The 72,089-nt window shown below is 36.6% G+C and overlaps 2 protein-coding genes and 1 pseudogene across 2 annotated transcripts; all 3 read left to right on the forward strand.

Annotated features, from left to right (window-relative positions):
• Window positions 1–12,365: 12,365 nt before the first annotated feature.
• On the forward strand, window positions 12,366–16,414 carry LOC113351536. The gene is made up of 2 exons (XM_026595501.1): window positions 12,366–13,277; window positions 16,379–16,414. Exons 1-2 carry the CDS (start codon window positions 12,366–12,368, stop codon window positions 16,412–16,414), a joined length of 948 nt encoding a protein of 315 aa, XP_026451286.1.
• An 8,959-nt stretch (window positions 16,415–25,373) lies between these two features.
• LOC113348270 (homeobox-leucine zipper protein GLABRA 2-like) lies at window positions 25,374–29,992 on the forward strand. Its single transcript, XM_026591981.1, has 10 exons — window positions 25,374–25,585; window positions 25,754–26,061; window positions 26,368–26,485; window positions 26,631–26,828; window positions 27,005–27,391; window positions 27,694–27,795; window positions 27,915–28,299; window positions 28,400–28,671; window positions 28,889–28,975; window positions 29,468–29,992. Exons 1-10 carry the CDS (start codon window positions 25,502–25,504, stop codon window positions 29,846–29,848), a joined length of 2,322 nt encoding a protein of 773 aa, XP_026447766.1. The 5' UTR covers window positions 25,374–25,501; the 3' UTR covers window positions 29,849–29,992.
• A 556-nt stretch (window positions 29,993–30,548) lies between these two features.
• On the forward strand, window positions 30,549–41,595 carry LOC113351537 (annotated as a pseudogene).
• The last annotated feature ends 30,494 nt before the right edge of the window (window positions 41,596–72,089 follow it).

Raw genomic sequence — 72,089 nt, forward strand, 5'->3', positions numbered from 1 at the left:
AGCAACTGGATCCACATGGAACACTTCTTCGTCAGAATCAGAATCAGTATCCGCAAGAATTTTTCCAGAAGATAATGCAACCTCGCCAGCCAACTCTTGGGGATTATAAAATTCAGGTCCATCATCAAGAGTAGGCAAATCTGCTGCATATGCCGATTATCTACGGCTCCAACTAGGACATACTGAAGACAAGTGCCCGAAACCACGTCAATTATAGCATTGTACATCATCCTTAGGAGATGCTACACTTTTAGAAAAACTCATATTCATGTCTCTCAAGAATTTTCTAAATTGTCGTGGAGTAACATCCTTAGTATCCGACGAACCAGATTTATCCTTTGAGGATTCAGAATTGTTTGCAGCTTTAAGAGAAATCACCTCTTTTCTTGCGTGTTCATTATCAAAGATCTTTAACTTTCCATCAAGAGTATTTCTGGAGAGTGTAGAAAGATCGTTTCCTTCTTCAATGGCATGTTTCTTAGACTCCTATCTTGATGGTAGAGACCTGAGAATTTTGCACACAATATATTTCTCCGGAACAGTTCTTCCTAACGCAAATGAGGAGTTAACTATTTTAGAAAGTCTTTGGTTAAACTCATCAAAGGTTTCATCATCATACATGCGAAGGTTTTCTCAATCAGAAGCTAGATTTTGAAGCCTTGCTTCTTTCTCTGTGGCATTCCCTTCGAATACGGTTTCTAAGATATCCCAAGCATCTTTAGACTTATTACACGTAGTAACGTGGTGCTGAAGATCTAGGGTAATGGCGTGGATGATCGCATTTAATCCTTCAGAATTTTTCTTTGCAACAAGAATCTCAAGATCATTATAATCATCAATATTCTTTTCAATAGTTACACTGTCTACTGTAACTGATGGAGGATCATAGCCATTAACAATACGAACCCATGATTGAAAATTTCGCGCTTAAATAAAAGAACGCATAGCAATTTTCCAACATAAATAGTTCGTGTCATCGAAGACTGGCAGTACGTTTATAGATATAGCACCTCTGTCCATAGAATCAGATTGCTAAAAACACAGACTTATGAGGTCTTAGCGTGTTTGCTTGCTCTGATACCAATTGAAAATGCGGGGGTCTAACAACCACACCCAATATTTCATTTGGCAATCTGAATAGAAAAACTCCAATATACTTTCAAGAGAATCAACTAGACAGTTAGACTCAATCTATAAAAAGTATATCAAAGAGTTTTATATCTCTATCTCTTGATTCAATCCGCAATCAGAAAATAGGAATTTGCGATCCCGATTGAATATAAGAGGATTAACTTGAATGGTACCAAAGACCAATGTTCAAGTGTCAATCAATTCACTCAATAACCCAAAGGACGGATACAAGAACTGATTGATCTTAACGTACAACCTTTGATATTTCTATTATATAAATAAAATATAATACGGAAAAGAAATAGCACAGACACCAGAATTTTGTTAACGAGGAAACCGCAAATGCAGAAAAACTCCGGGACCTAGTCCAGAATAAACACACACTAATTATAAGCTGTTAAACCAATTTCCTACTACTTATTCAGACTAGATATAATACCTGCTTCAGCACTTATAGAACTCCTAGCAGAATATCGATTCTCTTTAGGAACTCTTCACACAAATTTTCTAGCAGAACCGAGGTTCTCTTTAGAAAATACACCAACACGATTGATACGACTTGATATTTTGTTTGCACAAAACACTGATTTGATTTCCCTTTAGATATGAATCAAGGTTTTGGAAATCTTGTGTTTATTTTGATAAAAACAATTACTAGGTAAAAGTAATATCAAAACAAACTTGTAGATTAGGGATTATTATACTCTTCAAAAATAAGAAGAGAAACCTAATAACTCTACAACAAGAACAACTAGAATAAATCTAGATATATCTTGTTTAAAACTTCTCAAGGATTTTACGAGATGCCTCAATAGAAGCTTTTCTTTATAATATCCGATTTCGACTAACAAGTGTTGGTATACGATCGGATACTGAAATCTATCAAAACCTAGGGTTTATGATCCCTTGAATGGTTTTATATCAGAAGGGAAAACCTTAGAATAACTAAGAGGTGAAAAACCTAGATTACAAGTTGTATAATCAATCACGAAGATTTAATTCAACTTGTCTTTGTGATCCCCAATACAAACGAATAACGGAAGACATCGAAACAACCTGCAAAGTTTACGCCTATTTTCCAAAAGGGATGAAAAACGTGTAAACTCATGAACCCTTTATTTATAATGAACAATAGTTTGGAAGCTAAGCAAAGCTATTTTCCTTTTTTCAAGACTCTCCTAAATATGAGAGTGTTTCCTAAGTTACAAATATTATGCATAAATAATTAATTAGCAAATATTTATTTATGTGAACAAATCACATTCTAACTTAGGAAGGAATTAAAACTTATCACAAACACTTTAATATGGTAATATGTTTGGATTAATAGACATCTTGCTTAGACATGGAAACACCACCAACTTGACAAAAAATAGCTTTTAGTCAGTAATTGGGCCCAAGCCCATGAACTGTTACAAACAACCCATGGATTGTTTCCTACTAACGAACTTTAATAAATCACTCATAACTTCATCTTTATAACTCGGAATTGAGTGATTCTTGGCTCGTTGGATTCGTAAGATCATACACGATAACATGAGATTCTTTATAAGAATAAGGTTATTGTCTCCAAGGTCATGAATCAAATAACCTCAAGTATATATACATAATTGTACATTTACCGTCATTGGAATTGTTCCATAGAGTGAGCATTTATCTTGATAGATTAGAAAGGTAGAATTGAAAGAGAATCCAACTGAAATCAATCACATACCTTTGTTTATGAAGTACTTGTTGATGTCTTCTTATAGTCTTCAATCTTCAATCTTCATCCTTTATGAATAGCTTCGATTCAACTTCTTAGATCTAATCTAGTCCGAAACTATCTTTAGTATCCTAAATCAAGAATGCATTTTGGAAACTAAAATTGACAACTAACTTGACATACCAACGCTAGTGGGTCCAACCGAGCAGTGCTCTAACACTAGTTGGTGGTGATACTTCATTGGTGAGCCCAATTAGTGCTCAAGATGCAACTCCTACTTCGTTGCCAAAGGTACCCTCGTTTTCTTCTCTTGGTGATTTGTAACTTGTTATCTAGGCTACTACCAATGTTGTAGTGATATATTCCAAGAGTCTTCCATCATCTCCTGCTACTTTTCTTCACTCGAGTGGTTCGTTTGCGAAGGGTGTGGCTCCTGTGGTGAGGGATGGTAGCTCAGACTCTCAGCCGAGGAAGAAGGTGGTGATTTCTCTTGGTAGCTTCTGTTTCAATGTTACGCCTGCTTCTTTCGGAAGCACTAAGTATGTTTCTACTGCCCTTGCTAGTAAAGTTGTTGGACCTCCACCTTCGTCACCATATTGGATCGTGCTCGGTAATCTTCCCTCTGCTGGTGATATGGACTTAGGTGGTACTTCTGGCCAAGCATTCTCTTCCGTTCTCAGCTCATCCACCATGCCGTCTCTTCGTCGTTGTGAGGATTCAGTACTTGTGCCCCATGCTCCCTCTCAGGAGATTGGTGGGGTTCTTACGGATCTTGGGAAAGGTAAGTTACCTGAGAGCTTGAGCCTTGGAAGTTCTGACGATGCCATCCTTGAAGACATACTGCAGGATTCAAAGGGTCCATGTTCTGCTGAGGTTGATCGTCATCAACTGGTTGGTTCTTTGGAGGTTGCTTCACGGTTAGATGTTTGTATGGTCAGTATCGTGTGGCCAAGGATCTATTCTTTGACCCGTACTTCCTTCGCTCTATCCAGAGCTTTGGTGAAATACGCATGGGTAGCATCCAAGAGATGGAGGCCATTATGGAAACCTACACTGATTTCCTTCCTCGTCTTTCGATGTTCTCAGTAAGTGATTCTTACCTTATTGATTTATGCCTTGTTTTGAACCTCCGCCGGTTCTTATGCTCCGCTGTTTGCAGCTTTGCAAACAAATCGACGTTGGTTGTGCTTTGTACAAGTTTTATAGGGCAAAGTGTACTCACTTGAGTTCTCTGCTGGAGCGTACCCGTCAAGATCATGCACTTGCAAGTGCACAACAACCTTCTTCCAGTGATGCTGATTTTGCTGCCAATATATATTTGTTAGAGAGCGATCTGAGGAAGACTCAGATCCCTAGAGGCCTGCTTGTTAGCCCTTTAGAGAGAAAATAACGCTGCAAATGATGTTGAGTATGGTCGTAGGCCGCTGATTCCGCTCTGGCTGCTGAATCCTCCAAAGCCATAGGTTCGTTTCTTCTTTTCCTTAGCTTTGTCTTCATTTTTGTTTGGTAGTCTAGTTTTGAGACAACCTACGCCTTCCAGCTGGTAGCTCTAGTGAGCTTAGACATCTCCGGGAGAAGGTAGCCAAGTTGACCTCTGATGTTTGGTATTATCATAAGAAGTCTGGCAGGTTGATGAACGTGACTGTTCATAACGAGGCCCAAATTTCTCTTGAATCTGCTCATAACGCAGATCTTGTGAAGCAGATAACTATGCTTCGTAAAGAATGTGACGGATCCCTTAAGTGGAAATAGGGTCTCATTTTAAAGCAAAAGAAGGATATTTCCTTAATTGAGAGACGCTTCTCAGCTCAAGAAATTATCCGTAAAAAATATCATGCGGATTTCGAAGATGCCTGCGCTTCCTTAGCTAAGGTTACTGCTGAACGCAATGCCTTGTCTTCTGAGGTATGTTCTCTTAAGAAAAAACTTATTGTGGCTGGTTCCATGCCTTCCTCCATGTCCCATGCATCTTTGGTTAAGAGATTGGAAGAGTTAGAGAATGTTTACCAGGTTTTATCCTCTGAGAATGCTTCGCTCCGGATTGATGTTAAGGATCTCCGGACCGAACGAGACACCCTTACGGAGGATCTTGATGCTGCTTAGGTGGATCTTGCTGAATCCCAGCCGTTGATGGTGGTTTTTAGTTCAGGGCTAAAATTGTAAAATCCTGTATTTAATGCGCCGTCATTCTGCAAAGAAGATTGAGCCATATAAAAGTGATGAGTGCCCAAGCCTATTTACTTACATATGTATTGAGCAATTCAATATATTTATATGAAATTTATCCAGAATGGTGCGTGTATCAACAAAACCAAATATTTTGTAAATTTTAGAGTATTTGTTTTATGCCAGTTCCCCAGTTGAACTCTGAATACTGACATGACATGACGACTAATGCTCGCTCCTAGCCGAGTAACATGAATCTCCCGAAGTGTCAGGATTAAGATGCATGTGGAAGTACTCAATCATAGGCACACAAAGTTATGATGTCATTTGATATTAAATTAGTGATTTTTTGTATCAGTATGCAAAACTCACCCAAAATTGATTGATTTTGCGGCAACCCGCAAAATTCAGTTATTTAACCTAATTTATTAGTTAGCAAAAAATTAGGTTTTTGCGCCCTGCGTAATATCTCGAACCCTATTGGTCGATACCAAACCTAGGTAATCTAGGAAATTAATCCGTCATGGACTAGTAGGAGCAAAGTCCTACCAAAAATTAGAAAGCAAGAAATAAAAGAGGAGCTGCGGCAAATAGGAGCAGCAACAAAAGAAGGCGTGGCCATGCCACATTGCTGGCCAGTTCGCCTTAGCAAGCACCACCTGTAGCCAGATGGCCACGCTTCATGTTTCCCTTGTCGGGCCCCCTTTCCCATCGACCAATCAGGTCGTTCTAAATACGCCACACGCATTTAGAATGAGGCAGGCCCCCTTTCCATCGTCCAATCAGGTCGCTCAAAATGCGCCACATATATTTAGAATGAGGCCGGCCCCCATGCTGCTTGCCATCCCCCTTTTCCGTCGACCAATCAAGTCGCTTTAAATGGGCCACATGCATTTAGAATGAGGCCGACCGCATGCTGCTTTCCGGCCCTCTTTCCATCGACCAATCAGGTCACTCTAAATGCGCCACACACACTTAGAATGAGGCAGGCCCCATGCTTCTTGCCGACCCCCTTTCCATCGACCAATCAGGTCGCTCTAAATGCACCACACGCACTTAGAATGAGTCCGGCCCCATGCCGCTTTCCGGCCCCCTTTCCATGACCAATCAGGTCGCTCTAAACAAGCCACACTCATTAAATAAAGCCAAACCGCGCCAACACCTAGTGGTCGTCGCGTCAACATATCCTCACACACTAATTAACCCTAATTTGGTTAAGACTGCTATGCCGTCCCATGCCAAATAATGCCACCTAAGGCATTAAGTTTGACACGGAAACTAGAGCCAATATTTTTGGTTCATATTTGGATCTAACACCAACATGCCAAGATATAGTGGTCGCGCCATTACGCCACTGGAAGGCGCTAACGAGATGTGGCCATAATCAACGGCACTCTCTTCCATAAATTACAATCTCGGCCGTCCAACTTCGCCAGCCGAATTGACGGACCTAGATTATGCGGCTCCACCATCAGAAAATAATATACTCTAAGAAGAAAAAGTTACTTTCCTTTTCCCGTGGCTATAATTTTAGCCTAGTGATATATATTTAAAAAGTGAAAACTGCAGACAAACCCATTTTTCAGATTTTGTCCACTGTAAAACCCACCGTCCAAAATTCTCACGGGCACAACCATTTCTCCATGAATAATTATCAACAAAACCATTTTAAAAAAAATTCTTTCCATGTTCTTCATCTGATTTTTGAAATTCAGTTATTTCACCAACTAACTCTTAATTCTCTCGCTTTATTTTGATCAATTGAACATAACACTTACTCGATCTCTTATTCACAAAGAGAATTAAGAGTTTGTAGATCCTTTGATTTGATTTTGAGATCTTGTGTAAACCCTTTTTTGTTTTTCCTTTCCTGGTTGTAATCTTCTCTGTGCAGACTGTGCTGCTCGTGGTAAGAATGATAATGAATGGATTAAGATTGTTGATGTTGTTTCGATTTTACCATGGAATATGGATGATAAGCCTATGTGTTCTACTGTTGTGTTTCGTTCGGTTTCGGATTCTAAACTGTAGTCTTCTAAACAGTTTAAGTTTATTACTGATGGGAGTTTGGGGATGTTCTTCTTTAGGGTTTGTTGATTTGGTTGACATTGATTTTCTCTGTGTTTTCGACATTTTTAGCTCTCTTGGTTTTTTCTTAGATCTTCTTCTTCATTACTGATTTCTTCTTTTACTGATCCCGCTCCCTATTTTCGATTTTTTCTTTCTTTCTGGGTTTTCAATTTTATTTATTTTTCATTTATCATACCGAATTGATGAATGCGTACCAGTTGAATCCTTTTATTGCAAAAATTCATAAAAATGCCGCAATATCAAAAGAAGAGTGGATTGAACAATGCAAACTTTGTCCAACATCTTATCATCCACCAAATTATAGTATTGAGGGAATTACATGGTTCAATGAAGAGGATTCAGATTCAGTGTTCCATTTTATGAAGATGGCACCTGAGATTACAAAATTGGGTGGCCAGGTAGTAGTCAATGCAGCAATTATAGTAGATCCTTCAATTAAGCAGGTGATTGATAGTCCAAATGTTCAAACATCTCAGGCAACTAGTGGATCCTCAGTGGATAACAGGAGTGATGAATTTCTTAATGATGGTCGACTACATATTTAGTCGCTAAAATGGTTGCATAACCTGCTGCCGTTCAAATTCCGAATGAAAGTGGAGATCAAAGAAGGGATAACTACTCTGTGAAGTATTAAGATGAATGGGTCTTGATCGAATTTGAGCCTTTGAGTGTTTGATAGAGCTTGAGAGCAAGAAGTCGGGAAAGAATATGTGTTACTGCCAAAGCTCGTATGGTTGAATGGGTCCGATTAATGGATGTTTCTGAGAACTGATTTCGTATTGTTGTGAATGTTTAGAACTCTGGGTTCATCTCAATTGCAGGGAAGGAGTGTGGATGGTTTTATAAATCAAGTTGGTGTTCATCTCTGAAGCACTAGTAAATTGCACACTAGGTGCTTGAATAAATTCCTGAAAGACCAGTCATGTTTTAAGTCTTGACTAAGCCATCGTCAGCAGCACCGGTTTGCTATGTATTCGTGAGTCTGCGCAAAGGGTTAGGACCTGAAATTCAAGGTTTAGATGATTGGGTTTGCAGGGAAAGAGAGAAAAGCTTACAAACAACATGAAGCTGAAATCTGTAAGATCAGCAACACACACAGCAAATGCTCGATGCGTGAGCCACCAGTTTTGCACAAATCAAGTTAAGTTTCAAGTTTAGTGTCAACAATTAACTGGACCAGCCTTGCCATCAGGTAGCCATGGGTCTATAGGTGTGTATGGAGGACTATGAGAGCACTTGAAAGACAGCAGGGAACCGAAGTTTGTAGCCATGGGGTCTGTTGGGTGTTTTCGAAGTTTGGCCGAGAAGTCATCAACTAAATTCAGGGATTTTCGTACTCGGATTCAAATTATATTTTGTATGGAATTCAGACTACAAAAAGGTGAAAATGTTGTTGGTTGTTGAGAAATGGAAAAGGTGTTTATGTTGTTTGGTTTATATGGGAGTTGATGAAATATGAAAGAAGATGATTGGTTTGTATGGGAGTCGATGAAACATGAAAGAAGATGATGATGCTGTTATGACTGCATAACCTATCATGCAGTCTAGAAAATGTCTGCATAACATGTTATGCATCTACAAAATTTGTTTCATAACTTGTTATGCAATCCAGAAAACGGTTGCATAACACGTTATGCAGCAACTTTTTTGTCATTATTAAAACCAACAAAAACAAAGACTGCATAACTTGTCATGCACCTACAATAATATCTGCATAACATGTTATGCAGTCGTGAAAATGGATGCGTAACATGTCATGCATCCGAAAATATGGTTGCATAATGAATTATGCATCGAGAAAATTGTTGCACCATATTTTATGCATCGAGAAAATAGATGCATAATGCATTATACATCAATTTTTTATGTACGCACTAAACTTTGTTATGCAGATGCATAATTTGTTATGCAGTGGAGAAGATGGTTGCATAATTCGTTATGAGTCTGTAGAATATGTTATGCATCTTTTTTGGTAACTGTATTCGAAAATTTTGCTTAAAATGATGATCATCTCCGATTTTTTCGTGAAAAACAAAAATTTGATATTCTTGTTTGTACTCGTTGCGTAGCTCTCTTTAAAAGATTTCCAACGATAAAAAATTTGTAAAATTCCAAGACGCGGTTTTTTAGATATGTTATATCCAAGTTGCGTTGCCAATTATACCCCTGAAAAATTAGACTGCATAACCCGTCATGCAGTCATTGTTCGAAATTTCATATAGTTATGGGTTTCACAGTATCTAAAATTAATTGTGGACCTAACAATAAAAATATTATTTTTTTTGGGTCTGCGCCTCATTTTGAACATTTTCTCATTAAAAAATCTATTAGGCCCATTTCAATTAAAAACGGCATACAATATGTAACACGGCTTTCGGCCGAACTTGTTGCGCAAACAACGCTATGCCACGCCAGAGAAGCTGATGATCACCCTATTATCAACTGCACTTCAAAGTATTCAGCAACTAACTCTCTTCCTTTTCAATTTCTTCCTCATTTTATATATATATATAAGAATGTGATCATCGTGATCAATGAGCACCAAAAACAAAAAAGAACAAAGCTTCAATTATCATATATTAATAATGCAAGTGAATCACGTCCACGCCACAAGAGTTCTTGTCATTCATAGTCACTTTGGCATCGACATTTGGGGGACTGTAGAAATATTAAACCAAATTAGATTAAACTTTGCAGTAAAAGCTTATTTATGAACTACCAACTTTCAAGCGTTCATTAACCAAAATTATGAGAATCTTTACTTAGTAACCCTTTTTGGGTATTCTTGATTTCGAACCAATGCTTTTAATAATTAACAAAAGATCGGCATTTAACTTGAACGTGAAGAAATGACAAATCCTTTTGATCACTTTCTCCTATTTTTCTTGTGATCAACTGAGTCAAATAATCTATGAAAAGCAATTGAAGCCCGAAAGTGCACCCTAGAAAGTAATAGTTAGGCAGGCAAAAATTCATTCATTGATTTGCAGTAAGTAGACTGAAATTCTACGGGAATAACATCCCACACACCTATCCGGCTATCTACCATTCCTCGACTAACCGACTCGGGTAAGAAAATTGTACCAAGTCTTGTTAAGGTATAACTTAGTATAAGAGCACAGTTAGAGGCTTATACGAACAACCTTGTAGGAACTAAGTTTGATTATTAATATGTTTCCCGTTAAATTTTACCTTTGGTGAGCAGCTCTAAACGGGTTTCTCGAACCTCCAAATATTTTTTCTTATCCAATATATCCTTTTATTTGGAAAAAAAAAAACCCTCCAAAAATCAATTCCATGTTCCCCGCAAATTTACAAGATCACTGCGTGAATTGTTTTGATGGTATGACAACAAAATATTTAGCATAAAACGTTGACGCGTGGATTAGAAACTATGACAACTTCCCAACTAGGTAATTATATTGGTTTCATTCAAGCAAAAACTAAGAGGACTGAACATAATTGTATTCTTTATAAAGTGAAGTTCGGCTATCATCTTCGTGTAAGTCACATGCAATTATATTCATTATTGGTGTTTGTTTTTTTTGATCAAACAGCAACGGGAATTGAATCCCTAACATATAATTTGGGAGTTCAACTCCTAACCAACTGGGCTTCTTTATTAGCACCTTTATTTCAATTGTCAGTCAAACTTCACTCTTTAACTATATAACCTATGCATTGATCATAAACGAAAAACAATTTTACAGTTATTTTCGTTTTTATATGCTCGAGTTTGTCTGGTTTTTGTTTTTATGTTCTAGCCTAACCGTGTGCCTTGTAAACAATAAAAACAAAAAAGTTAAACGTAAAGATAAAGAGTATTACATTAACTAGTTGGAAGCCTAACAAGCCAAGCTCCAACGACATACTACTACATTAATTGAACAGGTTCCCGTGCTAACCTACCAGCGAGTCTCATAGGTAACCTAGTCAAGGAAACCGAAGCGAATGGGGGATGAGATTGTGTCACAAGGGGGGCAAACTAACACTACCTTCCATGTTAATTCCTGCAATATTACGCTATTGGGGGATCGAACCTGAGACCTCCTATAACGCATGAAATTTTGGGAATGTAAAGATTAAACAGAATAAAAATAATTCAGAATAATTAAATATACATGATAAGGGCATTTTTGTTATTATAAAGTTTTTGTGGATAAGTGCTCTGTGCTTTTACTATCCAGTAACTTTGTTTTAACCTATTCAATTGAACATAAGAATCTATGTATGCCTCATTGCCTCCAAACACGATTCCATTCCTACCCGTCATTATGTCACTCCAAATGTGGTTCAATAAGATATGGGCTTGGGAGCCCATTTAAAGTGTTTGGTTGAAATCTTAAAACTTTTAGTGCCACATTGCTGAGAGTGGGGATACTTCATGGGATGCAAGATTCAAGTTTGGATGGGTAAAATTCTTGCGCAAGCCAGTAAATTTATTTTTAATAATTCAACTTTGATAATAATGGTTAGCTATCAAATGAGCTGCTTTATCTTACCCAAAAAAATTACTAATAAGATAGATGCTTTACAAAGAGTTTTTGGTGGGGTAAGGAATCAGATCATAAGGGATATTATCCTAGATCTTATTCTTGTCTTTGCAAACCAAAAAGTAAAGGAGGCATAGGTTTCAGGGATGCTCATAAGTTTATTATTGCTATCATATCTAAACTTGATTGGAGATTGCTAACTGAGCCAAATGCTTTATGGGTAACTCAGTTAAAGCCTAGATATTTTAAAAATACTTCTGTGTTTAAAGCTAAAATGCCATCCACTAGTTCTTGGATTTAGAAACGCATAAGCAAAGGTATCCACCTAATTGAGCAAAATAGCATATGGAAAATTGGGAATGGTAATAGTACTAACATATGGAATGATAGATGGATACCAAATTTGGAAGGTAACCTGGGGAGCTTCAAAACTCCTACTAATTCTTTTTTAACACGTGTAAAAGATCTTATTGATCCTCTTACAAAGAAGTGAAATTTTACTTTAATTTTTGAAATGTTCCCTACTCATATTGCTCAGAAAATTACCAATATTAGAATAGCTAGCAACAAATATGATACTCTGAGATGGCTCCTCACAACATCTGGAGTTTATACAGTGAAATCTATGTATAATAAACTCACTGAAAGAATATCATCCCTCTATATCTGCTTCTTTCTGGAATAACTTATGGAAACTTAATGTATCTCAAAGAATTAAAAAATTTGCTTGGAAGTGTCTACATGGTGCTCTGTCAACAAATTCACATCTATCTACATTTATGGAGGATGTGCATCCTAATTGTTCTTTTGGATGTAATACACCTGAAACCATAGAACATCTCCTGATTACTTGCCCTTATGCCAAATATGTATGGGCTTTAGAGCCAAACCCTATTGCTATTAACTCAGATGATATATTCTCTTTTCTAGAAATATGTAAATCAGGGATAGGGAAAGTGGAGGCTGAAATACCCATTGAAATGATTCTGACAAAAGCTTGGTTTATTTGGAAGGAGAGATGCAACAGAGTGTTTGAACAAAAACAACAATCTAATACTCAATTAGGACTAGAAATAAAAAGGTTTTTAGAATTCTGGTATAAGGGAAACATGAACTCAAGACAGTCCTCTAAAGGTAATCTAAGGATACAAAACTGGTCTTTTCCTAAAAGCTCTCAGTTAAAACTTAATATTGATGTTGCGTGGATTTCCGTAGATTTGTCTGCAGGTTTTTCTTTAATTCTTCGAAATGATGCAGGAGATTTCGAGCTTGGCAAGGCAGGATCGTTCACAACCTCTTCCCCTGAAGAAGCGGAAGCCATATGGCTACTACAAGGAGCAATCTGGGCACTCGACAAAGGCATATCAAACTTCACAGTGGAAGGAGATTGTCAGAATTTATTTGACTACTTAAATGGGAAAGATTCTCAAATAAGTTGGCAAAATAGATCTATTATGGATGAAGTCAAAGAAAAAATTTCTAGATGCCAAATTTTTTTGGGTTTTTTCCTAGTTCCTAGAACTGCAAACAATGTGGCAGATGTATTAGTCAAAGAAGCTAAATCTTTCAAGAACTTTTTAAATAGGAGAACTATTCCTCCTGCTTGTATTAAGTCGGCTTTAGCAGTAGATAAATCAAATGCTAGGGATATTTCTAACAGCTCCACATTAGATGGCTCTACTCAGTCTTTTGTAAGGGATACTAACTCCCTAAGAGCAACTGCAGTGGTGCGATCAAAACCAAAGACCAAAGACTAAAAAAAAAGATCAAATTTGGGTTTAGTCCGTCGTGTGGCGTAGAGGGAGAAGAGTAAATTTGGTCACGCGTTGATATAAAGTTCGCCTGGACATCGAGCGTTGGTAAAGTTTACGCCTGGAATCAGGCGTTGATAAACATAACGCCTGAAATGGGGCGTTTGTAAAGATTACGCCTGAAATCAGGCGTTAATAAAGATTACGCTCGGAGGAATTCAAACAGAAAATAAAAAAAAAAAAAAAAATAATGGGGCGGAGGTATAAAGCCCGCCCCATGTGATGGTGTCTTAATTGAAACAGTGGCGCGTAATGTATATCAACGCCCACTAAAGGCGTTAAGTTTATCCCCGCCTGGTAGTCAGGCGTAATGTATATCAACGTCCAGTGGGGCGTACATTTAACCTCCGCCTGTTCCAGGCGAATTCTTTACGAACGCCCCTACATCAGGCGTTAACTTTACAAACGCTCGATGATTGCGGACATTATATCAACGCCCGTTGTGTAGGCGGACATTATATAAACGCCCGACTATATTTGGTCTTGGTCGCAGACCAAATTTGATCTGGTTTTTAATCTTTGATCAAATTTTGATCGATAGTCCGTCCCACTACGCCTATACACTGGACCTAATATTTGGGTTTGGTCGTCCATTGTGGACGCTCTAAGTTAGTCTTTTGGAATACATTTTAACTTACAAGAAAACAAAAAAAAAAGGACGCTCGAGGCTTGCACAGCACACGCATGCATGTCGTGGGCGAATGGGCGTTTCAGAGAATGATTGAATATTATGGTAGTGGGAAGTTGATCCCTATTTGACAGTCAATGATGAATCTAGCATTAATAGGTAATCGGATCCATCCAAACAGTTGTGATCTAACGGATGAGATTAAACTCTATCCTTTAATTTAGTAAGATTCAATTTAATGACACTAAGAGCTTTTCCAATAGCTAATGTGTGTCTCCTATGTAGCAATATAAACAAGATATATTCAACTCTATCCTTTAATTTAGTAAGATTCAATTTAATGACACTGAGAGCTTTTCCAATAGCTAATGTGTGTCTCCTATGTAGCAATATAAACAAGATATATTCATCCGAATTTTTCATTAAGTAAGTTTAGGAGGAAAAAAATTCATCCCCACTAGTATTTTTTGTGATTTTTTTAATTTAATATAAATATTATGTTCAGTAATTTTAAGATTTTATTAGAACTAAAAATGGTTCTTTAATATTACTAGTTTCTCACCCGTGCGATGCACAGGTCTGGCTCTTGCTTATGGAATGTTGGATGCTTGTTATATATTTATTATGAAAGAAAGGGTAACAAATCAGTAAGCTATAAGCATGATATTCTTCTTACACATAGAAAAACAAATAAGCTAATATCTTAGTTGGTGTGCAAGAAAATAAAATGAACGAACAAATGCTAAAACAAATATTAATCCCAAGGTGGACAACGTAATGAAGAGATAATTCTTCTTAGCATTCTTCCACATCCTCTTTGTCCTGGACTTAAACCGGTTATCTTTATCTGTGTAAGGAATCATCGCTATTTTGGATGTAAAACATTTTTTCTTGTCTTGGTATAAAGTATCATAACTATTGACTTCCTTCGTTTCCCTTTTATCTTGCGAAAGATTATATATCATAATTATTGACTTCCATGACCATGAATCCGTTTGATCCACTTTCCAAATGGAACCCGAAAAATAGTACATCAAAACGTCTTGTCCAACAAATCATCAAACAATGTCAAAGCGTCTTCAGATTTCCCCTCTTGATAACCCCCCGTTTTAAGAAGGTGGACTAAATTATTTATTTTGTAAACATATCACCATAATTGTCTTCAGTTTATTATTTTTTTGGTATATTGTATCGGGTAAGTACAGACTAACCTGTGCACAGAAATTAGTAGGATGTTGCAGGTAGTTAGGGGTTTATAGTGTTCTTGCTAAATATGCAAAAGAAAATAGAGCACATCCAATTATTGCTCGTTACAATATCACCGGCAGGCCCTAGCCTGGTATCATCATTCTAATGTATATTTCTTGAAATTCTAAGCATGTCAATGAAAATAGAGCACGAAAATAATATGTAATTTCTATCGTTTCAGATCCAATGAAAGACAGTTACACAGTCAAAATGGTGGCTAATGAATAAGGGTTGTTTGCTTTATTTTTTTGGTGGTTGTACTTAGACTTTTTTTTTTTTTGATCAATTGTTGTACTGAAACTTTGTTTTAGCTTTTCGCTATCTTCATTTTGTGACTGTGCAACGTCTTTGGCCACTGGGTTGTAACTCTCGATCTTATCTCTCGTATAATTTCTTTCTCTTTAAATTATACATTTGCTGGGGGACTACAATTCGTAAACATTCCGATGAATTTTATACTTAATTAAAGATAAATTTTTTATTTTAATCTCTTAAAATTATACACTGCTTAGCGATAACAAAAATCTTCAGCAACATAATTGATTTGATCAGGTACAAAGAGATCAAATGTAGGAGCATCATGTCTAATACAATACAAATCAAAACTAATGAGGTCAAAAGTGAATTGGGAGTCTTGGAAGATCAAGCAAAAAAAAAATTATGTTATCAACTAATAGAAGCATCTCATTGAATATGGGAGAAAGTATTTCTTCTCTTACAGACCAAAGAATAGGTAACTTCAGGATTTTTCTTCAGTCAAATTATCTTTATCGGTTGCTTGTTCTCTATTTCAGGATTCTCCCATATATATTATACACAAACATGCCTATATTTTAGAGACAGAGGAAGTAGCGCTTTGTCCATGTTTTAATATTTTTGCGAAGCAAAATGAACGTGATACCATAAGTGGATGTGGATGGATGACAAAATAGGATGTTCCGTAATGCATGCATCAAGGATTAAATGTTAAAAGGTAAAAAATAGTCTAAAGTAAATCAATTTTCAATTATGACGACGTGTAAAACCAAAATGTCAATTATTAGTGAAAATTCTCTGCAACATCTCATATTATAGGAAGATCCTATTCGTGCCCTTTCTCTCTCAGGCAAGTGTAAAAGAGTCATCATACTTCTACTTATAAAGCTAAAGAAATCATGGAACTACCACATCCACAACTATTCTAAATATTTTTACCTTTTCCCTCAATGTATTCTATATAATTTACTATTCATTTGGGATTTTGAAATTATCGATTTAGAAGCGCCAACTGACAAAATTCCGCTGTAAAAAGAAAAAAATCCTTTATACCATCATGTCCAGAATCTTGTATCATAGTTTAGTTCCTAACAAACCCTGTAAACACGCAATATTAGCAGCAGTGAAATTAATGATTCAACAACTACCTTCAAAACAGTAGCTTCAAGAATTGTGGCCGGCAAGTCAGCAAAAAATACCATGGATGACTTAAGCGTGTCAAGACCAAAAAGTTTATAACCGTGAACAACAATAGCAACTTGATTATTATAATACCATACAACCTTTTAGGAACATACAAATGGACATAAATAAATCAGCAGAAGAAAAGGAAAAACTACTACATATATAAGGAACTTCAATTTTTAGATAAGCATATACCAAATAAAGAAATTTAAAGACAATGAGGCATGCAAGGTTCTGGATTACTAACCAAAAACGATCAACAGATGGTCACCAACTTAAACTACAAACTTGGTCCTTCAGATCATGCATGTATTGAACACTGGTCAAATCATCAGTAACTGCAAAACAAAAAGCAAACTCTTAGAAATACCAAAAAAGGACGGTTTCATTCCCGCTAATTAGATTATGATAAAACATAGATAAAAGTCAAAACAAAAAGAAAATCCTACTGGTTGATTTTGAAGAGAAATGAAATAAACTTATAACCATGCATGAATCAAGATCTGCGTCCTATATAGCAAGTTTCAACAGATACAAAAAAAAATGCAGACAGTATTAAAATGCATAGTCTTCCTCATGTTCTTCATCAAATCTGTTCACCCTGTGAAAGACACCCCTACCAAAATGAAAATAAAAAAAATAGAACGATATAATACATAAAAAAAAAGGGAAAAACACCCTCGTGTTCAAGTCTGTTTACTTTTGCTTCCTTGATTTTAGTCAAACAAAAATGAAAAAATAATTGTTAAAAATAAACATACACCATAACGACCAGTGAAAGTTGAATGAACTTTCTTTTTTCCTAAATCTCAACAGATGAAGCAGTGACAACATAAATCAATAAACAATGATAAGAGTTCCAAAACTCGTGTTGATGCATCAATAAGACCTGCAGAACCAAAAAACAATCATGGAGTATTTGATATCACAACCACAACAATATTTGCAGGAATTGCATCAAACAAAAAAAATATCAAGAATGATAATTATCTTGCCAGCCACAATTCTTGAAGCGTGTAATACCTTGATATTTCTTGAAGTATCCCCGTCTACAACAGGTGCATGATCGAGCAAAAAATGTTTACAATTGGTGAATGATTGAGTGTACCTGCAAAACAAAAAAACAAAATAGAGCAAAACAAAAGCCAAAATAAAGCAAAAAATAAAATTATAAGTCGCATGAACAAAAACTACAAATATTTGCAGGAATTGCATCGAAAAAATAATCAAGGAATTGTGTTTGTACCTTGATAATGCTTGAAGTATGCCTGACTACAACAGGTGCATGATCAAGCAAAACATTTTTACAATTGGTGAATGATTGAGGGTATCTGCAAAATAAAAATCCAAAATAGAGCAAAACAAAAGGCCAAAATATACCAGAAAATGAAATCATGAGTCGCATAAACAAAAACTACAATATTTGCAGGAATTGCATCAAACAAAAAAAAATCAAGAAAATCAATAATTAATGAGTTTATACCTTGATATTGCTTGAAGTATGCCCGATTACAACAGGTGCATGATCAAAAAAAGTTCACACGATGAGTGAAGGTACCTGCAAGAATAAAATCCAAAATAGCTAGATAAAACAAAAATCCAAAATAGGTCAGAAAATATAATCATAAATCACATGAAGAACAACTATTGAGGAATAGAAGCACCGTGGACAATAGGGTTTGGCTTTTGCATCAAATGCTTTATATTGAGAGACACCAGACCCAAAAATCTAGTAAAATAAAATTATATCTTTGTTTGGAAATAATATAAATTAATAACTAATAAATATCGAAAGTTTTTATATCTTAGTAAAAACATTTAACCTTACATTTTTTCCAAACAATAAAAAAGTTACAAAATATTGTATATAGATCTAATTTTCCTTTTTAATATTTTGTTTTTATGGAATAGAAACACAAATAATAATGAAAATCTATAAACGGTAAGGTTTTGGTTATCCCTATTTAATTTTTGATAGTATATATATACATGTCGATAAAAAAATATTAAGCATATCCTGAACGTCTAGGAATAGTTATCATTTTATTTATTTTTGGAATGAATAATATTAAGAAAATATTTATTTTTGGAATTAATAATTTTAAGAAAAATGATAATATTTGGAATTATTTTTGAAAGTTGAAACTTATTTTGTTGTTTTCCACACATTTTGTTGTTGTTGTTGTTGTTGTTGCCGTTGCTGCTTAGGGTTAAACTTTTGAAGTTTTGTATAATGTTTTTTTTTTCATTTAATGATTTTGTATTTTAACTATTTGACAGGATTTGTCAATGTTTCTGCGGCCAGAAAAGTACACTTTGATCATCGGTAACGATGCACAAATCGAGGTAATTTTATTTTGACTTTCAGTCATTGTCTAGATTGGAAGAGCAGTTTTAATTTTCATCTCAATCACAGTAGTAAAATTTAATTAAAATTAATTTAATTATTAGTTCTGGAATTGCAATTAGAATTAAATGAATTTTAAGAAGTGTAATTGGACATTAGACATTGGATTTTTATCGTTATGATTGTTTTTATGTTATGCGATGAAATCATGATGAATAATAGTTCGATCGTGGATTATTACAATTTTTATTTTTTATTTTTTAATATAAGGATTTGTTGTATTTGGTAATTTTAGATTATGTGTTTTTAGGAAATATATTTTTCTTGAATGTGATTGGTTGGAAAATATATTTTGGTCAAAAATAGTATACTCAAATTCTATTGGTTGAAATTTAGAACAGTGGGGCCAGAATCAACCAGAAGCTCCGGTTAACCACGTCGCTCGAAAAAACTCTGTTTTTATATAAAAAAAATTCATTTCTGAAAAAGAATTAATATCACTTTTCAATTTGGTCTATTTCTAGGTTAAAATGAAAAAATGATACTAACTCTTTCTCAAAAACGGATTGAGTTTATTAAAATTAATTTTAATTAAGCAAAAGCTTACTAGGATAGACCGGTCTACCAAAAATTAAGTCATGCATCTTCAATCTTCATATTGATTTAAGAAGTTGGGGTTGGAGGGGAATTTTAGAGAAAACAAATATTTATCCTATGTGAATTTAGATAGTTATACTCACATACATTCTAGTGGAGAATCTCTAACAATTTTCATTTAGTGTTGATTGAAAGGGTACGAAAAATCCAAAGGTTTTGGTAAATGCCGAAAAACTCCACCGGTTATTGTATTAATATCTTGGGCAAGACAGTGAGTATCATAGTTAAAAAATTACTCATCTCAAACATCTTTATTTGTTCCGTTGACATCTAGGGCAACATAAACTTGATAGTAAGATTTGTTTTGTATACCTTTCGTAAATAGGTAATAAAATTTAGAATTTGTTATCTTGTGCATTCATACATAAAATAAGAGCCAATCATTGACATGTGACATTGTAAACAACAATAAATATATAAACGGTAATATTGGAAAATGCATTTATAGCGAGAGAATTTAAAATCCATGAATATTTGATTTCTCTCATATATTTTTATTGTTGTTTATAATTTTCCATACTAATAATTGGTTTTTATCTTGTACACGGGTGCACAATATAAGAAAACCCAACATAATGCTTTCAGCAAGTTCTAGTTTTCTTTTCTTTTTAACATCGAACATAAAAAAAATCATTCGTTGATAGGTTTTGTCTTATAATTTTACCCTTTTATAATATAAAAGTTTCCAACAAGTGTTAAATGATCAAAAATGAGCATGTGGCCTGAAATCTATACCTAGTTCAAAAGCTTCCATATGCCTAATAATGCGTTTGGATAGTGTTTCCGATTCTGGAGAAGCAGATGTCAGAAACAAAGATATTTTGCTTCATAAAAAGTCGATTTTTTTGTTTCTAGAAGTCGTTCCAATATTTTACACCAAAAAATTATTTCCGAATGTGTATCCAAACACGTTATAACTCGACTACACTAATAAAAAGTTGTACCATATCATTATTAAGAATCTCTATCTCTAATCCGAAAATAGTTACCCCATGTCTACAATTCTTGCATGATGAATGGTATTAAGAAATGAACGGTACACTTCCGGACCACATGTATAGCATACACGGTTTTTCGCCAAAACATTATTGGCACAAGCGAACAATGGTATTCCATTTCGGAGAAGTTGATGGGTTTGATGCTCGAGTTGCATCTCCTGCTGAACCCTATACGTCATAGATGATAGTGTCTAGAAACCCTACTAGCAACTGCACTTCAACTCCTCACGTATTCAACAACTAACTCTCTTCTCTCTCGGTATTTCATATGAAATCTCATATGAGAATGTGATCAATGAGTGCCCGAAAAGTGCTTCGATTATCTTATCATATATTATTAGAGAACACGAACCTTTGACTAGGTCAATTTGACGACGTGTCGTGTCAATTACAGCCAACCAATAACTACAAGTACAACAGAGTTTTAGCTAAAGTATTTTACTCAAATTTTTTATGTTAATTGACGATCTTAATAATTAATACGACTACACACAACTCTAAGCTAGATGGCTGGGTATTTGAGATCATTCCCATGTAGGCATGTAGCCCCTTAAAACAAAGTGTTGCATCAATAAATCCGAAAGGAAGCGAGCGCGTCAAAGCTATCACCTCACCTGTATGTTCAACTTTCACGTGTTTCGAGTAAGCATTTTTGTTCTTCATTTGCTGGATTCCCAAAATGTTCCGCGGAAAGCAGTCTGAACAACAAGGTGTCAAGTTCTACTTCCTATCATGACTTGCTTAAACTTTGCAGGTGAAAGCTTATTTATGAACTATCAATACTTTCAAGCATTCAACATAAAAGCTTAATAACATCATTAATCATAATTATGAGATTCTTTTAGGAAGTAAGTTCACTTAGTCGTAATCCTTTAATCTTCATTTTGAACCAGTGCTTGTTATAATTAACAAAAAAAAAAAATCAGCATTGAACTTGAACATGAAAAAATGACAAGAACCTTTTAGGCTTTATCATATTTTTTTTTCTTGGGATAAAATTGTTTTCTATTGGTCAAAAGACTACGAAAAGCTAGCAATTGAAGCCCAAAAGTGCCCCCCCTGGAAAGTAATATGTTAGGCAAATGAAAAAGGCAAAAAGCTATTCATTAATTAGCAGACAAACTAAAATTCTTCATGCAACATATCCCACACATCTATCTACCAGTCCTCAACTAACCGACTTCAAGATCCACAAATAGAAAAAGGGTAAAAAAATCATCCGTAGTCAGTCTTCTTAACGTACACTTTAGTATAAAAGCACAGTTATAGATGCTTAGAGCGTCCACAGTGGTGCGAGTATAGAAAGATTAAAAAAAAAAGACCAAATTTGGATTTAGTCCATCATGTGGCGTAGTGGGAAAAGAGTATATTTGGTCGCGCTTTGATAAAGATTACGTCTGGGATCAGGCGTTGGTAAAGATAACGCCTGGCGTGGAGCGTTGGTAAAGATAACGTCCGACGTGGGGCGTTGGTATAGTATATGCTTCAAAAAAAAATAAAATGGGGCGGAGGTATAAAGCCGGCCCCATGCAAGTTTCAAAAATTTTAAACTTTGAAAATGGAGTGGGGCGTTAAGTATATGAACGCCCCATTTCGCGCGTTAAGTTTATGAACGCCCCATCGGGCGTTATCTTTACCAACGCCCCATTCAGGCGAAGTTTATATGCACGCCTGTTCGTTGGACGTTAACTATACCAACGCGCGATGAATGGCGGAGATTATATCAACGCCCGATGTGTAGCGGAGATTATATTAACGCCCGACTATATTTAGATTTGGTCTTGATCGCTGACCAAATTTGGTCTGGATTTTACTCTTTGATCAAATTTTGATCGATGATCCATCCCACTACGCCAGCCCACTCGACTAAAAATTTGGGTTTACTCGTCCATTGCAGTTGCTCTTAGACGAATAAATTAGCCAAAACTCTCAGGATTAATTCTGGAGAGTTGAGAACTTCCAGTCCTCAGTGTCATTAGGTTTTGTGACTTTAAAATGATCTTCTCCGAAGACTTGCATCCTGACCGTTGTAGTTAAGCGGGTAAAGGTCAAACTTATCCGTTTCCGTTTTACTCGCTCTTTCGACCACTGCAAAGAAACTATATATACTTCACCGTCGAGATTATTGCTGACGTTTTGCTGACCATTATCGGTCCCATAATAAGTTGTTGAAAGAAAGGATCGTGCTTCTGGAAGACAACTGATCATTGTTATTATTAAGTGTGAATGAGAATGCTGTCGGATGAATGTGGTCCAATGAGCTCTATAATTCCTCTCTTATCTCTGTAATAATGTGAACAGTGTTAAAGGAAACGGTTGTTTTAAAGACAAATTTAAAGATATTAGAAAGGTACTTACTACTTACGAGGCATTTAAGAAAGTAATAATGTTACTACAGTAATGTGGATGTGATGAAATATTTTAGGATCTGGACTGATCACTTTATAGAGTAGACTGTCTATGGAGTTTAGGCTAGTTGGTGAATGATCGGATTAAGCACTGACAGCAGTTTGACCGGCTGGTATTCAAGATATATATCGGCCATATTGGGGTGAATGGACAGGTCACATGTTAATTACTTTGGCATCGGTACCTCTTCTCCTGGGCAAGATATATTATTGCAGAGATTATTTTAATGAAATGCCATGCATGCAATTGCATATATATATATATGTAGGTATCCAACTACGCTCAAGTAAAACCCATATTGAAACCAGTACCGCACGCACCATGCATGTAATCTGGTTGTAAGGTGTAACATATGGAACCATTTCTATTTGTATGCCAATTATACTACATTATTAATACTCAACTCTGAGACTGAATGAAATGATTGAGATTGAATTGCCTTGGAATAGATTTCAGGAAACATACATAAATAGCAAAATAAAAATGAATTATTTAGGTTTCTGGTTTAAAATGAAATGATTGCAAGTTCAGAATACGGCTTCGGAATCAATATGGATTCTTTTTTTTAACTCCAATAATTTTCTAATATATCTCTTTTCTTTTATGCGCAAGTGTTTGAAACAGTGTACGGGGTATAAGAGGTGTGACAAAATAAAGAACACCTGACATTTCATCAATCGTAAAACAGGAATATGCCAAAAGTCTCTTATTAATTTTGACACCCAATATGGTGAACGACACGGTATAAGAAAAAAGAGGAAATGAAGGAATATGCTAAAGAGACAACATAAGGGGAGAAGAGACTCCTAACTACCTTTCCAACTAGATCAAATCCTTGAAACAAAATTTGATGAACAGATACTGCCAGACGGGCTCTAATTGAAGTGTTAACATCCTTCTTTCTTGACCTCGGAAGAGTTGGTTAACTTTAAATGGCTGGTGAATTTGGAAAGTCGGTAACGGTTAGTCACAAATTCAGTGTTGCAGCGATAAAGTGTGAATCTGTACCCGCTCACAAATTAAGTGTTGCAGGCCAAATAGGAGGACGCACGAAGGCCAGGAAACATGCATCGAGGTGATTCTCCATGCATGCCCATGCGCCCATCAGTTAGAGTTAGTTGTTCACTTGGCGATTTCATTATGAAAATAGTTAATACGGAGAGAGCGCAGGACACTGAGTCACTGACGGAAGAAATTGAGCTCATGTTAACCCCTCTAAGACGGCTGCTTGTATCATAGAAGGATGAAGCAAGGACTGCATCTAACACTTGCTGTTTCTTGAAGTGTAGTTTGAAAAGTTCATCATTTTTCTTTTACTTCTACCCAAAATACCAAAAAGACTGTCATATCCGGAGTTGCAAACTCATAATGTGTATAAGATGGCAGTCTTAAGTGAGCTGGGGTACATGGTACGGTGTGCAACAACTAATGTGGGAGGGACGCATAATATGGATATACTTAATTAAAACTGAAAATCGAAACTGCATTAATTTGGATGTCATTTCAAGAAATTATTCTTCCACTTACGTCTTATATATATATATAAGGATCAAAAATGAAATTCAACACCTAAGTGTAAAGTAAATACATTTTTCTTTTCTTGGAAACATAGAGATAGAGTAAATATGGTTTTCAGAAGTCAAAACACAAAAAGTTTTCCCTTGGAATAAAATGATAATTTTAATTATACATAATCTCTCAGTCTCAGAATTGCCTCAAGAAGCAACTTACAAGTCATGAACTTCCCTAAAACAGAAGAGTAAAATAAAAAGAAATATGCTATATATATGGAGTTATATAATATTATCTGTTAAATCTTTTTGGGTTAGCTCTGAGTGTAGGATTTCACAACAGGTTACCCAAGATTTGTTTAGAATTATTGAAATAGAAATTTCATACAAGCAAATGAAAGTAAAGCATGAATTGACATGTCCTAGTACATGTACATAAAAAGTATATTCAGTATTATAGCTTTTTCCCAAATCAAATAATCAATCAAGTTGCTCTCAAACACATACATATAGGCTTGTACGCATACGCAAAAATATAATATACTCTTACACATAACTAGAAAAACCGTTGGGAATGAGTACTCATCCAAAGTGGTATGTCCTGTAATTAGTTCCTGCTAACTATATCTAACATTCAACACCTACCAGCCCTAATGCTACTTTATTACTTTACCAGTTCACTCTTACTCCACCAAAAAATTAATACAGATAAAACCCAGAACCTCAATTTTCTTTTGTTTCTTCTTCTTTAAATCTTTCATACCCTACTAATTTATTATTATCTCTCTACACAATCCCAAGTTATTTGATTCCTCAACCCTTCAGATATATTACTCCATATACTCTCTCGGATCGATCGACTCCAAATGGGACTTGTAAACATGTCTTCTAATCCTCCAGCTACCCATACTAAAGATTTCTTTGCTTCTCCCGCTCTTTCTCTCACTCTTGTAAGGATTAGCTAGGAATCAATAATCAATCAAAGAACAATAAATACCTACTTAATTCCTTTGTTTTAATTCATTAATCCCTTAATTTATTTCTTGATTCTCTTTTTGTTTTTTTTCTTGTTTTGAATCATTTATTGAATTGATAGATTAATTTGTTTTTTTAATTAGGCTGGTATTTTCCGCCATGCCGGTGGCAGTGGGAGAGGGCCGGGAAGCATGGAAGTTGAAGAAGGAGATGAAGAAAGCGGTGGAGGATACGGTGGTGGAAAATCTCATCATAATCATCAGCAGGAAGATATGTTGGAAATTAGTAGTGAAAACACGGGACCATGTCGAACAGATGATGATGACATGGGGATGGATAGATTGCACGACGAGGAAGGTGATGAAGAAGATAATAATAACAACAACAAGAGCAAGAAGAAGAGGAAAAAATATCATAGACATACAGCTGAACAAATCAAAGAAATGGAAGCGTACGTTTCTTAACCTTTTTTAGTTTTACAGTATGTTTTTATGTTACACAAGTAGCCACGTACCTCAGAATGAATCGTCCTGAGATGACTCGGTTATAATCGAAATAGTATTCAGATGTAGGATCTATTAATCCAACGTTAAGCATGCAACAACTAACCAATATTTTGCTATCATTTGCTGATCGTGGCATATGTCTTAATTAATTAGTCATCTGTAGTTAGGTCTTAATTACGTTATAATAAGATCTCACATTCATTCAACTTATATCGCTTGGGTTAAGCTTCATAATTCAATGATGATTGCAGGTTATTTAAAGAATCGCCGCATCCGGATGAGAAGCAAAGACAACAACTGAGTAAGAAACTAGGCCTTGCTCCCAGGCAAGTCAAGTTTTGGTTTCAAAACCGTCGAACGCAAATCAAGGTAATTAGCATAAGAAAAGATTATTGCCATGTGCATGCCCCAATATTGATCTGGATCCTCACGAGTTTTGAAGTTTGATTTTGCTGAATATCATGATCTCATGACCATGTTAATAACATATACGATGTCAATGAAATACATGCAGGCGATACAAGAACGCCATGAAAATTCTTTATTAAAATCAGAAATGGATAAACTCCAAGAAGAAAACCGAGTCATGAGAGAAACAATCAAGAAGTCGTGTTGTCCTAACTGTGGTTTTGCTACTACTAGCAAAGACTCTGCCACATTAAGCACTGAAGAACAACAGCTTCGTATCGAGAATGCAAGACTCAAAGCCGAGGTATCCAAAAATTGTGAATATATATATATATATATATATATATATATATATATATATATGTTTGCGATCTAGTATTATTTTTTGTTTTACATATACTTTGGCTTGATTGTTACTTGTATCTTTGAAATTTCATTACTTTTTTACATTATTTTTTGCATGGTAATAAATATTTGTAGGTAGACAAGCTACGTTCAACTGCTCGGAAATTTGCTACTGGAGCTACTTCCCCTACCTCATCAGGGTCGGCTGGTAATAATGGTCAAGAGAATAGAAGCACATTGGATTACTATACTGGTATCTTTGGGATCGATAAATCCAGAATATTTGATATGGTTAACCAATCCATGGAAGAACTAATCAAAATGGCTACTTCTGGTGAACCATTATGGGTTCAAAGCGTTGAATCCGGCCGTGAGATCCTCAACTATGATGAGTATAAGCGTGAATTCTCGCCCGAGAGTAGTTCAACAAGTGCACGAGTTCGCCGATCAATTGAGGTTTCAAGAGAGGCTGGTGTTGTCTTTGTTGATCTACCTAAGTTGATTCAAGCTTTTATGGATGTGGTAAGACTAATATGCTCATTGTCTTTTGTAGAGATTTTGGATGGAGGTTCTCTCTTAGGATTGTATTGCAATTGTTTTGCCGTTGCAACAATTTATACCGTCAGTAGGTCCAAGTGTAGACACGTTACTGACGCACTTAAATGGGCCTTAAATCCTAATCTAAACCGGAGCTCGCTGCCACCTTGAGGCCCAACTTGATGTTTCTTTGTAGTTTATTAATTTCACCTTCTTGATTTTGATTTTTTATTTCCCGATGCAATCTTGTTCGAGAATTTCAAAAATTACTGGTTTATTTGCTGTAGAACCAATGGAAGGAAATGTTTCCTTCGTTGATCTCCAAAGCTGCAACAGTCGACGTAATCAGCAGCGGGGAAGGCGCAAATAAAAACGGTGCTGCACAACTGGTAAGTGTATATATGACAGTTAATGACATTAAAGAACAGAAAATCTACAAATTATTTCAAGCTTAGACATAGTAAAAAATTCTGTAGTCTCTAACTAATTGTTTGTATTTTGGTTTCAGATGTTCGCTGAATTTCAAATGCTCACACCTTTAGTGCCCACCAGAGAAGTGTATTTCATTAGATATTGTAAACAGCTAAGTCCTGAGCGTTGGGCTATTGTTGATGTCTCTATTGACAATGTTGAAGACACGATCGATGCTTCACTAGTGAAATTTCGCAAACGTCCATCCGGTTGCATTATCGAGGATAAGGCTAATGGTCATTGCAAGGTGATGTGGATAGAGCATTTAGAAATCCAGAAAACTACGATTCATTCCCTGTTTCGCTCTACTGTTAATAGTGGTGTAGCATTTGGTGCAAAACGTTGGATGTCAACATTGCAACTCCAATGTGAGAGACTTGTTTTTGGCATGGCAACAAACGTTCCCACGAAGGATTCAAGCGGTACGTACCTACTTTCATCACATTATTTTGTGTTAATTGTATCAACTTCGGTTAAATAATTATGTGTCATACAACTTAATGTTATCATTCATTTTCTCAGGAGTTGCAACATTAGCTGGACGGAAAAGCGTTTTGAAATTAGCGCAACGAATGACATCAAGTTTCTGTCGGGACATTGGAGCTTCTAGTCATAATACGTGGACGAAGATCGTAACAAAAGCTGGAGATGATATAAGAATTGCGTCTCGCAAGAATTTGAATGATCCCGGTGAACCTCTTGGAGTGATTGTGTGCGCAGTTTCATCTACTTGGGTTCCTGTTGCGCCCAATGTCTTGTTCGATTTTTTAAGAGATGATGCTCGTCGAATGGAGGTAAAACCCTAGCATGTTCATTCTCTCTTGCTTATTTGTTTTATTTAGTCAAAGGCGTGCATGTTTTTGCTTATTAATTATTATCATTGTAATTCTTATCACTTGGAAGTTTAGAATTTTGGGTTCCTAACACTTACCATGCAGGCATTTGTAAATGCAACCTAATGGTACTAACCACACATGACATATTGTTGTTTGTTTTCGTGGGAACTTACAGTGGGATATTATGTCGATGGGAGGTCCGGTACAATCCATCGCAAACTTAGCGAAAGGACAAGACCGAGGGAACACCGTCACCATCCAAGTGAGTAATCTCTACCAGAAAGTGTTCATTTTCTTTAATAAGAAACTACTCCCTCCGTCCCACTCCTAAGTGACCTATTTGATTTTAGATTTTGTCCCAATGATAAGTGACCTATATCACTAAACAATGAGATATTCCGGAATTATCCTTTTAGTTAATTATAAATAATATATGAAATATGTATAATTTGATAGGTATATTTATATTCGTTACGTAGGTGTTTTAAAATGCTTTTCAATTGTATGAAATTTGCGAACATCCGTGGAGTATTTTGAGAGATAAACCATTTTTAAATTTCACTAGTTATTATTCATAAGGGTATAATTGTAAAAAATGATTAAAAATACTATTTTCCTTGCTTGCCTTAAAAATTGTGCAAATTTCAAATAGGTCACTTAGGAGTGGGATGGAGGGAGTATATAATTTAGAAAAACTATACGAGCAGTTCAGTTTTATTTAATCTAATAATATGACGTGGATTTATTGATGAAGGCATCGAAATCAAAAGACAGTAGTACGTGGATATTACAAGATTGTTGCACGAATGGTTTTGAATCGATGATAGTTTACGCTTCAGTGGATATTCCAGAGTTGCAATCGGCAATGACAGGATGTGACTCCAGTAAAGTTGCAATTCTTCCCTCTGGATTCTCCATTCTCTCAGACGGGCTCGAGACAAGGCCGCTGGTGATTAGTTCTCGACTAGAGGAGAAAACCGTGGAAGGAGCTGGGTCTTTATTCACCATGGTGTTTCAAATTCTAGCCAATTCAACTCCTACAGCTAAGTTAACCATGGAATCACTCGAAACAGTTAATACTCTTGTTGCATGTACTCTTCAAAATATCAAGAAAGGGTTAGATTGTGAAGATTAATTAATAATGCATGAACTTTAAACAGTGTCGTATTAAAATATAAAATTTGTATGGAAAAAAAATAAGAAAAATAAAAAAGAATTAAACTAGTATTTGTTGTATACTTTGATGAAATTATTCAAGGGTGGTGGTGTTTGCTAATAAACACGATTTATTGATTGAATGTATATACTATATATTAAGTTGGTTTAATATTTTCGTTGGTTTTTCAATTTTATAATGTTTTCTAAGTAAGACCCATTGAGATAGTTGACAACTCACACGATATATATACTTCCAAAGTGGGCGGCATGACATATATACGGGTTAGGACAGACTAACATTATGAAGTTCTTATCAGCTGGAAGCCTACTCTAACTAAACTCGGTAAACATTTAATGTACAGTTAATGCATTCATCTACCAAGAGTACACGAACGTTGACACTGAAATTTTGCTTATGCAAGTCTGAGCAGTAAACTCATGTCCCTCCGAAGACCTCCAGAAATTCATGCGCATTGTAAGTTCGTCATTATACGGAATAAGCCCTAGTGCCAGAAATTCTTGCGCATTGTAAGTTCGTCAACTGATTGATGATGCTGGTTGTAAATGCCAATCAATCACCTCATAGGATTGATAATGTTCTGCTTCTCCTATAAAAGAAAACGAAATGAAGTCTTCCTTGATGCATTATCACCAAGAAAATAGAAAAAGAGATCAAAATGGAAAAGAAGATTTCTTCTACTGCTGATTCCCTTCCTTTACATGAAGTTCAAGTTCAAACACTAAGAGCAAACCTGAACAGACTACACTCTGTCTTCCACACCACAATTATTCTCTCCATACTCTATTACCGTCTTTCTCGTCTCCTTCAAGAACCAGTGATTCAAAGTAAATGGCCATGGATTCTTTTATTTATTTCAGATAGAACTCCTAGGTTAAAGGTTAACTACTAGGTTTTAACTAAAGAGAAGAGAGACAAGATGACGAGGTTAAACAAGACAGTTTCAATTGATTTGAATATATTCAGAATATACAGAGACTCAATGCATATATATGCATAACTAACTTGAGGCTTAAGATACTATCTTTCCCAAATAAACACAATTCCCTAATATACAGAGACTTCCAAATATACAGGTTGAGTTAACTTGAGGGTTAAGTCACGTTGTGTTAACACCCTCCCGCAAGCGTAACGGGTTATCTTGAACCGTAAGCTTGAACCTTAACAGAGAAAACCGATCACTAGAAAGTGGTTTGGTGAATATGTCCGCAATTTGATCTTTAGAGGATATAAAACGGACATCAAGAAGCTTGGAAGCTACTTGATCACGAACAAAGTGATAATCAATTTCTATATGTTTCGTCCGAGCATGAAATATAGGATTAACTGTGAGATAAGTTGCACCAAGATTATCACACCATAATATGGGAGGAGAGCGTGTGGATATACGAAGCTCAGAAATAAGCGACTGAATCCACATAATTTCGGCAGTAGCAATAGCAAGTCCTCGATATTCAGCTTCAGTACTAGAACGAGAAACAGTCTTTTGTTTACGAGCACTCCAAGAAATAATGTTACCACCCAAATAAACACAATATCCACTTGTAGAACGACGATCATCAAGAGAACCAGCCCAATCGGAATCAGTATATGCACTGAAAGATAATTGTAGAGAAGGGGATGGCTTAAGGAGTATACCAAACGTACTTGTATGCTTGAGGTAACGAAGAATACGTTTAACTAATCCCCAGTGAAACTCTGTAGGAGCATGCATAAATTGACAAACCTTATTGACAGCAAACGCAAGATCCGGACGAGTAAAAGTTAAATATTGCAAAGCTCCAACAATGCTACGATATTCAGTAGCATCTGTTAATAAAGTGCTACGATCAGAGGAAACATCACCAGAAGTGCTTAGCGGAGTAGTAATTGGTTTAACGCCATCCATTTTTACTCGAATAAGAAGATCTTGAGCATAACGATGTTGCGAGAGAAAGAGCCCCGAAGAAGTACGAATTGCCTCAATCCCAAGAAAATAGGATAATTGACCAAGATCTTTAATTGCAAATTCTTGCTTCAAACGAGAGAGAATAGAGAAAATACCTGTAGTACTAGAGCCAGTGACAATGATATCATCCACATACACCAACAAATAGATCACACCATGAGTACCAGTATGAATAAACAAGGACGAATCACACTTGGAAGTGACAAAACCAATTTGCAACAAAAAATTGCTAAGTCTGTGATACCACGCACGAGGAGCCTGTTTAAGTCCATAAAGAGAACGATGTAATTCGCAAACATGTGTAGGAAAACGAGAATCAACATAACCTGGAGGTTGTTTCATATAGACTTCCTCTTGAAGTTCTCCATGAAGAAAAGCATTCTGCACATCAAGTTGATGAATGGGCCAATTGGAGGATAAAGCCAATGTAAGAATAATACGTATAGTGCATGGTTTAACAACCGGACTAAACGTTTCATAGTAATCAATTCCTTCTTGTTGATTGTATCCTTTGGCAACTAGGCGAGACTTACGACGTGCAATGGTACCATATGGATTACGCTTGATTCGAAAAACCCACTTACAACCAATAACATTCATAGAAGGATGATACGGGACTAAGGACCAAGTACCATTTCGAAGTAATGCATTGACCTCATCGTCGGAGGATGTACGCCAGTCAGGGTCCTTATGAGCTTGAGAAATACAAGACGGTTCAAGAACGGAATCACAGATGAGAGCATATCGTGAATTTGGTTTGAAAATACCGTCTCTAGCTCTTGTAGTCATCGGGTGTGTAACAGGGGAAGCATCTGTTGAAGTTACAGATTGAGCAGCAGAAGAAGACGGCAACAATAACTGAGAGTCGGACGAATCAGGAACAGGAGACAATGAATCGACATCATCAGGTGTTGGCGACAGCGGAAGAGTAACAGCAGGTGACGGCTGAGAATGAGAGACAGAAACCGGCAGCGGATGATTAGAGAAGGATGCTGTCGGCTGAGAAGTAACAGCAGGTGACGGCTGATGATTGGAGACAGAGACAGACGGCTGATGATTGGAGACAGAGTTTGGCGGCTGATGATTGGAGACAGAGTTTGGCGGATGATGATTGGAGACAGGGTTTGGCGGCTGATGATTGGAGACAGGGTTTGGCGGCTGATGATTGGAAACAGAATTTGACGGCTGATGATTGGAGACTGGCGGCTGATGATTGGAGACTGGCGGCTGATGATTAATAAGCACTGACGACGGCACAAAATTATGAAGAGCATACAAGGGAAGAATTACCTGTGAAGGAGTCGACGACGGAGAAGGTGACGACGCGGATGCAAAGGGAAAGGTAGTCTCATCAAAAACAACATGTCGACTGATGTATATTCGACCCGTAGGAATATGAAGACACTTATAACCCTTATGAGAGGGGCTATAGCCAATAAAAACACATGGAGAAGACAAAGCATCCATCTTATGAGACCTATACGGACGCAAGTGAGGATAACATAGACAGCCAAATACACGAAGAGAAGTGTAATCAGGTGAAATACCAAAAAGAGCTTCATATGGAGAAGAATTATTAACAGAAGTCGAAGGGACACGATTCATCAAATAACAGGCAGTGTAAAAGGAGTCATACCAATAGGAAGACGGCACAGAGGCCATGTTAAGAATAGTAAGACCAGTTTCACGAATATGACGATGACGACGTTCAACCAAACCATTTTGTTCAGAAGTATGTGGACATGAAAAACGATGAAAAATTCCAAGTTCTTGAAGATGTGGAGTGAGTTTGCGATATTCAGCAGCATTATCAGATTGAAATATTTTTATCTTTCGACCAAAAAGATTTTCAACATGCTTTTGAAATAAGAAAAATATGGAGAAAACATCAGATTTTTGAGACATAGGAAACATCCAAGTAAAACGACTATACGCATCAATGAATATAATATAATATTTATATCCTTCATTAGATAAAACATGAGAGGGTCCCCATACATCGGAGAGAATTAAATCTAATGGATTCAAATAAACTGTTGTACTGTATTGAAAAGGTAATTTATGACTTCTATGCTCATGACAAAAAGAACAAAAACTGATAGTTTGATTTGAAACTGGAAGAGAAAACTGAGAAATAACTTTGCGAACTGTGCGCATCATTGGATGACCCATTCTAGCATGCCAGGCTTGTAAACTAGCACGTTCTCCTATGTAATCTTGAGGAACTAGAGATGAAACATCAAGTTGATAGAGACCACCCTTCCTAATGTCGCGAAGAAGAACCTTCCCGGTACATCGATCCTTCACAAACAAAAATTTGGATGAAATTCAAATAAGACATTGTTATCAGTAGTGAAACGAGAAACAAATAAGAGATTATGAGAGATTTTGGGTGTAAAGAGAAAATTACGAAGCTGCAACTTACGGTTGGGAGTCCCTAAAATTGAGGAACCAACATTAGAGATTGGTATAGAAGAACCATTACCCATCTGAATTTGATCAGGGCCAGTATACTCAGTAGGAAATTGAAGACGAGAGAAATCATTGGTAATGTGATCTGTAGCACCACTATCAGGCGTCCAAGAAGGTGATGATGAAAACCCAGGTCCATAAGCAGCATAAGCCCGAGGTGCATAGGATGGTGGTTGACGCCTAGGTGGTCGAAAACTCTTGTCATAATGATTCCAGCAGTCTTGGGCTTCATGATTTTTACGCCCACAAAGTTGACAACGAGGAGAAGAAGAATCAGAGGTCATAGGCCCACGTTGATTGTCAGGTGAAGCAGGCCCACGTTGATTATGAAAACGAGCAGGCTGAGATGAACCAGGCCCATGGTGATTTTGATTTCTGTTGTTACCAGTAGAGCGAAAGGAAGAGAACTGAGAGTTGGGTGCTGAAGATGATCCAGATGATGAAGAAGAATGATACGAAGATTGTCGATTCTGGGCAGCGAGATTATCAACTGGTTGAGAGTTGGAAAGCTTTGTCTGTTGATCAATACGTAGTTCAAATGTCAGGAGAAAAGTGAGAAAATCTTCAACAGACAACGAACTCATCGTGGTGGTTAATGATGTGACAATAGCATCATAGGTACTGTCCAAGCCATCTAAGAGACAATGACGAAACTCTTTGTCTGTGACAATGGTATCTGCTGCTGCCAAGCTATCCACAAGATCACGAGCACGGTCTATGTACTGACGCATAGTTTGAGAACCTTTACGTAATGCTCGCAGTTCACAGTGAAGATGATGAACTTGAGCATCAGATTTAGAGCCATAAAGAGATTCCAGAGATGACCAGATTTCTTTAGACGTTGTTAATCGATGGACATGACGAAAAGTATCCGGGGTAAGAGAAGAAAACAGCCAACTAACTAAGAGTTTATCCTTTTTTCTCCAGGAAAGATAGGCAGGATTTGGGAGATCAGCAGTAAGAGTTTCTGTAGGGCATGGGGTTGCACCAGTGACATAACCATCCAAGTCATGTCCCTGAAGGTAAGGAAGAAATTGAGCACGCCACAGGGAGTAATTGGTGTCGTCTAGCTTTACGGTGATCATGTGATGTGGCTGAGAGAACTGAAAGGAAGACATCGTAGAGGACTGCAGGGAAGACAAGGTAGAGTTGATTATAGCATAAACTGTAGAAGAGGCTGTAGAAGATGTGGTTGATGATTCTGTCATGACTAAAATAGGATCGACTAACCTACTGATACCAAGATAGAACTCCTAGGTTAAAGGGTTAACTACTAGGTTTTAACTAAAGAGAAGAGAGACAAGATGACGAGGTTAAACAAGACAGTTTCAATTGATTTGAATATATTCAGAATATACAGAGACTCAATGCATATATATGCATAACTAACTTGAGGGTTAAGATACTATCTTTCCCAAATAAACACAATTCCCTAATATACAGAGACTTCCAAATATACAGGTTGAGTTAACTTGAGGGTTAAGTCACGTTGTGTTAACAATTTCTGAATTCATTTTCTCTTTTATTTGGTTTTTAAGCCAGGCTTTCAGATCCAGACCCGTTGTTAGAACCACTTACCCTGACAGAATATCTTCTTCATCATTACCGGGTATTGATGTTTTCATCTGCACTGCGGATCCAACTAAAGAGCCTACTATACAAGTTATGAACACTGTGTTATCAGCGATGTCTTTAGATTACCCTCCAGAGAAACTCTCTGTTTATCTCTCTGATGATTCTGGTTCTCCTTTAACTCTTTTTAGCGTCAAAGAAGCTGCTGTGTTTGCAAAGTCATGGATTCCTTTTTGGAACAAGTATGACATTAAAACTCGATGTCCAGAAGCATATTTCAGTTCGTCGAAATCTGATGATGATATTGAACATGTTGATTATGATCAGTTCAAATTAGATCAAGACGAAATCAAGGCATGCAACCTCTCTTCTTTATTTAATGCATTATGTCATGTGCTCATGGTCTTTCTGCAGCCTCACATTTTAAAATGAAGGATTCCATAAACACGTCATGTTTTAAAATCACATCCCGTGGAGTGTTTTCGTTCTTCTGGTAAATGCATGATGATGCCTGAACTTTGTGCATGGTCCCTAACACTATGGAATTTTTGTATTTCAACGCAGTAGTATCATCACTTCTTGCAGCGTGTAGAGAATGAAAGTCAAAGCATAGCAACGAGCCAAGATCGAGCCCCGCAAGTTGAGGTCCGTTACTATACTTTACATCCAACCACAATCAAAATAATTATTTGTTTTTTTACGGGTGATTTTTTTCTTTTACGTATAAAAGTAACATATTGGGTGAAGTTTTCTTCACCTGTAAGAGAAAGATTGTTTTTCCTATTGTATTTGATCTTTTTTCGCCCATGAATAAAAGTGATAAATATACGTGTTTTTTTTTCCATGTAGTTTTTTTTTTACCAATGAAAGTAACTCTTTTTCCATGTAGTTTTTTTTTTTTTTTTTGCCAATGAAAGTGATATATTGGTTGAAGTTTTTCTTTTCATTTTTTCTTTACTCTCAATACTAGTCAATTGATTTTTTATTTAGCAACCACAATCAAAATGATTATTTATTTTTTTATCGGTGATTTATTTTTTTACGTGTAAAAGTAATATACTGGGTGAAGTTTCTTTTAACCTGTAAAAGAAAGATTGTTTTCTGCTCTATTTGATCTTTTTTGCCTGTGAAAAAAGTGATAAACATATGTTTTATTTTTCCATGTAGTTTTTTATTTTAACCAATGAAAGTAACTTGTTTTCCATGTAGTTTTTTTTTACCAATGAAAATAATACTATATTGTTTGAAGTTTTTCTTTACACTCATTACTAGTCAATTGATTTGTCACTTAGCAACCACAATCGAAATGATATTTATTTATCTATCGGTGATTTATTTTTTTACGTGTAAAAGTAACAAACTGGGTGAAGCTTTTTTTAACCTTTAAAAGAAAGATTGTTTTTATGCTCTATTTGATCTTTTTTTTTATCGTGAAAAAAAGTAATAAATATACGTTTTTTTTTCCATGTAGTTTTCTTTTAACAATGAAAATAATATATTGATTGAAGTTTTTCTTTACACTCATTACTAGTCAATTGATTTGTCATTTAACAACCACAATCAAAATGATATGTGTTTATCTACCGGTGATTTATTTTTTTACGTGTAAAAGTAACAAATTGGGTGAAGTTTATTTTAACATGTAAAAGAAAGATTGTTTTTCTACTCTATTTGTTCTTTTTTTTCCTGTGAAAAGAGTGATAAATATACTTTTTTTTCCTATGTAGTTCTTTTTTTTACCAGTGAAAATAACATATTGGTTGCAGTTTTTATTTTTATTTTTTCTTTACTCAGAGATATTTTTTCCTTTTACCAGTAAAGTATATTTTTTGCTCAAGAAAGTAACATATCGGATAAAGTTATTTTAACTTGTAAAAGAAAGATAGTTTTCTACTTAATTTATTATTTTTTTACCTGTGAAAAGAGTGATAAATATACGTTTTTTTATTTTTCTAACCGGGAAAGTAACATATTGTTTGAAGTTTCTTTTGCTCTTTTTTTTTACTTGAGATATTTCTTTTTTTTAACCATACAGTATATTTTTTATTCAAGATATTATTTTTTATACCCGTGAAAGTAACATACCAGGTTTTTACCCGCGTAGTTTTTTTCTGCCCGTGAAAGTAACATATTGGTTGAAGTTTTTTTTTTTTTTTACTCGACATATATTTTTAAATTTACTCGTGAAGTATACTTTTTTCTCAAGATATTATTTTTTTGTACTCATGAATGTAACATATTGTGTGTGGATTTTTTTCCCCAAAAGAATAGATTTTTTTGCTCAAAGTATTATTTTTCACCTGGGAAGGTTTTTTTTTTCAGTCAACGTATAACTTTTTAAATGGGAAGAACTTAGGCTATAATTAAGAAAGTATAATAAAAAAGGTACAAAGATTTGTTTTTCTAATTTTTAACCGTCAAGTAAGATTTTTTACTTAAAATATTATCTCTAGATATGTTTTACTTAAAGAATGGGTATTTTTTCAGTATTTTTTAACGATGAGGTAAGATCTTTTTACTTAAGGTATTATTTTAGGTTTTTTTTTTTACTTAAGGTATTATATTTTTATTTTATTTTTGTACTTAAGGAATTATTTTCTTTTTTACTTAAGGAACTATTTTCAGTGGAACTGGAAACATGTCAAAGGACAAAAGTATCTTATTCCCTATTGGTCTAAATTCTCTCTAATAATTTTCTATTGGTCTAAATTTTCTATGAAAGGTGACAAAGGTTTTACACTTGTTCCAAATTTTGTCCCCTAATTTCCTATTGGTCTACATTTTCTCAAGTGGACCAGAAGCTCTAGAATTTGAGCTTCATACAACTTTCAACCACACGCCGGAAATTCTTCAAAAATTATATATACAATAATGGAATTATTTACCCAGTGATGTAATCAAAGGTTGTACATATTTTGTTGGAATCAATGCAGATGATATGTGAAAATGAAGGAATTCCTAGACTTGTTTATGTTTCTCGCGAGAGAAGACCAACTTATCACCATCGTTTTAAAGCCGGAGCCCTTAACTCCTTGGTAAAATTTTCATGTTTATATGTCACAAATCTGCTAGGGTTATAGTTGTCACGATGTACATTTAGGAAATTTATTCTCAATATATGGGATAGAACACGCACATCATCGAGTGCCACTATTACATGTCACTAAGTCACTTCATCGATTAATAAGTTTTGAATTACAATGTCAACTGCAGTTACGGGTGTCAGGGATAATCAGCAACGCTCCATACATACTGGTGTTAGATTGTGACATGTACTGTAACGACCCAACGTCAGCAAAACAAGCAACGTGCTTTTATGTAGATAATCCAAGGACTTCTTCTTCATCATCTGCTTTGGCTTTCGTTCAGTTCCCTCAGATGTTCCGTAATCTTAGTCAAAACGATATCTATGACAGTCAAGCCAGATCAGCTTTTAAGGTCTGCAAATTTAGTTTTGTTTTGGCATTGATTTTTTTTCATTCCTTGACTTTCGACTTTAACTTTTTCCCGGTAAATTGTGTAATCTAATATTCGGATTTAGACTAATGGCAAGGTATGGATGGACTAAGAGGGCCAGTATTATCAGGTACTGGTTTTTACATAAAGAGAAAGGCACTATTTGGCACTTCCAAGCAAGAAGGTAAACCGTAAATATAATCGTATTAATGGCATACATTAATGGCATAAGTTGCATATAACTATAAATATACACTCATAAATTTAAAGTATTAGTCATGAAAATTTATAATCGGTAATTACTAATCAAACATTGAAATCTGGTGCTTCGTTAGGTATCTATATTTCCGAACCAGAAACTTGTTTTGGTCCATCTGCAAGATTCGTTAAATCGTTATGCCAAAATGTTTAGTGCAATGACAATAACGAGGATTCGTCAACAACCTCGTCCCTATTGCGAGAAGCTGGATATTTAACGTCATGTGCGTTCGAAAACAAGACTCAATGGGGTGATCGGGTAGGTTCAATAAATCAATTCAATACAGTAAAATTTTCTTGAGACTGCAAAATCTATCAATTTAGCGAAGTCTAAATTTATTAATAAATTAATGAGTTATTAATATATCGAAACATGCCTAACTTAAGTTTTAGAGATAAGTGTGTAGATTATTTTCCTATAATAACAAATATTTGGAGATTTTAATGGGTCGAGATCGTCTGTGCCACTGCTTGTGTGTGCCCTATGTGCCACACCAATAGAAACACGCCACATCATTCCTCTCATTAACCATGACTAACTAAATAGATTTTCTATTTATACAACACTAATCGATTAGGAAAGATAATTAATTAGTTAAAGAAGATATTACAAATCCAAGAGAAAATACCGTGTTTCTATTGGTGTGGCACATAGGGCACACACAAGCAGTGGCACAGACGATCTCGACCCGATTTTAATTTCAATTCAAACTATTTTATGGCATAATATTATATCCGATAATATATTGCATATTATGTGTGTATGCACACGCGCGCGCATGCACACACACATAGATATACTGATGTTATAATTAAAACAATACGAATAATAACACAAGACTACAACATGTTTAAGATGAAGTCCTGTGTTGTATAAATGTTAACAAGAAACAAACAACTTTGGATTCCTATTTTAATAAGGCATCTTAATATAGTGCTATCACACTGATTATTAATTTAAATACTAGTTGGACCTAAATGGAGGTTTAAATTTTTATTATCTTATAAATTTAGAGAGGTTATTAACCTAACGTACTGTCCAAAGTCGGAACTGGTAAAAAATATTATTTTAACATAGTTATTAATTTATCACGGATTAATTTAATTAATGAAGTTCTACTGTATTTAGTTCTTATGTATTTATTTTGTTAATTAGCTAACATCACTTGGTTCTTACAGATGGGGTTCTCATACAAGTGCTTACTAGAGAGTACATTTACTGGGTACCTCTTACATTGCAAAGGATGGACATCAGTATATTGCTTTCCATCAAAACCAAGTTTTTTAGGGTGTACCACAGTGAATATGAAGGATTCCATGGTCCAAACCATAAAATGGTGCTCTGGATTATTTCAAGTTGGGGTGTCTAAATTCAGCCCTTTAAATTATGGAATGTCAAGAATGTCTCCATTTCAAAGTATGTGTTATGCACATTTTACACTGCACCCACTTTACGGCGTATCTTTTCTCATCTATGGACTTATCCCTCAGTTGTACCTTGTCAAAGGCGTCCCCTTGTTCCCCAAGGTATCAGATCCATGGTTCACAGTGTTTGTCATTGTTTATGTGTCCTCTCTTAGTCAACATCTAGTAGAGGTACTAATTAGTAGTGGAACAATAAAAACGTGGTGGAATGAACAAAGGATTTGGATGATAAAATCAGTTACAATAAGCTTGTTTGGATGTCTCGATATTGTCGTGAAATCGGGCGGAGTAACAAAAGCTAGTTTTCGGTTAACAAAAAAGGTAATAGATTCTGATCAACAGAAAAAATATGAGAAGGGCAACTTCAATTTCCAAGGAGCTACTATTTTTATGATTCCCTTATTCATATTGGTAATCTGGAATTTGGGATGCCCCATTCTAGGAGTAAGAAGAGTTTTCATCGACAAGAGCCTCGAACATATGTTTGGACAACTTTATATTTCGTTTTTTCATCTTAGTTTCAAGTTATCCAATCCTTGAAGGGATTATAACAACAAAAACCAGGAGTATTTAGGCATATGAAGCTCGATCAATTATGTAATATTTTTGTAACATCTTTCTTTCTTATTCCATCTTGGATGAACTGTTAGATCAATTCATGGATCAAAGAGATGGCTAGATTTTATTCCATATTTTGTCATCGTTGAATCATCTCATCCTTTTCGGCGCCTTGTTGAATATATGAAGTTTTTTTTTTCATTGAGACCTCTGAGTCATGAGTGATACGTCTTTTAATTCAATATTTTTACTGTAATGTAATTTGCATGTCAAGTTAACTAATATGCTATCATTTTGAGAGTGTTTGAGATACTGATCGGCGCTTAATTAATTTATGTGAATAAAAAGTGCAATTAAAATATTTTTGCTCAATATCTACTGATGCAAACATGTAAGGATATGAGATATGATGTCTTTAACAACTTTTATTATTTTTAAAATGCATCAGGGAGCCACAACCACTACATAGAAATTAAGAGAAAAGCCAATGGGACTTGGAAAATTAGTTTATTTTAGGGTGCATTTGGATGAGAAAATAAGTTTCTCACGGTGGAAGAAAGAATATATCGGCGAAGATTGATCCAAGTGAGGCTCGGTTCAATATTGGACGATTGGTTCAGTTTTCAACTACAGCAGTTAAATTCCAACAGGAATAAAATGCCTATTGTAGATGGTGAAATTTGGATAAGGGACAAAAGTGTTATTTCAAAACCACAGACAAAACTCAACTCTCACGTGAGAGATTAAGCCCTTGGTACTCAAGGCACCCATAGTCACGATTTTTAGTATACGTCCCCACGAGACACTGCTGGTCGTGATGTCGTGATTCCTAGCGCACATCCTCGACAAGATATTGCTGGTCACGTAGGTTTTGTAGAGCGTAAAACGTCCCCGACGGACTTATGAACCAGAACAACCACAATTCCAGCATATCTTCGCAAGACGCACCTAATTGTGACGCCATGATTCCTGGTATACATCCTTGACGAGATACTGCTGGTCATGTAGGTTCTGTAGATGCGTAAAAACATCCCCGACGGACTTATGACCCAGAGCGAAAACATACATGTCTCTTGTAAGCATGACTCATCCTATTTGAGATCAATGACTGATTCCTAGTACATCATCGCGAGATACACTGGTCATGTCTACTCTAGGCTCTGACTCGACTTACCGAGGCTTCAGAATTCCTAGGATATCCACGCGAGATACGCTGGTTATTCTGCCTCTGGGCCCTTTCGAAAGACTCCTAAAACATTCTTCCGAGATACACTGGTCATGTCGTCCCCATAAATACAGACATAATTGATTCCTAGCATATCTCTGCAAGATACGCTGGTCAAAGACAAGTGAGCCGAAGTCTCGCAGAGACATTATCAGGCGTGCAAGCCTTCTTCTCTCTCCCAAACATGTCCCAGCTGACTTCTGAGAGATTTTATCGTGTTAGACAAGTGTTGAACATATTACATCCCGTTGTCCAAATCTCTGACGGCCTCAAACGCGTTAGCCAAATCTCAGACGGCTCCAGACGTATAAACCAAATCTCAGACGTTTCGAGACGCGTTAGCCAAATTTCAGACAGCTCCAGACGTGTCGGCTGAATCTCAGACAGCTCCAGACGCTTCGGCAAAATCTCAGACAGCCTCAGCTGCGTAGGCTAAATCTCAAGAGGCCTCATCCGTGCTGAGCCATCTCGTCTGAAGAGTCTTATACAAGGACAAGACTTAGGAACAAGCCTCATCTTGGACTCAGGCCTCTTTCTCATCATCTCAACCTCATCTCCTCTGACACTCTACACACGATTTCTGAGGCATTCCATGCCTTTTCATGTGACTCATCCTAGTCATTCTCACAAATCATAGAATATCTCTCTATCTTGTCCAACTCGGCTAAAGAGAATATTTCTCTCTCTTAACACATCATCACAAAGGCTGACTCAGCTTCACACAAATAGAGGGTTAAAATAAGGTTTTGGTCTGGCGGTCTACGGCACGTGTGAGAAATACCCGGCCTATTTTTTACCGCAGAAGAGATTAAAGGCGGTGTAATAATGAGATAAAATCAACATATCTAGTTTATCTCTATCTATTCCTGAAGAGACGAAAGAATTGCTCCATACAACACGTATCTTCACCGACCAGAGATTAGAGAATTCAGCTATAAATAGGTCCTCTATTTCTCCAAGCTAACTCACATCTTTCTCAAAAAATATCAGAGTAATTCTTCTTCAAACCCTAGAATTCTATGATCTCTCTCTTCGTATGCTTCCTTCCATGGGACCAACCCTAAACCTCTTCCCTGTAACTGAATCAGCCTTTGAACGGCCACTGTGCGTGGTTTAGGTGAAGACTGTTCGTGCTCAACCTCCCGTAACTCACTTTCAGAAACCCTAGAATCCCACTTCTAACCTCTTTCATATTTTAGGTAACTACATTTTGGCTACCACGGTAAGGGGTTGTTCACTCAGTTACAGATTTCAATCATGGTCATTATTAGGAAGGAATCTGATTCCACCAATCCAGACACAAAAGCGTTCCATTGATTCAGTCTCTGTAAATCTATTACAGACTTAGTCGAGAGAGTTATCCCTACTAGCACTTTCTATTTGTTTCGAGTTTAACCTTAGTAAATAGGTTAGTGCGTCCCAGATCGCTTGGATCTCTTCCTGCATAATAAAACGTATCATTAACCTACATCCACAAAAATATAATACCAACCCTAAAAACGTTGGCTAAAGACCTGAGAAGTACCGGAGACTCGACAAAATCTTAAAAAATCTAAGGTCGACATACATACTTATCTGAAAACTCCTTTAAAGTTACCAGTAGGGATATATCTAATAAATCTACATTGAGTACATGTTTCCTAGAGAAGGAGTACTAAAACTGTTGGGAGTAGCACATACGAGATCCAATCTATCTGCAATCGTCCTCATCGGAGAAGATGTAGCTCATTAAGAACGCGACAAAGTAAAAGAGAAACCATCCATCTGACCCCATATCTCTCTAGGACCAGATGATGATCTAAACTTGGATATTCTGACGATTATTTGCTTCAGAACTCGTTTAGGTCAAGGGACCTCAACCTTATCACAGGGGACACTTTACTATTTTACTTATAACTCTTTCATTACGTATCAGATTGACCTAGTTCTTTTTTTATCATATTTGTATTTTCGTTGTCTACAGGGTAAACTTAGCGAAAACTTAGAACGGTTCCCAAAAATTCGTAACCTAGACAAAAGCGTTGCGGAGCCACATAAGGTCATAAAATCGCCAGCCGAGATGCATCTTGTCAATTTCCTGTTTAAGAGGATCATGACCAGAACGTGACAAGGTATAAGATGAGACTAGCTTCTAAGACATTGCTCGACCGAAGCTCATACTTATCCGAAGATTCAAAGACGACGTTCGATATGATATCTCAACACCCGTCCCATCAGAAACAAGAGGAGTCCTAGCAATTTTAGGACCAAGTCTCTATGAGCCTCCATATCGGCTACACCAAAGATTCTCCAATATCATTTTACGATGGGACCTCAGTTCACCTAAGACGAAGAAGGAGAATATCTTCGTATCTGAACCTATCAAGGGAAAAGAAATCCGTAGTTATACGCGTGAGGTCAACCGTTTAGATAAAGAAACCACTACTCAACGTACAACCATAACTAGATATTTTCACTAAAGTAAACAGGGGAAGAAATCGAGATTGTAGATCCATGCCACACTCTACTTATCTGGGGGCATGCTTGCAGTTCCCTCAGTCAAAGCCTCATATCTCAAAAAGATATGCTCGACGGGCTATCCCATGAGTCAAAGTCAGAGTCGGAGTCAGACACGATGAGCGAAGGACAAGATATGACGATCACATACAATTTCCTCATGTCAAAATACGAAACCTCCACGTGAAAAATTACATAACGTATTCCCAAAGAAATCTCAAATCAATAATGCAAACGAAAATCATCTACGCAGTTAGACCTGAGTGTATCCATTACCCTGCTGGTACCAGAAGGCATATACTACTCTCAAGTTTGGTTGAGCATCCTCCCAAAAGAAGAATAAATCTGAAAGGGTAATTTTGCTATAGAAGTTCACATGAAACCCTGTCAAGACTGAAAAGGCGGGAGTCTAACAACACCACCCAATATTTTTCTTAGCAATCTGTATGGACAAACTCGAATATACTTTTAAGAGAATCAACAAGACTCAATCAACTAAAAGTATATCAACGAGTTTATATCTATCTTCTTGATTTGATTTACTCAAGCAAGAACTGCGAGTTCAAATCAAATACAAGGAATAACTTGGATGGTACTACAGACCAATATCCAAGGATCAATCAATATCAATCAACAACCAAAGGTCGGATTTCCAATTGATTGATTCGAACGCACAACCTGTATTATTTCAATTATATAAACAAATATAATGCGGAAATAGAAATAACACAGACACCAGAAATTTTGTTAACGACGAAAACGCAAATGCAGAAAAACCTCGGGACCTAGTCCAGATTGAACACACATTGTATTAAGACGCTACAAACACTAGCCTACTCCAAGCTAATTTCGGACTGGACTGCAGTTGAACCCCAATCAGTCTCCCACTGATCCAAGGTATGGTTGTACTCCCTACGCCTCTGATCCTAGCAGGATACTGCGCACTTGATTCCCTCAGCTGATCTCACCCACAACTAAGAGTTGCTACGACCCAAAGTCGAAGACTTGTCAATAAACAAATATGTCTCACACAGACAAGTCTATCAAAGGATCAATCTGTATCCCACAGATAAACCCTAAAAGTTTTTGTTCCGTATGTTGATAATAATCAAGGTGAACAGGAACCAATTGATAATCCGGTCTTATATTCCCGAAGAACAGCCTAGAGTTATCAATCACCTCACAACAATCTTAATTGTATGGTAGCGAAACAAGATGTTGCGGAATCACAAACAATGAGACGAAGATGTTTGTGATTACTTTTTATATCTTGCCTATCGGAGATATCAATCTCAAGCCAATCAATCTGATTGTACTCGTACGATAGAAGATGCAACATCAGATCACACAACTATGATAAAAGAAGTATCGGTCTGGCTTCACAATCCCAATGAAGTCTTTAAGTCGTTAACCTGGTTTTAAAAGAAGAAAACCAAAGGTTAAAGGAGAACCGACTCTAGTATGCAAACTAGTATCACATATGAGGTGTGGGGTTTAGTTTTGCACAGATACTAGAGTTCCCCTTATATAGTCTTTCAAATAAGGGTTTGCAATTAAGTTACCTTGGTAACAAAGCAATCAATATCCACCGTTAGATGAAAACCTGATTTAGATTCAAGCTAATATTTCTCAACCGTTATATCGAAAACTTAGCTTGTTACACACACTTGACAATGCACGCTTGATGAGTCCTAAAAAGTGCATATTTCTATATATTTTTCTTGGCATTTAACTCATCTTTTGTGCATTAATTCTACATTTTATCCCATATTCTGTATTTTCATTGTTTTCAAGAATAAATATTTTTCTTACTTAATTTTGCATTTTTAGGTAATAAATAAAGTATGGATGAATTGCGGAGCGGAATAGAGCAGAAAAGTAGTGAAAAGCCGGGAGGAGTTACGCAAGGAAGCCGCGAAGAACGTTGTGCATAAGACCAAGAGGCTAGGAATGGGCTTGAAGAAGAAGAATTGTCCTTAAAGAAGATATGGGATTGGCATACCCAAGGCCCAAAGCCCTTTCTCAAACCCATTTCCACTATCCAAGCCCGTCTCGGATTTCAGCCGTCAGATCGAAGCATTTCAGCATCCTACGGTCGCTCCATCATCGCACATCAAACTCCGAAGCTCCCGCTTTACATCGCAACGCCCATCTCCATCTTGGGCCGTCCTTTTCGTTGCATTCCTCCATCCGACGGTCGCTACCCACAGCCTCCCATCTCACCGTTGGATCCACCTACCATCGTCACATCCCACAGACCAGATCGCGAAACGTCATCCCTCGCTGAAACCGCTCAACACTACAGTACCAAACACCCTACACCTCTACCAAACGCCCCCTACCCCAAACTCAGTCGACCTCTTTCATCTCCACCTTACCCTGCTGCAAAACCACCTCTCCCTGCAACTGTCGCCACCACCTTCTCCCTGCCACAGCCACCCTAGTTCCGCCACCATCATCACCCTATCGACCAACAACCAAAACCCATCTCCCCCCTAGCCCTCTAGTTCCCTATTTTCTCACTTTTTCACGCTTCTTTGCCTGAATCCCTAGGCGTGAAAAACTAATGAATTAGGTAACCTAGAGTTGCAATTGGCGCATGAGAAGAGGTCAGGGAGCAATTACAAAGCATGGGTCGACGATTTCAAGAATCAATTTCAAAAAATTAGGTAACCCTAATTCAACTGATTTTTGGGGAAGAACCCTAATTTTGTAGTTTTGGGAAATTGGGTCTGTGGGTATAAATATGTATTGTTGGGTTGTGTTAAAGACATGCCCGGAGTAGCCGGTGCACCAAGTTGTAGTAGTTTATTTTCAGTAATGTTCATCATGTTATAATTTAATAACTAGGGCTTTGATGAAACTCATAATCATATGTTAAGATAATTCATGTTCATGTTGTTGTTCTTGATTGTGCTTCATTGCTTTAGGAATGACAGGAAGCTAATTAAACCAAATGAGCCTGTGATAGGTTGTGCTGTAAGAAGACAGCTTATACTAGGGGTGAGTTAGTGAAGTTGGTTGATAAGTCTTCCATTTGAGACCTCTCTGGAAGAAGGAATGTGCTTCATTGTTTTAGGAATGACAGGTAGCTAATTAAACCAAATGAGCCTGTGATAGGTTGTGCTGTAAGAAGACAGCTTATACTAGGGGTGAGTTAGGGAGATTAACTGATAGATCATTCATTGTAGCTTTATCTGGAAAGGAACAAGAACACAATTTGAATAGGTATTGCCTTAGTTTAGGATTATTGGGTGAATTCAAATGCCCTAGTGCTTTTAGTCACTAGAAAGATTTAGAATACAACACCAGCTCCCTCCAAGTCCCTGTGGACAAACCCTTTCTTCCCATCACTAGCTACAACTGACCCTGTGCACTTGCAGGTCAATTTGTAGGTTCTTTCAAAACCCCACCAACGCTTCTAGGTTTGTTAACTGTACCCAAACGTATGCACTTGTTGGTTCAACAATAGTTAACAAAATAGTTATCCATATGATCATTCTATATCAACCACGTTCTTCTTCACCTTAACTAGTTCAAATGATTTCAAATGAACTAGTTAGAGAGTTGTTCAATTGCAAGGAAATCTCATGAACTACACAAGAAACTATTGAAGCAAAGATGATTTGATTCACTTGAATCGGTTCATGAACTTTTATAGCCACGGTTTGCAAACTGCATTCCTTAGTATTTTTAAGTTTAAGTTTAGAAATCACTTCAGATATATAACCTTCTCAAGTTCGCAGACTAGGTTCGCGGACTTAAGTTACCGGGTAGAGTTTACAAACTCCAGCAGAAATTCTCGGGTATGAGAACTTCGCCGATTCGCGGACTGAGTTCGCGGACTTAGTTTCACGCAAGTAGTTTGCCAACTCCAGTAGAAATTCTCGGGTTTGAGAACTTCGGCAGTTCACGGACTTGGCTCACGCCATTCTTTCGGTTCTCTTGATCAACAAAGTTCGCAAACTTTGGTTCAAGGAATAGGACTTATACATAAATGTGTTTCCACAACAATGCTTATGTCCACCATTGGTTATGTAATCAAAACTCTCATTTCAATCATTGAAACATTTTTAGAGGACGTTATACAGTTGTTACACCAGTTCTCGTCAAAGCAGTTTTTAGTATGATTGAAACATATCATGACTTTCGTCACATGGTAAAGATAAACTTGGTTAAAGCGAAAAGATTACCAACTCATATTTCGAGATATAGATAGGCGAGGTATACTCGGCTCGAAATAACAAATGTGTATAATCAAAGTCTATATATATAACATACGACTTCTTGTCTCAAAGAGTAGGAGATAGAGTAGATATACTTTTGAGTGATAAATAAATTCAACTCTTCACATACCTTTTTGTCGAGAAATTCCACCGGTTCCTTGAGTATTTCTTCTACTTGTATGATGAATCGCCATGAAGTCCTTGAGCTCAACTACACTTTCTATCCTAGTCCGAGACTTAGCTATAATAGACTAGAAATCAAGACTTATAGTTTTGATCACTAACATTGACAAACATGCTTGAGATAGAAACGCATGCGAGTTCGACCGAGCAATGCTCTAACAATCTCCCTCTTTGTCAATTTTAGTTACAAAACTATCAATACATAAGGAATACAAACAAGATAAAGAAACTTTAGTAGCTCCTATTCCACATGTCTAATCTTCAACATTCCTCGAAATCTTCGTCACTTCCAAGTACTCCAATGATCCCAAAGGTTGTAAGTTTAGCATCACCGCTGTTGAAGATCCGTAGCTATAACAATGAGAAAACATAGTTCTCGATCGTTGTTATACTGTGTCATAGTATTATTACACAGCGTCAAAGTTCAATTGTCATAACTTCAACAATAACACTATGGTGATATATATCACTCCCCCTTAGTCAATACTCCATCTCACATGGAAACCACTCCCCCTTACACAATGATCCGAAAACCATATGTATTTGTAGTGTGAACTACATATTAATTCTCTCCCTTTTTGTCAATAAAATTGGCAAAGGTACAAGAACGGGATCATAATTAAATTTCCGAGAGAGACATTTCATGACAAAAAGAAAAAAAATACATACCAACTAATTTAGATGCAATCATAAAACCGAAGCTAAATGCATTCATCAAGGAGTTTAAATATACAAGATAACCCCTCTAAAATTCCACAGCCGCACACCCCTCAAGATATGATCATTAAGCACAAATTCAAAAGAACTCTCCCCCATTTGATGTCATTCCCGAAGGAGCAACAAGAGCGACCTTAATTTCGAAAGAAAAGAAGGATTTTTATTGGACACAAAAAACCATGAGAATGATTTTCTATATCCAAAAACTCAATCAAATTAATCACAAGTGAACCCATGATTAATTTAATCGGAATACGCAATCAAATTAAACACAAAAAGTAATCAATTCAATTGATTATGCTCAACACAAGAGAACTTATGGAGACACGAAAATACTCAACTAGACTAATTACAAGAGAACTCATAATCAATCTAATTGGAATACACAACCAAACTAATCACAAAAGTAATCAATTTAATTGTCATTTATTTTGCTCGACATAAGAAAACTTAGGGAGCAATAACTAAATAACCAAACAAGATGACTAATTTAGTTCAATATGCTCGACATAACATATCTCATGGAACAACAACTAAGCTAAAAAATCAACTTGCTTGTATAGCGCTCAACATAAGACATATTACGTAGCCTCACAGTAATACATAAAATATGGATCAGGGATGATCAATACTGCGGAATACACAAGGATTCATTCTATTTTCCATAACTATTTACATAACGATATATAATAGACATAATCCTTGAAAACAAAAGATTTTAACCTATCTTCCATCAAATATTTGACAATATAGGCTTAACTTTTGTATTTGTCAAAAGTCCATTCATTCTTTTATCAATACGTGAATACCGATCACGAACGGCTTTACTTTTGACAAGGTATGGGACAAACATGGTTCACGGACGTAAACACCAATATCCCATAAAAAATTGCAATATATAAAATCATAAAGATTAATACTGCAAAACATCATCCTCCAAATAGTTTTAGAATTTAAACCAATAAACCTAAAAAAGAACAAGAAGATGAAAAATAATAGTTATGTGTAGTCACAATCATTGATATTCAAAGCACTAGTTATTCTTCCAGCTAAATCAAAAACAAGATCTAGGCAACAATATCTTTGAGAAATTCTTTTTCCTTCCCGAACTTCTTGTCGTCAACAGCCATTGGACCATAAGGTTCGTCGAGATAAGAGTTAATATCAACAAACCGTCTTGGATGATGATGTCGAGCCAGGGCTTTCTGAATTTCCAAAGATCTTAAAAGCAAGCCTTTATTTCACGAATCTCCTTTCTTACTTCCTTCAACTCATCAAGAACATCAGAAAACTTCTGAGAGTTGGAAGGAATATCCCTTGGCTTTCTTGTATTCCTCCTCTTTCTTTTCAAGGACGGAGTTACTGGAGATTTCTCTTTTTCCTTGATTGAGGGCTTAACAATCATGTTGGCATCTTTTCCATCCAAAGACATGATGCTTAGAGAACAGTTGTAAACAACTGGTTTCTTTGTGAGTGGAATTCACAATCTTAACAAGCAGGCTTAAGATATAAAAGATATCAGAGAGGAAAAAGGAATGTAGGGTTCACAACCTTTAAGTAGGTTCATGGACGTCCAACTCTAAACCCTACAAAGAGTAGAATTGTCAATAATAACCCTTTATTTGATAGACAGGAAAAACAAACCTAAGAAAAACTTTTCCTAAAGCCTGAGCGGTACACAATCTTATCTCTTTTGATCAGGCACATGAGACAATATTTACCAATCAACACAATTAATTTGTGTTGTGGTGAACAACAATTTGCCCACAAATTTCCTCTTGAGAGGAATCCTCTGACTTCTGTCTATCAAAGCGATTTGACCATACCTTCTTCCCTAATGGTCTTATTTTGTCTTTGGAAACCAACTTATTAGACGAAGATAAAATCCTACATACCTCAGCAGTCTTCTGAGCAAGTTTAAGCTTCCTTGCCAATCGATTTTCTCTTCGTTGAAGTTTGTTGGCGTGCCTCACTTGATGTTTGTACTTGTAACATCTTGATAGTTTATGACCTCTCTGAGAACAAAATGAGCACGTCAATATTTGATAGTATTCAGGCATCTGTGGTGTGAAAGCAGCTAGACACATAGTAGATCCTGAAACATTACAGACAGAGTTTCCAAAGGATGGGTCAATTGATTCTTCCAGCTTGATTGGATTTTATTCTTCACTGAAACCATCAAGGTTGATATATGTATTGCTACAATTATAAAAATCAATGCTTTCACATAAAAGGCCAACACTTGATTTCCTATCTTCATCAGAATCATAGATCTCAGACATCTCATCAAGTGTTACAGCAAGACCTTTGTTCCCACTGTATTTTCTACGATTTGGGCACTCGTTTGCAAAATGACCAAAACCTTTACACTTAAAGCAATGTGGCATATCCTCATCATCAGCCTCGTCAGCATCCCTGTTTTTAGGAGGAACGCGATTGTGAGGTTTATCTGATGACATGGGTTTGTCTCTTGGAAACCGTTTACTTCTCTTCAATAGAAGATACCTAAAATATCGTGTGATCAAGGAGACTGATTTATCAAGATCTTCATCTGAAAAATCACCCTCCGACTGATCATCCTTAGAGACATAAAAACTTTTACTTTTATCAAATAATTTAGTATTCTTTTGTTCTTTGAAGGAAACATCCTTTCCGATATTGGATGTACGCTCATGATCAAAGATATTTAACTTTCCAACCAAAGTATATCTGGAAAGATTATCAAGGTTATTTCCCTCAACGATGGCATGCTTCTTAGACTCGTATCTAGATGGCAGCGATCTGAGAATTTTCATCACACTGTCCTTTTCTGGAATAGTCTTACCCAATGAAAAAGATGCATTAACAATTTCAGACACTCTGTGATTAAACTCATCAAATATATCTTCATCTGACATACGAAGGTTCTCCCAATCAGCACTAAGGTTTTGAAGCCCAGCTTCCTTTTCACTGGAGTTACCTTCAAATACGGTTTCTAAGATATCCCAAGCATCTTTAGACCTAGTGCAATTTGACACATGGTGCTGAAGATTTGGGGTAATGGCATGTATGATGGCATTCAAACCGTCGGAATTTTTCTTTGCAGCAAGAATCTCGGCAGGACTATATTCACCAATATTCTTGGGAACGTTTACGTCTCCAACTGCCACAACGGGATCATCATAGCCATTAACAACATATACCCATGATTGAAAATCACGCGCTTGAAGAAAAGCTTGCATAACAATTTTCCACCATAAGTAATTAGAGCCATCGAAGACCGGTGGTACTTTAATAGAGATAGCACCTCTGTCCATAGAGTCAGATCGCTACAAACACAGACTTGTAAGGTCTTAAACGTGTTTGCCTGCTCTGATACCAATTGAAAAAGCGAGGGTCTAACAACAACACCCAATATTTCACTTACCAATCTGTATGGACAAACTCGAATATACTTTTAAAAGAATCAACAAGACTCAATCAATTAAAAGTATATTAACGAGTGTATATCTCTCTTCTTGATTTGATTTACTCAAGAAAGAACTACGAGTTCAAATCAAATACAAGGAATAACTTGGATGGTACCAAAGACCAATATCCAATGATCAAACAATATCAATCAACAACCAAAGGTCGGATATACAACTGATTGATTCAAACGCACAACCTGTATTATTTCAATTATATAAACAAATATAATTAGGAAATAGAAATAACATAGGCACCAGAAATTTTGTTATCAAGGAAACTGCAAATGCAGAAAAACCCCGGGACCTAGTACAGATTGAACACACATTGTATCAAGCCGCTACAGACACTAGCCTACTCCAAGCTAACTTCGGACTGGACTGTAGTTAAACCCCAATCAGTCTCCCATTGATCCAAGGTACAGTTGTACTCCCTACGCCTCTGATCCCAGCAGGATACTGCGCACTTGATTCCCTTAGCTGATCTCAACCATAACTAAGAGTTGCTACGACCCAAAGTCGAAGACTTGACAATAAAAAAATCTGTCTCACACAGACAAGTCTATCAAAGGATAAATCTGTCTCCCAAAGATAAACCCTAAAAGGTTTTGTTCCGTCTTTTGATAATAATCAAGGTGAACATGAACCAATTGATAATCCGGTCTTATATTCCCGAAGAATAGCCTAGAGTTATCAATCACCTCACAACAATCTTAATTGTATGGTAGCGAAACAAGATGTTGCGGAATCACAAACAATGAGATGAAGATGTTTGTGATTACTTTTTATATCTTGCCTATCAGAGATATTAATCTCAAGCCAATCAATCTGATTGTACTCGTACGATAGAAGATGTAAGATCAGATCACACAACTACGATAAAAGAAGTATCGGTCTGGCTTCACAATCCCAATGAAGTATTTAAGTCGTTAACCTGGTTTCAGAAGAATAAAACCAAAGGCTAAAGGAGAACCGAATCTAGTATGAAAACTAGTATCACACGTGAGGTGTGGGGATTAGTTTCCACAGATACTAGAGTTCCCCTTATATAGTCTTTCAAATCAGGGTTTGCAATTAAGTTACCTTGGTAACAAAGCAATCAATATCCACTGTTAGATGAAAACCTTATTTAGATTCAAGCTAATATTTCTCAACCGTTAGATCGAAAACTTAGCTTGTTACACACACTTGACAATGCACGCTTCTAGGTTTGTTAACCGTACCTAAACGTATGCACTTGTTGGTTCAACAATAGTTAACCAAATGGTTAGCCATATGAGAATTCCATATCAACCACGTTCTTCATCACCATAACTAGTTCAAATGATTTCAAATGAACTAGTTAGAGAGTTGTTCAATTGCAAGGAAATCTCATGTACTACACAAGACACAATTGAAGCAAAGATGATTTGATTCACTTAAATCGGTTCATGAACTTTTATAGACACAGTTTGCAAACTGCATTCCTTAGTCTTTTTAAGTTTAAGTTCAGAAATCATCTTCAGATATATAACCTTCTCAAGTTCTCAGACTAGGTTCGCGGACTTAAGTTACCGGGCAGAGTTTACAAACTCCAACATAAATTCTCAGGTATGAGAACTTTGCCGGTTCGCGGACTCAGTTCACGGACTTAGTTTCACGCAAGTAGTTTGCCAACTCCAGCAGAAATTCTCTGGTTTGAGAACTTCGGCAGTTCGCGGACTGAGTTCGCGGACTTGCTCACGCCATTCTTTCGGTTCTCTTGATCAACAAAGTTCGCAAACTTTGGTTCAAGGAATATGACTTATACATAAATGTGTTTCCACAACAATGCTTATCTCCACCATTGGTTATGTAATCTAAACTCTCATTTCAATCATTGAAACATTCTTAGAGGATGTTATACAGTTGTTACACCATTTCTCGTCAAAGCAATTTTCAAGATGATTGAAACATATCATGACTTTCGTTACATGGTAAAGATAAACTTGGTTAAAGCGAAAAGCTTACCAACTCATATTTCGAGATATAGATAGGCGAGGTATACTCGATTCGAAATACCAAATGTGTATAATCAATGTCTATATATATAGCATACGACTTCTTGTCTCAAAGAGTAGGAGATACATTAGATAGACTTTTGAGTGATAGATAAGTTCAAGTATTCACATACCTTTTTGTCGAGAAGTTTCACCAGTTCCTTGAGTAGTTCTTCTACTTGTATGATGAATCGCCATGGAGTCCTTGAGTTCAACTACACTTTCTATCCTAGTCCGAGACTTAGCTATAATAGACTAGAAATCAAGACTTATAGTTTTGATCACTAATATTGATAAACATGCTTGAGATAGCAATGCATGCGAGTTCGACCGAGCAATTCTCTAACAAAGACAACTAGTAGAGGCGGAAAAAAAACTTCATCTTGTCCACAAAGATACATGCGACAATATCTCGACATGACTCTACACATACGTCTCCGACCTACAGATTATCGCTTGCTCGCCTTGAAGACTCAATCTCGTACGCTATAAGGGTTTTACTTCATTTCCAAGCGTCCCGAGTCAACGTGAATCCCTAATCTGATATCAAATTGGTGACTAACGAAGAATCGTATGTCACACACCTGCATGGCCAACAGGAGGTGGCCCAGACATCTAGTTTTCAGATAACAGGTTTAAAAACAATTAACACAAAAGTACCTAAAGATTGGGACATATCAAGACCATTCAACTCCTCAAATCCACATCACAACATGTTATTACTTGGGATTAGGTGACTAGAGATCGACCTTGAAAATCATGAAGGTGACTTATCTGTGACTCGACATGACTCTCTACAGACGTCTCCAACCAACAGATTATCGCTTGCTCGCCTTGAAGACTCAATATCTTACGCTACAAGGGTCTTACTTCATTTCCAAGCGTCCCGAGTCAATGGGAATCCCTAATATTATATCAAACTTTGGACTAACGAAGAATCGTATGTCACACACCTGCATGGCCAACAGGAGGTGGCCCAGACATCCAGTTTTCAGATAACAGAGTTAGAAACAATTAGCACAAGAGTCCCAAAAGACTGGGACACATCAAGACCATTCAACTCATCAAATCCACATCTTCAACATGTTATTACTTGGATTAGGTGACTAGAGATCGACCTTCAAAATCATGAAGGAGACTTATCTGTGACTCGAAAAATCTCGCATCTCTCTCCGGTCATTCTCCTTTATCAGCATCTTCTTTGTACTCAGCAATTGCAACTATGTCCCGTATCCTGACTGAAGATAAGATGTTTTAGGGTTTATACGCGTGCAACATGACTATATCAAGTACAAGAAGCATTCAAGTTATCCCTCGACAATAAACGTATGCAGGAGACAAACTAGGGTTCGCAATCGGATTGAAGAGGAGTCTATAGTTTCTACTCTACTCAGACTCGACTCATGCATTAGTCAAATAACTCGACGAACTGAGACAAATGGGTAGAGAATTCGACAACACGCCCTTGATGAATAATATCTTTCTATGTCTATCCTACCACGTGTTAAAAGGGAATGATGTTTCGAAATATGGTCCAAGAGATATCATCAAAACACTTGAAGGATTGTCGTTGAAAATTTCTGAATTCACGAGTTTAACTTCACGTGATTTATCACCAAAAAAACAATACCCAAATCCTAATTTTTACTGTAATAGATGAAAGGAAGTTTTTTCTGTTCGATAGTTTGGGTCAACCACTGAAATCGGACAATGAACGAAGTTTCTACAGCCTTTGGAGTGAAGGCCGCGCAAGGGAGGAACTTCTATTACGAATTTAACTTAGGGTTTTCACCTACTTGCATACCCAAAGGAGTAATCTAGGTTTTGCATCAAGTTCGAAATCATGAGGTTCCTATTCTTTTAGCAAATGCATACGAGAAAGGTTCAGAGAGAGAAAATATAAACTGAAGAAAATCATCTGACAGAGCCCCTAGAGAAAATATCTTGATTCATGTTTAACTGATTCAATTTAGCCCTCGCATCTCGAACCACCTGCTTAGGATATTCCAATTAACCTCTCTGAACTCAACTCACTCCGAAAGACCCTGGCAGAATTGAATCATTCTCGCAACCACCTCATATTGAAGTGAATATTCTCACAGTGGTCATAAAGTTTCCAAGATTTACGAAGCAAGGCCGTTCATTACAATAGGGGACTACCTTACACTCAAGCCCCTGTTAAATATAAGCTCAATCGTTCTGTCTTCGACATGGGTCTTCTGAAAAGTTTATGTGAGATCTACAAACAAAGAAAATATCAGACAAGGCTACATGGATCAAATTACATAAATTAAAATCAAGGGAGCAACAACACACGACTAGGTTTTGCTCTATATGAGGATCGACTTTCCCGTCTAAACCTTGTCCTAATACAATCCCTTAAAGTTTTTTCTCATCCAATCCCTTCAAGCCTTGTCCTCTCCTAATCACTTCAAGCCTAACCTCATGCCTAGAGTCGTATCCTTATCAATAAATTCATCCCACATCTCATGGGACACTCGTGGATTTGTTTGGGTCCACAATTTCACAATGGATCAAGGAAAGATACTTTTTCTTCACAACAAATGGTACAAACGTAAAATTAAAGGATGGGCATGTCTCTGACCTGGGGAGGAAAAATCACGACCTATTTTAATCTAAGGAAGGGTAATAAAGTCATAATACTATGAGGGTCATGCTTGAGGCGTTGGGACATGTTAGTAGTTCAAGGAACGCAAGAATTCCTCTTACAACTAGGATTGTTGTACACAACAGCGTGACGACATGCTAACTGGTGATAATTTATAAGGAAGTTTTGGGTACTCTCTTGAGAAAATATGTTCCCCCATGTCTCTGGTACAACATATCAGAAGGGTGTATCAAACGGACAAGCTTGCTAAGAGATTTGGTCCCATCATCGAAGTAAGTGCAATTTGAAAAACTCCTAAATTTTTTATATGAGATTTCTGAAGTCAAAAGTGTACACGGATTTGATTGACCACATAAACTTGGAATCGATTCGTTTTTTTTTTTTTTGAATTAGAAATATTATCCTATTATCTTCCAAACCTGGTCTCGGGGACTCAAATCGGAGTCCATATAAAGAGTTCACATCCATTATAGTACATTCAATCTACGCAAGTTTCTCAAAACCGAAATTTTCCGACGAACACCCAAACGAATAGTCCTAATACAAACAGAACGTGTGAAAGAAGAATGGACCGACCTCCATACCTAGTGCACGCCCAAAAGAGGAAATTAAAGGAATTTGGCTCAAATAAGGAAACCTAAGTTTCCCTTCTTCCAAAACCTCTACATACCATGTCCAAGCCTCTTCCATACGTATGAATACTCTCCTAGTACAGTGGGACGTCACTTATTCTCTCAGAATTTTTTCAGAGGGACCAAAGTCGAAGAGAGCTAGGGTTTTGACGAAAATAGCCCCAATTTCAAGAATTTGACAAAAAAGGGATTTATTCTAGAAGAGAGGGGTCCGAGCCTCTCACCATTCTCTTGGACGGTTCTCTACACCTATTTAAACCCCTTTTATATCATCACTCTTCAATAAAAACGATTTCATAATGGATTTTGACCAAAATACCCTTATTTCACAATTTTAAGTATTTTGAAAGAAGAAGGCCCTAATACAACCAGAGACCTACCAATCTCTCTTATACTCATTACAAAGGCCTTATACACATGAATATTGAGTTCTCTAAGTATTCGAGGAAGAATGGGATTGACAGAATCTAAAAAAGCAGAGTTTCAGAGAAAATAAAGGGAATTTAGCTCAAACAGGGAAGTTCAAGTTCATAATTTCCAAAAGCAAGACCAGACACGTGCCTCTCTCACTCTATCAAGCTGTCACTATTCCTAAGGAATCTCACGAAGTCTCTCATGACAGAAAAATCTGGCTCATATTGGTTTTTGACGAAAATATCTTGGTTTCAAAAATAAGTATTTTCTCTCGGAAAAGCATGTCTGATTGGGAAAAAAGAATTGAACGATCTCTCATCACACAAGGTACTATCCCCTCAACACATATGCATGCCCACTAAGCCTCGTCAAGTCTCTCCAGAGTATCTGAAGAAGTCAGACACAAACAAAAGATGAATCAGGGTTTTAGTGTAGTACAAACCCAAACTCAGAATTCGTATGGGATAAGGACTCTGCAACTCAAAAATAAGTATCTCTATTCTCTCATGGTTCTTCATCAACATCATAGACAGATAGGAAGTCGTTCAGAACTCTCTCTTCCCCACATACTCACTTGTACAATTTCGGCATGTCAAGGATGTGGAAAGAGAGAAATAAGGGTTTTGGCCAAGTAAACCCTCATTAACAATTCCATTCACATCAAGAATCCATTATCATGCCATTAACGCCTCCCAACACAAAATCCCAAGAGGTTACCAAGTATAGAGTTGATTCCAAGATCAGAGTCATCACAGTCGAAGGCTGAACACCAATTTGAGGACTCCGCAAGTGGATCATAATTTCGTGCATGAACGATTTGAACCATCTACATACTCATAATATAATAATCAAGGTTCTACTCTGAGTAGGGGACTTAATATAGATGGTGAAATTTAGATAAGGGGCAAAAATGTCATTTCAAGACCACGGACGAAACTCAACTCTCACGTGAGAGATCAATCCCCTGGTCCTCAAGGAACCCATAGCCACGATTTCTAGGATACGTCCCCGCGAGATACTGTTGGTCGTGATGCCGTGATTCCTAACGCACATCCTCTACGAAATACTGTTGGTCACGTAGATTCTATAGAGCGTAAAACGTCCCCGACGGACTTATAAACCAGAACAACCACAATTCCAGCATATCTCCGCGATACGCCGTTGATTATGATACCATGATTCCTAGTATACATCCTCGATGAGATATTTCTAGTCATGTAGGTTCTCTAAATGCGTAAAAATTCCCACGGCGGACTTATGACCCAGAGCGGAGACATACATGTTTTCTGTAAGAACGACTCATCCTATTTGAGATCAAGGACTGATTCCTAGTACATCATCGTGAGATACACTGGTCATGTCTACTCTAGGCTCTGACTCGACTTACCGAGGCTTCACAATAATTCCAAAGACATCCCTGCGAGATACGTTGGTTATTCTGCCTCTGGGACCATCTGACAAACTCCTAGAACATCCTTTTGAGATATGATGGTCATGTCGACCCCATAAATACGAACACAGTTGACTCCTAGCATATCTCTGCAAGATACGCTTGTCAAAGACAAGTGAGTCGAATCCTCGCGGAGATTTCATCGTGTTGGCGTGCAATCCTTCTTTTCTCTCCCAAACATGTCACAGCTGACTTCGTAGAGATTTCATCGTGTTGGCGAAGTCTTGAACATACTCCATCCCGTCCGCCAAATCTCTGACGGTCTCAAACCAGTTAGCTAAATATCAGACGGTCTCAAACCCGTCAGCTAAATAACAGACGGTATCAAACCCGTCTGACAAATCTCTGACGGCCTCAAATGCGTCATCCAAATATCATACGGCTCCAGACATGTCATCCAAATCTCAGACGGCTCCAGACGCGTCGGCCAAATTTCAGACGGCTCCGGATGCGTCGGCCAAATCTCAGACAGCTCCAGAATTCGACCAAATCTCAGACAGTCTCAGCTGCGTAGGCTAAATCTTAGGAGGCCTCATCCGGGCTGAGCCATCTCGTCTGAAGAGTCTTATACAAGTACAAGACTTAGGCAAAAACCTCATCTAGGCCTCAAGCCTCTTTCTCAGCATCTCAACCTCAGCTCCTCTGACACTCTATACACGATTTCTGAGGCATTCCGTGCCTTTTCACGTGCTCATCCTAGTCATTCTCACAAATTATAGAATATATATTTATCTTATCCAACTCGGCTAAAGAGAATATTTCTCTCTCTCAACATATCATAAGATATTCAGCCAAGCAAGTTATTGACCTTTTTTTTAAGATATGATCAAAAAGCTAGATATATTTATATTATGAGACTTCCTCATCGACATCTTGTCCTTCTTCTGAATCACTTTCATCTGAAAGATCATCTAACTATTCATCTAGGTGTTTTTCCTAACCGACCACAGTTTCAGTCCATGGACAAAGATGTGAGCAGAGATTTCTCAGGAGATTCATGGCTTTGAACCAAATCAGAGTGTTTCTGAACTGGTGTTGCGTTGCCAGAGATTACACTATTATCCATAGAGTCATATCGCTATAAACACATACTTATAAGGTCTCAGACATATTTGGCTGCTCTGATACCAATTGAAAAAGCGGGGTTCTAACAACCGCACCCAATATTTCTCTTAGCAATCTGTGTGGACTAACTCCAATATACTTTCAAGAGAATCAACTAGACAGTCAGACTCAATCTTAAGAAAAGTATATCAAAGAATTATATCTCAATTTCTCAATTCAATCCGCAATCAAACAAATAGGAATTTGCGATCCCGATTGAATATAAGAAATAACTTGGACGGTATCAAAAACCAATATCCAAGTGTCAACCAATTTAATCAACAACCAAAGGTTGATTCGCAATTGATTGAACTTACGCACAACCTGTGATATTTCAATTATATAAACAAATATAATGCGAAAAAGAAATAACACAGACACCAGAAATTTTATTAACGAGGAAAACGCAAATGCAGAAAAAAACCCGGGACCTAGTCCATATTTGAACACTGTTAGAGCATTGATCGGTCGAACTCGCATGCGTTGCTATCTCAAGCATGTTTGTCAATGTTAGTGATCAAAACTACAAGTCTTGATTTCTAGTCTATTATAGCTAAGTCTCGGACTAGGATAGAAAGTGTAGTTGAGCTCAAGGACTTCATGGCGATTCATCATACTGTCATGTCCCTAGTGTTAGGATAAGGGGTAGTCGTCGTTATTCCTTATAATAGTGAGAGGGTAGTTTCGGCATTCTATTCCTGATAATCAACCAATTAAGAAATGAATTAACCTTCTTCCCTAAATTCTTTTATAAGTTCTGTTTCTCTCTATCTATGTCTTCTTCTTCCTCTAATTCGTTTATTTCTTCTTCTAATTCTATAATTCCTTCTATCCTTTCTCAATAATCTCTATCCTTAGAGATCCAACCTGTTTCTGTATATCCAATTGTAGTGATGTTCACTAAAATTGGTACCAGAGCAGTTCCGGTCCTTGGGAATTTTTCCATGGCGGAGCTTTAAGAAGCTACACCATTATAACTTGAAGCCTTGAAGAAAGAAGGTAAAATAAGAGCAGAGTTAGAAAATTGTTGTCGTTTGTACCGGTTTCATTTTGAAGAAAACCATTCTCCAAATAGAGAGTATTATCTTCAGAAGTTTTCATGGCATATGACCAGGGATTTGAAGAAGTTAAGATTGATCCTTTTCATTAAGGGTACTACATCAATTCCACTTCCCATCGAAGAAGAAGATGATTCTCTAGAGGACTTGATTCCTTCATTTTTATTCGATGAAGAGGGTGATATCACCACCGATGCGGTCAAATCAATTCCCTCTGCTCTCAATGAAAAAGAAAATCATAATTCAACCAAGGCTCCGTGTTTCCAATTTGAAGATATTATCGTATCTGCCTTGAATGATTTTGGAAAAGATAAATTGAAGAAGCGGATGGAGTTGGGTGAGTGTTTAAACATTATTCTCAAATATTCTCGTAGCTTATTCGATCGTGGTAAAGATGAATTGAAACTTGATTTTATATTAGGGTTTCCTTATTACATCGATTTACAATTTTTGGATAGATTGGGTAAAAAAATTGTTCAAAAGCTTAATTGTAATAGTGGGTATCAATCAGGTAGTTTTTATAATGATTCAATCGGTTTTAATAGTGGTTATATCACTACTGCTTGGTGTATGTTTGATAAAATGATTGACAGTGAAGGTTCGGATTCGAGTGGTAGTAGAGATTATTCTTTTGATAGGAAATTTGATCGAGGAAAGGCGTTTGAAATTATCAGCAAGTATTCTCATTACAATAACACCAGTTCCAAATTAAGTTTGGGTATACTTATTTCTGGTTTGATTGTTCTTAATAAGTTGATTTTTATGCATGAATCCAATACACATGTTGTTTATAAGTGGATAGTAAACCTTGGGTATGGTTTAGAATTGTTAATTGCGAAGGAGAATGTATGTTTGTTTGTTAAGAATGGTGACAGGGTTGATGCCAGAGGGTTGTTTGATAATATGTTTCCGCAAGGTAATGTTCTATGGGCTAGGGCGATAGTTCAAATGGAAAAAGAAAGTGGGAATGTGCAGGAACTGTCTTATCCAATGCTTGTTAGAGATATTAATCTCCATGCACAGGTGAAATAGGCTTGGAAGGTAATCATTCTACAACTCAACCTACTGGCTTCCTTAACAGAATGTGAATTAACCTTGTTTACATTCGGTTTACGGAGTTTGAGAATTGGTTGTGGTTTTAAATGGATTTTCATGGAGTTACTTAGCTCTATTGTTTGTGGAGATAGTGGTCGGAGTGTCATATGCAAGGAGAATCACCTGTTACAGCCTCATAATGGTGTCTCCGTGAAGATAAAAGCAAAGAAGAATCAATTAACGAGTTATTGTGGTTGTGTGGTTTTCAAGCTGAGGTTCAAAAAGGTCCAGCATTATCTACTCATTTTGCTAGTACCTAAAAAGTATGAACTGAGATGGTATTGCATAAGAAGGAGAGTGGGAAGAATGTATGGACTATTGGGGGTATTCTCATTTTGATTACTTCTCAACAACTCCTCCCTTGTGACAGTCGATTGTTAGTGTGGTGGTTACGGGACATGACGCATTATAGCAGAGCGGAAATTTTAACTAGATTCATTAGACCCCATGGATTTCATAGAAGTCTTCCGGAACACAGTAAAAGAATTGCATATTATATGGTGAAGTATTGCAACACAGGAAATCGAAATTTCAAGGTTAAATTTCTGAAGTCTATTCGAGAAGATAACCTGACTAAATTTCCTTCTTACAGAATCATATTTACCAAGGTATATTCTTTCATACACACAATTCTGATTACTTCTTTATGTGTTAGTTTATCTAATGCTAAGTATGCTTGACTCTTATTTGATCGGGGTAAAGAAATGGAGCCTGTTGTGAGGTGTTCTTCTTATGATAGAAATATTTTCGAATTCGGATTTACTTCTTGTTTGTTGGTTTGTAATGGGTTGATTTTCATGGACGCTTATGATGTCAAATTTTCTTATGAGCTGAATTTGGAACTAGCGTACCATTTGGATATGTTGTTCGGGATCTCGAATGAGTATAAGTCTGTTAAAAATAGAGAATGGTGTGATGCTATTAAGCTGGTTTATGCAATGCCGCATCAAGATGATATTATCTGGTCTATTTTGATACTTCAAAGAGCAAGTAAAAATGAGTTTGGCAGTGCACTGAAACTGTATGGTCAGCTATTTATCAGAGTAACTAGTCATTTTCCAATGATAAAAGCCAGAACGGGATCCATGGTGGTCGAAATACCCTTAAGATGAAGTGCTAATCTTAATTCAATTTTTGGATTCCCTGTAACAGGTGCAAATCTTATATCTTATGTCTCTATAATCTACTGAGAATGGCTCCGAGAGATAGGTTGGCAGCATATATGGTTTTGTATGCTTGGGAATGCTTCAGTTCCAATATTTAATCCATTGATCAACAAGTTGTGGAATATTGGGTTAATGCACTGCCAATCTCAATTAAGGGTGGGATTTCTTGCTATTGGAGTGGTAGTTTGTCGATTAATGTTGGTGGAGGTTGAGTGTATAAGTGGGTTGATAAAAAGCATATGGGAGGTGGAATACTCTTGGTATTTTATTGCAGATGCCCAACAAAGCTTGGCACAACTGTTAAACTCCGCATCTGAGGCAACAATAATACAGGGTAAGGAAGAGTCTGCCAACTACATACAACTAACAGATGCATCATATAATTTCTGGATTATCATGCACGAGCTCAAGGTTGTAGTCTCTGAAATCTTTCAAATGGGCCTAACAGGAGAGGTGTGTGCACGACTACAACTGCAAATTCAAGCTAAGTACAAAGGTCCTCATGCAGTCTTTACAAATTTTAATTTTCAAGTTGAAACTCGTGGCTGCGAAGGAACCAATAACTCACACTGATAATGCAATAAGTGCTTCTATTATATACCAAGCCGTGAGTCCTGATGCTAGTGGGCTTGGGTACTGGGCCAGAGACTGTGCTCCTTACAGTCCTCCAGAGGAAGATCAAAAAAATTTGGCCTTGTCACTCCTTATAGTGCTCGAGAAGGATCTACGTTGCATGTGCTCTTCGGTAGCTTGCTCATTTTATACCTTCCATCCTTGAGGACAAGGATGATTTGGAGAGGTAGGTATCTGTCATGTCTCTAGTGTTAGGATAAGGGGTAGTCGTCGTTATTCCTTATAATAGTGAGAGGGTAGTTTCGGTATTCTATTTGTGAGTAGCATTTATGCTATTTAGGACGAGAGGCATTGTACTCCTGATAATCAACCAATTAAGAGATGAATTAACCTTATTCCCTAAATTCTTCTGTAAGTTTTGTTTCTCTCTATCTATGTCTTCTTCTTCCTCTAATTCGTATATTTCTTCTTCTAATTCTCTAATTCCTTCCATCCTTTCTCAATAATCTCTATCCTTAGAGATCCAACCTGTTTCTGTATATCCAATTATAGTGATGTTCACTACACATACAAGTAGAAGAACTATTCAAAGAACCGGTGGAACTTCTCGACAAAAAGGTATGTGAAGACTTGAACTTATCTATCACTCATTGAGACAAGAAGTCGTATGCTATATATATAGACTTTGATTATACACATTTGGTATTTCGAGCCGAGTATACCTCGCCCATCTATATCTCGAAATATGAGTTGGTAAGCTTTTCGATTTAACCAAGTTTATCTTTACCATGTGACGAAAGTCATGATATGTTTCAATCATCTTGAAAATTACTTTGACGAGAAATGGTGTAACAACTATATAACTTCCTCTAAGAATGTTTCAATGATTTAAATGAGAGTTTAGATTACATAAAAATGGTGGACATAAGCATTATTGTGGAAACACATTTATGTATAAGTCATATTCCTTGAAGTTTGCAAACTTTGTTAATCAAGAGAACCGGAAGAATGGCGTGAGCCAAGTCCGCGAACTGCCGAAGTTCTTAAACCCGAGAATTTCTGCTGGAGTTGGAAAACTACTTGCGTGAAACTAAGTCCGCGAACTCAGTCCGCGAACCCATTCCGTGAACCGGCAAAGTTCTCATACCCGAGAATTTCTGCTGGAGTTTGTAAACTCTGCCCGGTAACTTAAGTCCGCGAACCTAGTCTGCGAACTTGAGAAGCTTATATATCTGAAGATGATTTCTGAACTTAAACTTAAAAAGACTAAGGAATGCAGTTTGCAAACTGTGGCTATAAAAGTTCATGAACCGATTCAAGTAAATCAAATCATCTTTGCTTCAATTGTGTCTTGTGTAGTACATGAGATTTCCTTGCAATTGAACAACTCTCTAACTAGTTCATTTGAAATCATTTGAACTAGTTATGGTGAAGAAGAATGTGGTTGATATGGAATACTCATATGGCTAACCATTTGGTTAACTGTTGTTGAACCAACAAGTGCATACGTTTGGGTACGGTTAACAAACCTAGAAGCGTGCATTGTCAAGTGTGTGTAACAAGCTAAGTTTTCGATCTAACGGTTGAGAAATATTAGCTTGAATCTAAATCAGGTTTCCATCTAACGGTGGATATTGATTGTTTTGTTACCAAGGTAACTTAATTACAAACTCTGTTTTGAAAAACTATATAAGGGGAACTCTGGTATCTGTACAAAACTAATCCCCACACCTCACGTGTGATACTAGTTTGCATACTAGAGTCGGTTCTCCTTTAAACTTTTGTTTTCTTCTTCTAAAACCAGGTTAACGACTTAAAGACTTCATTGGGATTGTGAAGCCAGACCGATACTACTTTTATCGTAGTTATATGATCTGATCTTACATCTTCTATCGTACGAGTACAATCAGATTGATTGGCTTGAGATTGATATCTCCGATAGGCAAGATATAAAAAATAATCACAAACATCTTCATCTCATTGTTTGTGATTCCGCAACATCTTATTTCGCTACCATACGATTAAGATTGTTGTGAGGTAATTGATAACTCTAGGCTGTTCTTCGAAAATATAAGACCGTATTATCAATTGGTTCCTGTTAACCTTGATTATTATCAAAAGACGGAACAAAACCTTTTAGGGTTTATCTGCAGGAGACAAATTGATCTTTTGATAGACTTATATGTGTGAGACAGATTTGTTTATTGTCAAGTCTTCGACTTTGGGTCGTAGCAACTCTTAGTTGTGGGTGAGATCAGCCGAGGGAATCAAGTGTGCAGTATCCTTCTAGGATCATAGGCGTAGGGAGTACAATTGTACCTTGGATCAGTGGACGACTGATTTGGTTTCAACTACAATCCAGTCCGAAGTTAGCTTGGAGTAGGCAAGTGTCTGTAGCGGCTTAATACAATGTGTGTTCAATCTAGACTAGGTCCTAGAGTTTTTCTGCATTTGCGGTTTCCTCGTTAACAAAATTATGGTGTCTGTGTTATTTCTTTTCCGCATTATATTTCTATATATAATTGAAATAATACAGGTTGTGCGTTGTTCAATCAATTAGAATATTCGACCTTTTGGTTGTTGATTTAAATTGATTGACACTTGGATATTGTTCTTTGGTACCATCCAATTTTATCTCTCTTGTATTTAAATTGAGACTCGCAGTTTGCTTGAGTAAGATTTAAATCGAGAGATAGAGATAAAAACTCTTTGATATACTTTTTGTCTAGATTGAGTCTGATTGTCTAGTTGATTCTCTAGAAAGTATATTGGAGTTTGTCCATACAGATTGCTAAGCGAAATATTGGGTGGTGTTGTTAGACCCCCGCCTTTTTAATTGGTATCAGAGCAGGCAAACACGTTAAAGACCTTATAAGTCTATGTTTGTAGTGATCTGATTATGGACGAGTCTATCTCTAATAACGTACCAGTTCAGAAATTACCAGATGATTCTAAAGGCTTGGATTCACCTGAGAGAACTATCACATATAAGTCAATATCTAAACATTCTCTTGATGTAAAAACTGTTGATTGGGAAACTCTCCTAGAAGAACAGTTGGATGAACTTTCTGATGAAGGTGATTCAGATATTGATAGAGATGTTGATGAGGAAGTCTCGGAATATATTAAGTTTTTGGATTTGGTGGAAGATGAAGAAGATTACAACTTCTCATGTCTCACCTCTTATGACTCATCTCTGTCGAGAAAACAAGAAATTGAGAAGATGTTACGCAGGTGTTTATTTTTCGAATCGTTCTAACGACTCGATCCTCAAGGATTTTGAGGAAAACCTACGTATGAAGTCACTTGAATGTGATAATCTTTATCAAAAGTAATTTTTGTTGGAAGAGAAACTTGCATAATCTAAAGCAAGGTTTAAATCTCAACAAATTAGTTTTGATGACGTAAAAAGTACTTGTCTCGCTCGAGAAAATCGCCTTGAGGTTGACGTAGCTGCTGCTCTTGATAAAATCAAGATGTTGGAAGGTGACTTGAAAAAGTTCAATACTAGTTCAAGCAAATTAACCACTATGCTAGGAGCAAGTAAAAATCATCGTGATACACGAGGATTGGGCTATAAGGGAATATATGCTCCAAGTATTAGCAAGGAGGTAAAATTTGTCAAGGCTAGTGATTCTTCTCAACAAAAGGTTTCCACTGATGGAAAAAGTGAAATACCTTCACCGGCAATTAAGGTTCGAAAGAGCAAAGAATATCAACCTCCAAATCAGCACACACAGATCGAGGTAAGAACATTCCTTATGTTTGCCACTGTTGTGGAAATAAAGGTCACCTGGAAAACAGATGTCGTTTTCGTATAAGGAATAAGAAACTTCATGATGTTCTTGTTTGTGCATCACAAGAAGTTGTGAAACCAAGATCATATGCTAAGGCTAATCCCCTTAACATTACAGGTTGTAACTTTCCAACCTTTAGGCAAAGGAATCATTGCTGTAATAAACCTAGATTTGCCTATAAACGTTATACGAAGTCTTTTCACAATCATAATGGTTATCAAAAGGATAACTTCGTAAAGACGAAGACAAGACCTGATGCTCCCAATTAGAGAAAGACTAACTTGCAAAAGAATAGTCAATCCAATTCTCTTCCGAGAAATCTTGAAGAGAGTAATGGGAAGAAGGTTCCGGTTCTTCCTAAACGCACTCAGAAGTGGGTACCAAAGAAATCTAATGATTTTTTGAGTGTGAAAAGGAATGATCTTCCAGAAAATTCCATGACTATAAAAAAGGCAATATCCATGATGTTGGAACTTAACAAGTATTTTGGAAAAATGGAATAGGATGTGAAAGGCTCTAAAAATGATCCCTTTCATGATAATCCAAAGGTCAATTGTGGTGAACAAGACATTGTTCAACCCAACACAACTTGATTGTGTTGTAAGTGCATCCTCACCAAGGAATGCCCTGCTATTTATACGGTGAGGGAAGCACGAAAATTGAGGCGCACAGATTATGTTCGGTAAGGCTGTAGAATTCAATTGGATTCATCTAAAAAGATATGTATATAAACTTGAGCAATATTTGTGCTTTTATTTTTTTAGAGAACTTATAATGATTCACGTACCTTTCTTATCGTTCTTTTCTACCTAACTTGATATGTGTTTAAGGTTCTTAAATGTTTAGGTTTGAAAATAGTAGTTCGGGATGTTTGGACTTCATGGTACACCTACCAGGTATGCATAACATCTTTTAAAAACAAAATCCAGGGGTTTAAGTTCACGGACTTGAAAATTCGTTTGCAAACCCGTATGCATACTTGACGTTGATATTCGGTAAACTTGTTTTGGCCGTAACTTCTTCGTCCGAACTCGGAGTGACCTCATTATTTTTTCATTCTCTTCCTCTTTGAATTATCTTTAAAATTGATATGAGAATTATTGTATTTGGATGAGTTAAGATTGGTATTTGTCCTGTCTCTTGTTTTTGGGTGTTTTGCTCAGTTTCGTTGCACTTGTTCCACTTCTCTTGGACTTGGCACTTGTATTCTTGGAGTACTGATCTTCTAAGCTCATTGTAGCTTTTACAAGAAGGTTGTTGGTGAATCACAAAGAAGGAAGTTCAAGAATGGACAGTAGTATGTATTACTATGGGATTCTTGAATGTTCACAATCATTTTATGTGAACTATGGTGCATGGTCGTTAATGACTTTGTATGTTCTTCTTTGAAAATCCTTTTATACGCCTTTGGTAGCTATTCTGGGTATAAATCCGGGAGAAAAAGATTGATTCTACTCTCTAAGGACAAATCATCTTATATGTGCATTACGAGTTTGTCTTGATGCCTAGGAAACTTCTTATGAGAATTTATTCTTGTTATTGAGAAGGATTACTAGAGTTTGGAATATCAATTATTGTGATTACACATAGCTATGTCCAACGTTTTCATCTTCATGTTTTTAGATTTATTGGTTTAAACTCTAAATTTGTTTTGAAGATGATTTTTGAAGTATTAATGTTTATGGTTTTATATATTGCAATTTTTTATGGGATATGTGTGTTTGCGTCCGCGAACTATGTTTGTCCCATACTTTGTCAAAAGTAAAGTCTTTCGTTGTCGATATTCATGTATTGATGAAAGAATGAATGGACTTTTGACAAATACAAAAGTTAAGCCTATTATGTCAATCTTTAATAGAAGATAGGTTAAAATCTTTTGTGAACAAGGATTATGTCTATTGATTGTCGTTATGCAAATAGTGATGGAAAATAGAATGAATCCTTGTGTATTCCGCAGTATTGATCTTCCATGATCCATATTTTATGTGTATACTGCATTACTCCACAAGTCTTCTTGTGTTGAGTATATGAACGGTTAAGCTAATCATTTCCTTATGGTTAACTTAGTCGTAGCTCCGTAAGTTCTCTTATGTTGAGCATTTCCAATTAAATTGATCACTCTTGTGTTTAATTTGATTATGTATTCCGATTAAATTAATCATGGATTTACTTGTGATTAATTTGATTGAGTTTTTGGATATAAAAAATCATTCTTTATGGTTTTTGGTGTCCAATAAAATCCTTTTTTTTCTTTTAAAATTAAGGTCACTCTTGTTGTTCT

This window comes from Papaver somniferum, chromosome 2 (genome assembly GCF_003573695.1).
Source record: "Papaver somniferum cultivar HN1 chromosome 2, ASM357369v1, whole genome shotgun sequence".
In the NCBI taxonomy this organism is placed as follows: Eukaryota; Viridiplantae; Streptophyta; class Magnoliopsida; order Ranunculales; family Papaveraceae; genus Papaver; species Papaver somniferum.

What these genes read in the sequence shown, in the direction of transcription:
- LOC113351536 (XM_026595501.1), top strand. Translation starts at nt 12,366, where the DNA reads ATGGAGGATGTGCATCCTAATTGTTCTTTTGGATGTAATACACCTGAA. An exon ending in ATGGCTCTACTCAGTCTTTT is followed by an intron (nt 13,278 to 16,378) that starts GTAAGGGATACT and finishes TTTCTCTCTCAG; the next exon opens with GCAAGTGTAAAAGAGTCATC.
- LOC113348270 (XM_026591981.1), top strand. Translation starts at nt 25,502, where the DNA reads ATGGGACTTGTAAACATGTCTTCTAATCCTCCAGCTACCCATACTAAA. An exon ending in CCGCTCTTTCTCTCACTCTT is followed by an intron (nt 25,586 to 25,753) that starts GTAAGGATTAGC and finishes TTTTTTAATTAG; the next exon opens with GCTGGTATTTTCCGCCATGC. An exon ending in ATGCAAGACTCAAAGCCGAG is followed by an intron (nt 26,829 to 27,004) that starts GTATCCAAAAAT and finishes AAATATTTGTAG; the next exon opens with GTAGACAAGCTACGTTCAAC.